Source organism: Salvia splendens, chromosome 15, assembly GCF_004379255.2.
Source record: "Salvia splendens isolate huo1 chromosome 15, SspV2, whole genome shotgun sequence".
NCBI lineage: Eukaryota > Viridiplantae > Streptophyta > Magnoliopsida > Lamiales > Lamiaceae > Salvia > Salvia splendens.
The window spans coordinates 6,735,518-6,805,279 of record NC_056046.1 but is presented as its reverse complement, the minus strand read 5'-3'; the positions used below and the strand labels follow the sequence as shown (position 1 = coordinate 6,805,279).

At 36.7% G+C, this 69,762-nt stretch overlaps 8 protein-coding genes and 1 non-coding gene across 11 annotated transcripts; 3 read left to right on the top strand and 6 right to left on the bottom strand.

Annotated features, from left to right (window-relative positions):
• The first annotated feature begins 10,728 nt into the window (after positions 1-10,728).
• Positions 10,729-15,590, top strand: LOC121768779 (pumilio homolog 24-like). The gene is made up of 17 exons (XM_042165327.1): positions 10,729-11,086; positions 11,281-11,334; positions 11,765-11,826; positions 11,920-12,001; positions 12,120-12,243; positions 12,325-12,408; positions 12,702-12,816; positions 13,199-13,349; positions 13,429-13,542; positions 13,651-13,722; positions 13,818-13,868; positions 13,949-13,999; positions 14,200-14,307; positions 14,416-14,553; positions 14,642-14,716; positions 14,824-15,065; positions 15,197-15,590. The coding sequence occupies exons 1-17, from the start codon at positions 10,829-10,831 to the stop codon at positions 15,330-15,332; spliced, it is 1,917 nt and encodes a 638-aa protein (XP_042021261.1). The 5' UTR covers positions 10,729-10,828; the 3' UTR covers positions 15,333-15,590.
• A 46-nt stretch (positions 15,591-15,636) lies between these two features.
• On the bottom strand, positions 15,637-16,612 carry LOC121767355 (meiotically up-regulated gene 184 protein-like). Its single transcript, XM_042163612.1, has 4 exons — positions 16,429-16,612; positions 16,297-16,348; positions 16,143-16,210; positions 15,637-16,062 (listed from the first exon to the last, which is right to left on the bottom strand). The coding sequence occupies exons 1-4, from the start codon at positions 16,552-16,554 to the stop codon at positions 15,637-15,639; spliced, it is 672 nt and encodes a 223-aa protein (XP_042019546.1). The 5' UTR covers positions 16,555-16,612.
• An 814-nt stretch (positions 16,613-17,426) lies between these two features.
• Positions 17,427-20,057, bottom strand: LOC121767256. Its single transcript, XM_042163489.1, has 8 exons — positions 19,707-20,057; positions 19,428-19,558; positions 18,817-18,894; positions 18,675-18,719; positions 18,533-18,577; positions 18,381-18,432; positions 18,044-18,140; positions 17,427-17,884 (listed from the first exon to the last, which is right to left on the bottom strand). The coding sequence occupies exons 1-8, from the start codon at positions 19,996-19,998 to the stop codon at positions 17,719-17,721; spliced, it is 906 nt and encodes a 301-aa protein (XP_042019423.1). The 5' UTR covers positions 19,999-20,057; the 3' UTR covers positions 17,427-17,718.
• A 3,041-nt stretch (positions 20,058-23,098) lies between these two features.
• Positions 23,099-32,375, bottom strand: LOC121766375 (phospholipase D zeta 1-like). Of its 3 annotated transcripts, XM_042162666.1 has the most exons (20): positions 31,905-32,374; positions 30,641-30,742; positions 30,294-30,409; positions 30,052-30,193; positions 29,368-29,538; positions 28,666-28,839; positions 28,088-28,330; positions 27,874-27,990; positions 27,433-27,572; positions 27,175-27,324; positions 26,636-26,792; positions 26,031-26,555; positions 25,348-25,458; positions 25,074-25,220; positions 24,802-24,999; positions 24,420-24,521; positions 24,128-24,259; positions 23,935-24,000; positions 23,727-23,788; positions 23,099-23,647 (listed from the first exon to the last, which is right to left on the bottom strand). In XM_042162666.1, the coding sequence occupies exons 1-20, from the start codon at positions 32,157-32,159 to the stop codon at positions 23,398-23,400; spliced, it is 3,360 nt and encodes a 1,119-aa protein (XP_042018600.1). In that variant the 5' UTR covers positions 32,160-32,374; the 3' UTR covers positions 23,099-23,397. The 3 variants fall into 3 exon arrangements, with proteins under 3 accessions (XP_042018600.1, XP_042018601.1, XP_042018602.1); XM_042162667.1 differs by lacking the exon at positions 27,433-27,572 and having other exon boundaries at positions 27,874-27,959; positions 31,905-32,375; XM_042162668.1 differs by lacking the exons at positions 30,641-30,742; positions 31,905-32,374 and having other exon boundaries at positions 30,052-30,209; positions 30,294-30,407.
• Positions 32,376-35,233: 2,858 nt separating this feature from the next.
• On the bottom strand, positions 35,234-38,063 carry LOC121766376 (uncharacterized transmembrane protein DDB_G0289901-like). The gene is made up of 3 exons (XM_042162669.1): positions 37,920-38,063; positions 36,317-37,797; positions 35,234-35,595 (listed from the first exon to the last, which is right to left on the bottom strand). The coding sequence occupies exons 2-3, from the start codon at positions 37,781-37,783 to the stop codon at positions 35,422-35,424; spliced, it is 1,641 nt and encodes a 546-aa protein (XP_042018603.1). The 5' UTR covers positions 37,784-37,797; positions 37,920-38,063; the 3' UTR covers positions 35,234-35,421.
• Positions 38,064-41,208: 3,145 nt separating this feature from the next.
• On the bottom strand, positions 41,209-43,171 carry LOC121766636 (reticuline oxidase-like). The gene has a single exon (XM_042162912.1). It carries the CDS (start codon positions 42,829-42,831, stop codon positions 41,209-41,211), a length of 1,623 nt encoding a protein of 540 aa, XP_042018846.1. The 5' UTR covers positions 42,832-43,171.
• An 8,527-nt stretch (positions 43,172-51,698) lies between these two features.
• On the top strand, positions 51,699-51,805 carry LOC121769638. The gene has a single exon (XR_006043658.1). It is a non-coding gene; the product is annotated as a small nucleolar RNA R71 (small nucleolar RNA).
• Positions 51,806-55,258: 3,453 nt separating this feature from the next.
• On the top strand, positions 55,259-60,435 carry LOC121768568 (probable acyl-CoA dehydrogenase IBR3). Its single transcript, XM_042165102.1, has 17 exons — positions 55,259-55,556; positions 56,197-56,331; positions 56,477-56,617; positions 56,717-56,848; positions 56,948-57,133; positions 57,241-57,318; positions 57,435-57,554; positions 57,812-57,910; positions 58,023-58,140; positions 58,251-58,513; positions 58,603-58,797; positions 58,982-59,124; positions 59,217-59,301; positions 59,373-59,582; positions 59,659-59,811; positions 59,912-60,016; positions 60,084-60,435. Exons 1-17 carry the CDS (start codon positions 55,422-55,424, stop codon positions 60,273-60,275), a joined length of 2,490 nt encoding a protein of 829 aa, XP_042021036.1. The 5' UTR covers positions 55,259-55,421; the 3' UTR covers positions 60,276-60,435.
• A 1,837-nt stretch (positions 60,436-62,272) lies between these two features.
• LOC121767782 (pectinesterase-like) lies at positions 62,273-64,287 on the bottom strand. Its single transcript, XM_042164108.1, has 2 exons — positions 63,169-64,287; positions 62,273-63,029 (listed from the first exon to the last, which is right to left on the bottom strand). The coding sequence occupies exons 1-2, from the start codon at positions 64,208-64,210 to the stop codon at positions 62,341-62,343; spliced, it is 1,731 nt and encodes a 576-aa protein (XP_042020042.1). The 5' UTR covers positions 64,211-64,287; the 3' UTR covers positions 62,273-62,340.
• Positions 64,288-69,762: the final 5,475 nt, after the last annotated feature.

Here is a 69,762-nt window from a genome sequence, read left to right as displayed (position 1 = left end):
ATTCATTGAGGAAGCTAAAATTATTTCTCTTGTTGGTAAAATTTTGAGCTCGTGGTTATTCTAGCTGAACTATATTGACGGAAAAACTTGAAGTAGTATTATTTAGTTGCCATGTACTCTTCAAAAAGATTTGTTGACTTAAGAGAATATAGATTTAAATACAATTTAGTTTCCATAAAATTACAGATTTTCTTTCCTTATTAACAAATTAGAGAGTTAATATAGTAGAGATAAATATAGAGGGGAGGAAAATATGTTTAATTTGAATAATTGAATTAAATCAAAATATTAAATTTGGTTTATTTATCAAGTTTCTTGGATTTCATTTTCTTCAAAATCTGGATTTTGTTATGAGTTCATACTATTTTTTTTAATAAAAAAAACAAATTATATTTAGAAAACCTACTGTATAGAAAAATATTTTGAATTTTTAAATTTTAGGATTAGTTTTTAATTCGGAGCATACATTAAAATACGGTCATAAATATCAATGATCACCCCAAGTTAAATACAAATAATTTATCATAAATAAATGGATTCCTGGCCTTAAATCAAAATAATTACCAAATTAAATCATGACCTATAAAGTTTTGCATACATATAAAAAAGAATATCATGACAAGAGCTTTAGGCTGATATATAATTTGTAAAATATTAACTTAATATGAAATAGTTATTCTCGTTTAAAAATTGAGGTTAGTTTTTAAATAAAATTAGTATCTGCACCCGTACGATGCACGGTTCAATTAGTTTTGTGAAAACTAATTTCATATATCACTTTTTCATTACTTGAATTTGAAAACTAAAATACTAAACTTCCAAAACTTAACATATACAAATATTCACAACAAACATATATATAGACTATTTGTTCTAAACTTTTCATCCTATTTTTTTCTCTTCTAGAATTCTCTACTTTTTTCTTATATATTCTATTTATTCATAAATATTTCTACTATAAATTATCTTCAATTTTTAATTACAAAAATTAGACTTATTGTTTATTTGAACATACTAAAATAAGAAGACGATGAAGCGCAGCTTAGTTGATAAAAACGTTTTTTCTCAATCCAATAGGTTAGGATTTTAAGTCATCATGAGAATAGATAGAGAATCATTATTGATCATTTTTTTCAAAAAAAATGTAGATTAAGTAGGTTTCCAAAAGCATAAAAATTTTAAGATAGTTTCTCTCTCAAATGTATGGTACCACTTCAAAGTTATAAAGATGGCATCACTCGCCGCACCTCCGCCCGACCTCGGCTACCTCACCGCCTCACCGTCAGCTGCCTCGTTGCTCCACCGCGATACCTTGTAGCATTGCCGCTCGCCTGCCTCGCCAGATCTCCTTCTGCACTGCCTTATTGTTCGCCTGCTTAGTCGGGCTCGTTGTAGTGTGATGCAGTAGTTATTGATTTTCTTCGATTCAAGTATTCTAATTTTATTTTTTATGTTCGAAATGATTTTGTTTATGGGCTAGATAAAGTTCTTGCTCATTGTTATATGGTATTTCTATAGATTTTAAAGTTACTGTGTTAATCCCAACGCTACGCACGACTCAATTATTTTCGTTCTATTATTTTAACATTGTAAATAAACTAATAAAATAATAAACATCATTATATAATATAAAAATTTTTAAAATATATATGCTAACAGTAAGTTAAATAATTATAAGCATAAAATTAATTAAATTTTAAATTAAATCAAAATGAAAATGAAAATATTTTTTAATTACAACACTTACATATGTCCCTACAACAAAGAACAATATCATCCTTAACATTATACATTCTTCAATACTAAAATATTATCAATATGAAATTAATATAAAATACTCCATTTAATATACAACTAAAAAATATTAGAAGGACAATGATATCCCTACTAAAAGATAAGTTAAATGATGAACTTAACGTTACAACAATAATAGAATAGTTGGTAAGTTATAAAAAAAACTTATTTGTAAACAATATTAACAATACAATAATAAGAGTAGCCAAATAAAGAAAAAGAAATAGTAAAACACAAACCCAACCAAACACACGCCATCAAAGCACCATAACTTCTCTCTCCTACTTATTTCTCCCGCAATTACCGTTGAGTCTACCTTAGCTTTTTTCCTCCTTGATCTCCAAATTGATGATTTATGCATGTGTGCGAACATAATGTGATATTTTATGTTCTTCGTCTTCTTTGCTTCATTTCGCCATTTTGTTAACCTTTGGTGTATTCTTTGCATGAAAACTATGGAAGTGACGAAGTTGACGAGGAATGTGCAAAGCATTAACTTCGAAATATTGTAAATAGTCAGCATATGTGAATTCTTTATTTGTATAAAAAGAACTATTATGGCTAAGACAAAAAAAATTAAAACAAACCTAACAAAAAATAAAACAAACTAACATTAAGAAAAAAACGTAAATATGATCTAACATCATTCAAACATAGATTGATCAAAATACGATTTAAAAATGTTATTTTTCATTTCACCTTCTCTCACACGACTCTCTACACAACCAACCTTCAACTCGCGTCTTCAGCTCTTCGCCTTTCACTCTCTCTCACATGATTATATCTCTACCGCATCTGTCTCTATTGACCGTTGCAGGAGAACTTTCTTCATCGACAACTGGAGTTGAATCATTTGAGGAAGCAGCAATGAAATTTATCTAATAGTTGCACTGAAAAGATAATTCCACAATGAAAGAATACATATTTATCAACAAAAATTAACTCTATCTGTACCGCATTTGTCTCCATTGACCGTTGCTGGAGAACTTTCTTCATCGACAACTGGGTTGAATCATTTGAGGAAGCAATAATGAAATTTATCTAATTTTTGCACTGAAAAGATAATTCCACTATGTAAGAATACGTATTTATTGACAAAAATTTAAGATCACCAATTATATTGAAAACCTTCCAAATTCCACCATACACCATAGAAATAAAATGCATTTATCTAGCTCATTAATAACAACTGAAGTAAATATTAATTTATAGTTTGACTTGTTATTTAGTGAAATGGTTGATTTTAAAAATTTGGCCATCAATTTTTTTAATAATGTGACCTTTACGATTCTTGATGACATATAAGTTATGAGATAAAAATGTATATATACAGAAGTTGAGGCTGGGTAATGCAAATTTATTAACGGCTACTAAAAAACTAAAATATAAATCAACTGAATTAAAGGAATTTGATTGTAACCACCCCATTAATTATTTACTTAAATATTAATTCAAATTTATTTAAAAATTACCCTAAATTGTTATTACAACATTAAATATTTATTTAAACATTAATCAAAATTTATTTTTAAAAAAATTGTCACTCCTAAATTTACAATAATTCAAATTCATACCTATAATTCATAAATATTCAAATTACAAAACTTGCTTTTTATATAATTATTGAATATTGAATTCATAAATATTCAAATTAAGATCAAAACTCGTCTTTTATATAGCTATAGATTTAAATAATTTTTAAAAACTTTTCATATTTTGGTTAATACTATGTGTCTAGTTTAAAGATAACAATATCATGGAAATTTATATTCAAATTTGGATAACTGTTCGACTTGTTTTATTATCCACAACCACTAACGATGTTCCATCTCAATAATCGGATCAAAATGATTCGTACATATCATCATTGTTACTCCACGGACATTGCTAGAGTTTGTTTCCAATTCAACGAACGTTGAATAGTTTATAATTTTCAAGTTTGATGAGGTAGTGAGCTTGAATTCAATAAAAGCAAAATTATTATCAAAACAAAAAAAAAATAACCAACAACAAAGGCAAAAATAAGGAAAATCAACGAACACAACTCTTGCCAACAATGAACAAACCAATAATCCAAAGACAAACCCGCGCAACATACTAAGTACTCTCTCCATCCCACTTAAGATAACACGTTTTCCTTTTTAGTTTGTCCCAAATAAGATGACACATTTCCTTTTTTGGAAACTTTCTCTCTTCAATTAATATAGTCAACCACTTTTTCTCAGTCCAATGAAATATACATCTCTCTTTCTCTCTCTATGTACTTACATGCACATTTTCTCTCTCCAATTAAACACATTAACCAATATCTCCTAGAATCTCGTGTCGATCAAGAAATGTTGTCATCTTAACCGGGACGGAGAAGTACTTACTAAGTAATCTAATCATCAGCCTCCAATTATATGATAGGTTTTGTAGTTTCATTTGGACCATCTTCTTATTTCAATCAGGTTCTCACTCATTTATCCCGGCATATAAAGATATTTTGGACACCAACCTTTTATCTATGCTCCTAGTCTCTAAGAGCACCCGCAACGCGTGCCGTTGCGGTGCCTTATTTCGTTCCGGAGGAACGGAACCGCGGCGGCACGCGTTGCAGCCGCCCGTGTCGTCGCCATTCCGTGCCGGTGCCGTGCCGAGTGCCGTTCCCGCGAGACGCGACACGACACGTTCCGCCACGCGCCGAGACGACGTGGCGGCCTCCCATTCGACGCGTGACGCCCACTCGCTGCCCCACGAGTGGGCGTCGTCACGGTGACACAATAATTCAATTTTTTTTTTAAAAATCGAATTTAATAAAAAAAAATTGCAACAGTATTGTTACCGTTTTTTTTGCCGTTATTTATTTATTTTTTTTAATTTTTTTTAAAATTTATTTACTCTATAAATACTCCTATTTCATACTCATTTCACTCGCAAACACACATCTATTCCTCTCAAATCCTCTCTATTTCCACCCCAATTTTCATCTCAAATCAACTCTGTTTTTCTTCTCCCAAATTTAATCAAACTAATGGATCCTCGAAGTGGAGCGCATCCGTCTATACAAGAACGGTTATCTATTCGTGCAAGGACACGCGACTCTAGCGCACACACCCAACTCCAACAGGATCTAATTGAGCACATTTGGGCAAACTTTGGCGGATGAAATTATTAAAATTGTGTACTTTTATTTTTTTAGGATTTTAATTGTGTGCTTTTTTATTTTTTTAAGTTTAAGTTGTAACTTTGTTTTAATGTTGTGTGTTTTTTAATAAAGTGTGTTTGTTTTTTATTAAAGTGTGTTTGTTTTAATTGAATTGAGTTGGAAATAAAAATAAAAAATGAAATTGAATGAATAGTAATTTAAGGAACGATTAAGAAACGGTTAAGGAACGGAGGGTTGCAGGTTCCGTTCCTTAGTTAAGGAATGAAGTAAAAAAGTACAGTGGGGCCCGCAAATAGTAGTTTAAGGAACAGTTTATGAACGGTATAGGAACAGCGTTGTGGATGGCCTAAAGAACGAGTTCCTTTTAAATACACTAATGCAGGTTTCAGCTTTTGGAAGATAAATTAATAAGCTACCAGATTGACCACAATCGAGCTTACATAGCAGAGGGAGCTTCACATCCTCTTATAAAACTTTTCAAAATAGTACGTAGACCTGTGAAAGGAAGAAGCATTGGATCCCGCTTGCAGGAACAGTGCAGTTGATTCCGGAGAAGTAGATTTGCAAGAAGAAACATTGGATCCATGAGCATGCAAAATGCGAGATTCCAATAACTATATGCAAAATACCAAAAATCTAGAGAACTTACATATATAATGAAAATAATTCGGTGGACCATTTTTTGTTCCCCTTGCAAAAGTTGCAAAGATCATCTTCCACATCTGAGATATATGAATTGGACACATTCATAAAATAATCCATAAATTAAAAAAAAACAGACTGAATGCAACGTCAGCGGTTAATTAGTGGAATTAACGGTTACAGTTTCTCTTTTAGCATCTTGGAGTACATACTTGTTTACATACCCTAGGAAAACATTATATTAATCCTTAAAAAAATCCCCAAAAATCAGATTTGCTGAAAGAGGAAACAACTGATGGGAAAATAATATTACAAAAAAATATTAGGTTGAATTATTTAAATGAGAGTTGCCGAGTTAACAAGTTGGAATTGAGGTGTTAAGCACATGGTATGATGCATGAATTGAGATCTGCTAGCATAAATGTTGCAATTTTATTTGCATGACATGTGCATTTATTGCAACATCTCTTAGTATGTGTATGTCCACCCTTTTTCTTCCACTTTCTAGGTTGGTGGTAGGGAGGGTAAAGTTGGCCACTACACTTTTTTATTCCAATCTTCTTGGATCTTTATTAATTTTCAACTATAGTATTTGGTTCATGTCTAAGAAATTAAGTGTGGATGATATTTAAGTGAAAAGGCAAGGAACCCCACCCCAATGTTAATGATAGATAGCACATTTGAGGTGAAGTTTGTATGAACCTCTATTTTTTCTCAAATTAAGAAGAAGATTATTAGGTAGTGACATTGATTCGAATTCAAATATATTGTAAAATATGTTTTATATATCCACTAATTAAGAAAATGTGATATTCAAATTATGTTTTAAAAGAGAATGACATAGTATTTATAAATTTCGGTAATATATACTCATTTATAGGATATGGTTCATTTCAGAACTTTTCTTAAAGTCAAAATATGGAACTATACCAGTTCGCAAATACTACGTTAATATCACAAATATATTAGTTTCTGACTCAATATCAGTTTGTTAATTCATGAATATCAGCTCTTGACTGAATCAATTTCACTATCTAATATATCATTTCGTTGATTCATGAATATCATGAACTGATACGTTTTGTGATGTCAACTGATATGAATATATAAAAAAACTGATACTATGATTTTCAGTTCTCAAAGTTAGTTCTCACTAAAATTACTCCCTATATATAATCATGATTTATGTATAGATAATAGTATAATAGTAATATTTTTCATAATAATCTTAAATCATATACCAATATGAATAGCATAGTGTTTTTTCTTTAAAAGCACTAGCTAGGGTTTACAATTTTATAATTCCTCCCTAAATTGACAAGTGTCCCTCATCATTAGGAGCTTGAGAAATTTTCTTTAGTACAAAAATCGATCTTTGTCTTTGTGTTTTGTCCTTATACGGGTAGTGGAATTGTTTTATATCATTGTATGACATTATCCAAATTCGTTTCAAAATTTCACAAATATTTGGGAAAATAATGGCATTTTTATTATGGTTTCAATATCCGGAAAACCCACTATTGATGTCTCTTTCACTAGTGTTCGCATTTTTATTTAATCTTTGTAACTTATCTTTTTGTGAAGAAACCACTTTCAACTATAATACGAAAGTCATGATACTATAGATTATAGGGTTTGAGAAATAATGGTGGGTTTAAATGAAACAAAACTTTTTCACCCCACAAATAAGTGCTTTGTGGTCAAAACCACTAATTAGACGTTTGGCAATCTTTTATAGTTGGATAGATTGAGACTTTAGTGAAATTTAGTTGGAAATTTCAATATTCTTGTTTTGCCTATTTATATTATATTGGATTATTCTTAAAAAATAACATCAGTTTTAATCATATGAGTAAATTTACAATAGTAACAAACACGTAGCTAGAATATACTTATCTTCGTTGTTTATTTTGAGGACTGATTAAAATTTCGGCTAGCTAGCTGCTGACTCTCACAATTACTACAAATTCAGGCTTAAAATAACCAAGAGTCAAATTAGTTGTAGGAGTATATTAACAACTCACAACCCTATTATATTAAATGAAGTATTGCCATCCAAACAATGAGAATGGTATTTAAAAATCTCTAATATTATGTCAACAAAACGGTAAAAAAAATACTTTGATCATGTAATGAGTAGATAATTAATTTACATGAGCTATCAAATAATTATTGTTGTAGAGATTGATTGTGACATAAGACGAAAAAAATAAAAAGAAACTAATAAAGTTGAACCCTTTTAGAATATCGTCAAGTTATTATTAAAAAAAGTCATATGTCAATTTGGATAAGGCTGGAGATGGTTGGTTCCTTGGTTATGTACATCGAATATAAGAATCAAGAAATTAATAATGTTTAAACCAAATCTCAAGATATCTTTCAGCACACACATATATATGCTTTGTGCAATTGTGCTCCCATGTCCAATCTTTGTTTTATTTATTCTATTGGAAAAAATTCCTAAATATTAATTCTCATTTTATTTTCGATCACGTATTACAAATATCTTATAATGTTTATGTGGGCAATATCGAAATGTCGGTTTCTTTTGGCTCATGTAAAGTTTGCAACAATTTATAAAAAAAAACTTTTTATTTCTTTCATCGTTCTCAAAAACCTTTTATTTACAAATTTTCACTTTTTTACAGGGTTGTACTTATCTCAAATTAAATTAGTTTGGTTCGACAAATTGTGTGTATCCTGTTAAAATTGACCTCTTCGTTTATTTCACATAATAATGCTTCAAAAATAAATGTTTCATCTACGTTGTTATCTGCTTCATTTATCACTCTGCTCTGACTATATTCAATTGTGTCATTTGTGTTCAGAAGAAGAACAAAAACGGAAATTACTAGGTAAAAAATAAAGACAAGCTAGGTTTCCAAAAATGTTTATGAAAATTAAATAACGGGCAGCATTTGTAAAAATATTTAATGCTTCTGATACAGAATAAAGCTTGTTGGAAAAGTATTTAAGACTCACATCCAGCTCTTTCTTCACCTTTAAATTTTCTCCAAAGTAATCGTATAAAATAGTAGTAGTACTATGTTGGGTGACTATATTCAATTGTGTCATTTTATGTATAATTTATCTATATATTTGTTGTGTCATTTAATATAGTAGTATAGCCAACAGTTATAATTATTATAAAATTAAAAAAGAAAAAATAGATTAAAGGCAGGCAGGCCATTTTTTATTAAAAACAAATGTTAGTATATCACAAAACGGAGCCCACAGTCGGTTATAGAACTAATGGGCCAACGCGGGAAAGTACATGGGTCGGCCCACCTTCCTATTTAATAGTGGGGCCCACTTCTAGCCCGAGTTCCTTTCAGCTGGAAGCTTATTTTTCTTTTTCTTTTTTTTTACAGAAACAATAAAAATTAAATTATGGCTTTGAACTATAAGACCAGAGAGAGGTTTCGTGATTTTGCAAATTTATTGCTTACAAATTTGGATTAATTTGATTCCAGAATTCTAATGAGTTTGGAGTTTATTTTGTAAATCTATTTTGTACCTACTTTATGTACGATTTGATGTTTGTATGATTAAAATTCACATTTAGGTATATCGCTAACGGCGTTAGTAAACAAATTTGTTAGATAAATTGTTTCAATCTTCTAATAATTTTTATAAATTTAGTAGTTGAATCTTCATAATAATTTTGACACAAAAACAGACGCTTATAAATTTGTTAGAACTAACCTTAGCCAATCACCCACTTTCCACCCTTTGATAACAAAATACAGTATTTCCCGGATTTTTCATGATTTCCCTCTTGGCATTATTATAATTTGTGGTATAATGTAACAAAGGAACTGCAACTTTTTTTAACCCTTCATTTTACTCGGGAATGGTTGGATTGTACCTTATTTAACCATTATTTGCAGATATTTGCCCTTCACGAATAAGATTTCTTTATATGAAACATTTTTGCATGTTTATGATTGCATTATTGAATAGTAGTAATCAACTTGTGATAAAGAATAGATTTGTCAAACATAAACAGAAGGGAATGGAAGAGCATAAACCAATTGTACATGATTTGTTATAGTCCCTTCCCTCCTCCATCTCTACAAATTTATCATCTTTGACCCGACACGAGTTTTAAAAAATGTAATAAAAAGAGTTGAAAAAGTTAGTAAAATGTGTATCCTATTTTTATATACTATTTTATAATAAAATGTGAGTGAAGATGTGTTAGTGGAATGTGAGGTTAACTATCAGAAATGGTAAAAGTGAAAGGTAACAAATTTTTAGAATAGACAGAAAATGAAAATAAGTGATAAATTTAGATAAAATTCTATAAGTTGAAATTTGAGTTTATACCCCTTCATTTAAATTTTCATATTTAGAATTGTCATCAATTTATTAATATTTACTATTTATTATGCCACATCATCATTTTAAGATCATTAAAAAACAAATAATTATAATTAATAATGACAATTAGTAAGTGGAGTAATATTTAAAACATGAAATCTATCAAAAACCAATATAGAATAATAACATCATGAATCAATAAATCATGGAACCGTTGATAATAAAATCACAAGGAGAGGTGAGTATTAGGTTTCTGGTTTAATTTTGGCCAAAACTGAAACAAAAAATCAAAATTTTCAAAAAATTTGAACACAACCGAATTATCCGAAAACAGAACTCCGAAAAATCAAAATTCGCCAAAAGTTTAAATGGAGCATAATTTTAAATTTCAGTTTGGTTCAGATCGAATATTCGATTTCCAATTATTTTGATCTCCTCTAATCATTAATTACTATTAACCTCGTCATTATAGATTAAAATACATACAAACAAGTTTTTTTAGAAATTAATCAACAAGAGCAAGTGAATACCGAAATTTTATAGTCAATATATTCAGTTTGTCAATTTTACATATTTCAATAATTCAATATTTTCAGAAGCATAAAAAAGGAAAAAATGTCATTTTTAACAAATCAAAATTAACTCAATTCTATTAAAAAATCAATAAAACAATACTTACATTTATTTACCTAATTAAAAAGAATTTCATATTTACTTAATTAAAAAGAATTTAATTTTAAAATATACTTCTATCTTCTAACACATTGTAATAACAATAATATTGCCTAACGCATAAAATCTCTTTCAATTTACTCCATAAAAATTTCTGAAAGCCTAAATTATAGACACAGACTAAAGCCCTAGAGGTTTACATACCGCCGCCCTGCCTCGCCGAGTTAAGCTCAAACACCAACATTGTGAATGGCGCCGAAGCCACAACAGAAGAAGAACAGCGGCAGCGCCTCGATTAAGAGGAAGACTAACCCTACCCAGAAATCGGATGGACAAGTTTCAAACTTCAAAAAACCTAAATTATCATCCAATCCGAAGAAGACTATCAATTCTCAAAATAAAGTCGGGAGCCAGCCATCAAAATTTCCTAAAAAGGAATACCAAAAACCTCATGCTGAGAAGGGGGAAGTGGAGGACTCCAAGAAACAAGCTCGTCTGCGTTCAAAGGTTCCACCTTTCTCTATGTTTCTTGCCTTTGTCTTACTTTGATCATTGTGAATTTTAGAAGCATAGTTTTGCTATGAATGATATTATTATGTTAGTGTTATGTTGAATTTATAAGATATTCAATGGAGAAATTTAGGTGATTTTTGCTAATTCTTTGATTATTAACTTTTTGTTATATTTCCCATGTTTCTCAGGAGTTAGCTCAAGCAAGGAAGAAGATCAGGAAGAAGCATTACACACTGGAACAAGTACTTCTCTCACCCTTTACTTGTCTTTCAATGTCCCGTTATTGTTTTATGTTGCGTTCTTGCTATTATACTTGTCAGATGTTAACATTTTATTCTTATCTTAACAAAATATACCAATTCTAATAAACTAATGCTTACCATTTTCATCCCTGACGAAAAATTGGCATGTATTGAGAGTTGAAAAAATGCATAAAATGTTGTAGTACTTTGTACTGGCTCTATTTATGATTGCTAGAGATGTAATTCTGTGGTTGCTTAAGTTATGTGTTGTCGGCTGGATGACCACACCATATGCCAATGGTGCCTAGCATTTATGCTGGAGGCTGCTATAATAAAGCTCAATTATATGAGTTGTCACTTACTTGGGGTTTTTAAGTGCCTGTGCTTAGTTACTTACTGTCTGACTTGTCTGGTCCATCCTTTTACTTAGGAACTTGCTTTGCTATGGGAGAAGATGAGACGCCGTAATATTTCAAAAGAAGATAGGTCAAGGTGTGTATTTTGGTGTCAGTTTTACATTCTCAGAGAAACTTGAACGAGGGACATAGTTTAATTAAGTATCACCACAATCATGGCTTATCTTAGGTTGGTAGGCGAAGCCGTCAAGAAGATGCAAGGGAAGATTTCTGAAATTGCAAGGTCTCACATTGCATCTCGCGTTCTTCAGGTTATCATGCTTACCTCCTCCCATAGTTCGGCCTACTGTTTACACTTGCTTATCTATTTCAAAGATTTTGAAGTTCCTCTGTTAATGGGCATTTACCATCTGTCTTTTTGAACTGCAGACTTGTGTTAAACATTGTACACAAGATGAAAGAAATGCTGTTTTTACGGAGCTTCAGCCACATTTTATTTCTCTTGCAAGCAATACTTATGCAGTTCGTCTTGTTACTAAGTTGCTAGATCTAGGTATGTCTTACTTTCCTTGTTCTTAATGAACTTGCAGCTATGTGTCTGTTGTTCTTAGTGTACTATCTATTTCTTCTGCAGCATCCAAGGAACAATTGGCAGAATTTATATCGTCTCTCCATGGGCATGTTGCTTCTCTTCTTCGTCAAATGGTTGGCTCTCTAGGTATGATGGCACATCTGTGAATTTAATATATGGCATCGACAAGCTGGTTACTAGATTTCCTGCTGTAAATGTGTCACAGTGGTATAATCTCTAATGTGTATTTCCTCTGAGAGATGAAACCAAGCTGAGTTTAGTAGAATCTGGTTTGTACTTTGTACTCATAGAATCTTGTTTAAGAACTTAAACTGTTATTGTGTTCTACTTGTTAATCTTGTTTTTTGTACATAAACCTTGTTTATCTTGAGCGACCTACCCGATTGCCTATAGAGTTAATATATGTCATATTTCTGCAGTTATCGAACATGCATATTGCCTTGGAAATGCAAGTCAGAAGCAAACTCTTCTTATGGAACTATATTCTCCAGAACTGCAGCTATTCAAGGACTTGGTTACGATGAAACAGAACAGGTGATGCGCCCATTTTTCTTTTGTGACTTTTTAATATCAAGAGGTGAAATAAATACTGCTTACCGCTGAAGTTTTGTTTTTTGATGTCATCCAATGAACCCACCAGTTATTTTAAATGTTAATACAGAAAAATGGGGCAGCACATCAAACTCTGAAATCAGATTGAAAGTTGTCGGCTGTATTTTTAGTTGACAAGTTTTAAGAGAGATCATAACTCAAGTGTGTTAGTTAAAAAAGGAATGTAATTGTTTTACAATCATCTGTTGGTTGGATGTCTATCATGTCTGATCCCCTGTGCCTGATGAGTGTTTTCTATAATGATAAATCTTAGTGTTGCTTCCTCTTGCTGTTTCATGTAGTTTTTTAATGTTAATAACCACAGATTGGAAGATATCATTTCAAAGCTGCAGTTACAGAAGTCGTCTGTCGCACGTCACATGACATCTGTGCTTCAACCTATTCTGGAGAAAGGGATCTTAGCGCATTCGATTGTCCACAGAGCATTACTGGAATACTTAGACATTGCAGATAAGGTACTTTTGATGATTATAAAGAGTAATGTTTCATCATTTTACCTGTATTGTCAATCTATCTAATTGAAATTTTGTGAAGTTTTCTGCAGCAGATGTTATTCAACAGTTGTCGGGTCCATCTTTCGTTCGGATTATTGCAACTAAGGATGGATCCAGGCTTGGTATGCTCTGTATAAGACATGGGAGTGCGAAGGTACCAGAAAGTTCTCTAGTATAGACGTATTTGTTTCAGACCTATTACTTGAATGCCTTGTTGAAGACTTCTTCTGAAACTCTGTTTTACTGATAATTGTTCATTCAGGATCGAAAGAAAATTATCAAAGGGATGAAAGGCAATGTTGAAAAGATAGCTAGTGACAAATTCGGGAGTATGGTATGGCTCTTTATGTTTTGACCAATGTCTTCTCTTCTACAACAGTAGTAATAATTCATGCTTGTATAGAATATTCTGACTCCTGTTCTTTTCAGGTACTTGTATGCATACTTTCAGTTGTTGATGACACAAAACTTGTGTCGAAGGTCTGGTTTTTAGATCTTTGGTTATGCAGTTCCTTACTTGAGGAGATGCCACCTTCTGACTCTTTTTTCCATACTTGCAGATAATCATTCGTGAGCTTGAAAAAAATCTTAAGGAGCTTATATTAGACCAGGTTGATGAACTCTATTATTATATCATATCATCCTTGTTGCGTCTGATCCTGATGTTCTTTTTTAGAGATAGATGGTGTTTGTTTAGGATTCTTACTCAGTTGCAATCTTATTAAAATGCCTCTGATCCTCGTCTTTGTCAATGCCCAGACAACTCAGTAAATTGTTCAGATACTAAAAAAATCTACTCTTCACTTTGCAGAATACACGACGCCCTTTTATGCAGCTTCTTCATCCAGATTGCTCCCGATATTTCAACCAGGATGACTTGGTTTCGCTGAACCTATCTATTCCATCCCTAAAAGCTAATGCAAGTCTTGTTCTTTACCCCTCTTATGTTCCTTCTAGGTTTGCAGCATTCAACTCCTTTGGAATGTCTAATGCTTAACCATTCATGCATTTCTATTAATTATTTCAGTGTGAACCAGATGATGAGGAAGCTAACGAACAGGACAAGGATGGCGATAGTGATGGAGACATACAGATGAATGAAGGTGGTAAGAAGGATCCTTTTAAGCGGAGGCAGGAGTTGCTGGTCGATAGTGGGCTTGCTGAGGTTCATTTTTCATGCTGTTGGTGCATAGGAAATTATGACATATCTGACGTGAAGTTGTTCTTACATTCTTCAAATTTCATTTTTGCAGAAACTCATCGAAATATGTTCTGAGATGGCAGAAGTTCTACTAAAATCGAAATATGGGAGAGACGTCATGTACGAGGTAGTTATCATGTTTCCAACAGACTGTAACTTATATATTGGTTATTTGGGTAGCCAAAAGTTTGTGAATTCTCCCAGTTTAGTATATATATTGAAAAATGCATGTAGGTTGCTATTGGAGGCAGTGACGGAATACTCCATCCAACTTTGGATGAAAAGTTGCTCGAGCTGTACGAAGCTATAGCATCTATTGCTGCTCAACCGAAGGTTGAAGCAGAAGAGCATATTTTGGAACAGTTCCATTCGAGCCGGACTATCAGGAAACTCGTTATAGACTGCCCTTCATTTGCTACCGTACTATGGGAAAAAGCTTTGAAAGGAAACTGTGCAGTCTTGGCCAAAGGTCACAGGTTAGTGAAAGTTACTCTATCTTCATGCTTTAAAATCTTATTTTAACTTATCCTTCAATCTAATTACGAAGGAATAAATTAATATAGTTATAAAAATAACCATATTCTCATTTGTTCAAAAATATTCTCAGTTCCAAGGTGATCAGTGCCTTCCTGGAAACCACGGACTCTGCCGTGAAGAAGTTGGCAGTAAAGGAGCTGCAGCCATTGATAAAGAGTGGTGACCTAAGTTTACCGAAGCCCAATGAGTCAGCCACGGACAAGTAATTCAGTATAGTGGTGATAAATATGAAGATGCATTCCTCGAAAGGTTTCATCTGTAGGCCGTCTTCCGGTTTACTGTGCTTGCAGACGAAGAAAATTTTTGTAGCTTAAGGGGGGTATATGATGATCTGTGACTATGGATCAAAACAGTTGTCTCTTGTTTTATTCAATTTCTTACAATGTCATCTCTGTCTCTCTGTATGAACTTACATTACTTACGATGGTAATTTTGTGAAATGTGAAAGAAATGGTATTATTCAATGATCTCTTGTACTAGCACATTTAGACATAGAAGAAATTCTTTCTTTCATACACTGGAATATTGGGTAGTCATGAATTGCTCCATTGTACAAGTTTCTGTTTCCCATTCTGAGGGCTGCTCTTCGAGCCTGGCTGTCCGGTGGTGAGGATAGTCCGACGGGTCAAAAACTGGGGACTCTTTTTGGGCGCCAAGGGCTTTAGCAGCTGATGCGGCGGCATTAGCCATCAAACATCTGTTGATGATGGTGGATTCTTCTGCGAGTTTGGCGCGAAGCTCTCTAACGCGGCCTCGGATTCGACTGTTTCTTGATGCTTGGGTTGGTTTTGGAGTGGTTGCATTGTTGTTGCTGTTGGTCAGAGGAGGAGGATCAGTTCTCTTGCTGGAATTTGGATTGCATTTGATGCAAGACATGGTCTTTCTCTCTGTATCGAACTCTCTTCTTCTTGTAGTATCAGATAAACATAAGTATGCCTGTTCCATGCATATTATGTAACATGAAAATGTAAAGGAATAATGAGATACCAAAATGTAACATGAAAATATTGAGAAACCTCAGACACAAGTTTGAATGCAGCTTCAGCCATGGAGTTGCTATTTTTGTCGGGATGCAGCTGCAAAGCTGCTTGTATGAACACGAAAACGACATGACATGATACGAACGGACTCATTTCATCGTAATCTGCATTTTCATGGGGAAAACCTTACCGAGTTTATGATATTGCTTTCGCACTCGACATATATCTGCATTTTCATCAACCTACGAAACCAAATGCAGCGTCAGAAAACACGAGAAAACAGCATTACAGCAGCAACGGGAAGCTAAGAGGGAAAACATACATTAAGCACAAGATACCAGTTGATGAACTGAGATTTGTTTATATGAGGATGGTGTAAATTTGCACATGCTGATAATTCACAAATTGTTTTTGCTAACTGGGATTTTTCTTCTTCATTTCCTGCCATCTGTAGAGGGTAAAAAAATCCAAAAAATAAAAGAAAAAGAAGAGAGATGAGCGCAGAAAGAAAGAATGAGAGATGGAAAAAAGAAAAGAAAAGAGAGAAGGTAAGGTGGGGGAAATGTGAGCATGAATGAATGATAAATTGTTTTAAATTTTCATTAAATGTACCATTTAAGGAGTCAAAAGTTGAGCAGTTAAAAAAAGAGCTGGATTTTAGGCGATTTTAAAGTCCTATTTATCTATAATTTATTTAATTTTTTTGAATTTTTAAAAACGGATCAGAATAATTATTTCATTTGCAGGATAGATTGGAATAGTTTAGCTCAACTAATCCAATTAAATAACTCTCATCAGTCCTTGCTACACCCTAGTTAGTCCATGTAGATGAAATTCCCAATACACTTTAAAATTGACTATTAATTTGTCTTTGTTGTTAAGTTACAAAATCTGGCCACCATGGCTTTGGAATTTGTTGTAGAGTAATTCAAGATCTCGGAATTTTTGAAACAATTGGCTCAGTCACTTGTGTTTAAATATTCATTTTGTCAAATAATTTATGAGAAACGGATTTGAAATGATGGTGTTTTATTTGAACAAACAAGTCAAAACATAAATAATTTACAAATACAAGGTTATGCATCATCCCTACTACGTTCAAACTAGTTTCTCAGCCAGTAATAATTATAACAATACTACTTTTCATGTAATTTGGTCATTTCATCTAAAAGATGTAGTAATAAAATTAGGTTGTTTCTGCTGGTATAATGTACAGTACAATATTTAAAGCGAAACGACGATGCACGTGAAAGTTTTAAGTATTTGCCTGCGCATATATAGTTGGAGTAGTTGCATTAATAAATAAATATGCAAGTTTAATTATATAATCTCAAATATAAACTCATTTTATAATAGGATTACAATGCTTTTATAATAGGATTACAATCACTTTTCCAAGGGAGAATGAATAAGATCAAAGTAATTTTTTCTTGAAAACTTGAAATACTGACAACAATGGAACTGTACAAGAAGATAAAAACAATGCTTACATATCATTCTATATGGTCCCAAATAACTTAAATAAGAATATTTATACCTATAGAAAAATGTCTTCCTACATACGGCAAGGGGCAAATATCGCTTCGGCAGACACATCCAGGAGCGGTTCATATCAACCTCCATAGCGATGTTTCAGATCTTCGGGTGGCTCCTCTTCCATTATGCCCGATCCTGAGGTTGCTAAGTATTCGCGAATAGTTGTTGAACGATCACCAAGAAATGTGTGATCTAGGAAGTTATCGTAGGCCATATCACTAAGGTTCTTTGCTGCCAATACACTGCACAAATTTCAAGATTTGTCAGCTCATTTGTTGCAGCAATGGAATTTAAAGCACCATGTGGAAAAAATGATTGGGATACGATAAATCTCAGTTGTCGATAAAAAGGAAAATCTTTATATGTGGAAGAACATTATAACATCTACTCGTTGAACTCACCAGTGGCGCAGATAAGCCCGACAAGGTAAGATGTCATCCATCCAAATCTTGGTGATGCCATACTTCCCATACCGTTGAAACAAGATATCCTCGCTCCCTGCCACCAAGTGTAGAAAATTAGAACACACATAGCTGTTGTTTTGGATCAAAAAAGGAAGAAGGATGAAAGCCAAATTGATCATCCACAAAACAAGATGAAAGCCAAATTGAATCAAAAAAGAAGGATGAAAGCCAAATCATGGCATAAAAATTGAAAAAATTAAGGTTGAGTTTACTATCATATCGTTGGGTGCAAAATATACAAGTATCTATGCTCGATACAGAGTAAAAGAACCACCTTTACATCGGTTCAGAAAGTATTCTTCATCACTATAGCGTGCACATAATACCTGCATTAATAAACAACAACAAAGTTGGAGATGCAATCGTTAGTGAGAAAGCTACATCACAGTTGGGAAAATGAAAACAAATTAGTCTAATCTTGCTTACCGCTGGAGTTGTGTAAAACAACCCGTTAAGTGTTTCAGGAATGACCTAAACAAAAACACAAATATTTGAAGTTATAACAATAAAACAAGGAATTTGCTGGGACAAAATCAAAGATATTTAATACACTAACTAAAAAACTCACAGCTAAAAATCGGAATTCATGTTCTCTTTCAATAAAAGCAGGAATCTGCATTTCCACCAAGAAAAGACCCCAGTTAGAATCTGTTTCTCAAGCTCAGAGACTCCAATTAGAATAACATAGCAAACCATCATATATACTATACCTCTGATTTCTGAATCTCAAAAGTGGTGACGATAAGAGTTTCACTTTCGCAAGGTTCCACGCTTAAGCTTGAAATCTCCTGTTATAGAAGAAACAAGGATTGTTGTATCAGAACTAAAGCCAAACCAGCTCTTCTATTGTTCCATCTCCCGTAACCAAGTCCCTGTGCTCGTTTTGTGGACAAAAAGAAGGATGTTTTGTAGGCACAATTACTAATAAAATACAAAAAAACTGACAAGTTCAGTTTCCTTTTCCAATTTTACAAATCAATGTCACAAACCCTCAACTAATGTAGTTCCTTCAACAAAGATATGAACATTTCCTATAAATGCAGTCTATTCTATAAGTGAGTCACTGACAATATCCATCATAATTAACAAGTGAGATTCATACAAGTAATCAAACAAAGAACCAAAAACGTATACATATGCCTGAAATTCACATGTTAACAGAGACAGTTCAGAGCAGAATTGATTAGCCTAATATACATATATATGCATGCTTCATATTTTCAAGCATTCAACAACTCAACTACGGTTGATTCTACCAACTAATAGTACAAAAAAAAAAAAACAACTTTTGACAAAAAAAAAGACAAAACAAAAAAACCACCTTAGTTTCCGGTTTTGCTATGCCTCGTTCAAAGAAAATAGGAGCTGCGTGTGCAAAAACTCTCCGAAATCCATTCAATTTTGCAATTCTAAAATTGATCAAATCAGGAAATGTGCTCCTCGCACTTCTCTCTGCAGAACCATTCATACTATTACATTAGAAACAGAACTAAGTAAACGAAACATTGATTTTTATTCATGTACTCAATTAAGCCCTTTTTAAAGTAAACTCTAATATTTCTCTTTGGGTAATTTCATCAAACAGGACGTCGGCACGAACCGGAGAGCAGAGAGCCGAAGCCGCAGACAGAAACAAGTTCGTCGGAAGACACGATTTGATCAAAATCGGATTTGTCTTTGAGCTCGAAAGGCAATGAGCTCTGGCGGAGAGGCGTGGGAGAATCGCCGATCGGCATGGCGGAGAGGCGGCGGCGCGGCGGGGATGAGAAAGGGCAGGGGAGAGTGGGGTGGAGATAATGAAGAGAGGCACGTGGAAAATGCGGGGGTATGGTCGATGTGAGTGGAATCATATCGGGGAAGTGAAGAAAAGACAGGTGAGACAGCTCTCGCATTCAATGTGCAGGCCATTATTTCAAGCACGTGCAACATATTTTCTAACATCACCAATGAAAACGATTTGCCGTTGCTTTTCGACCATTGTTTATTCAGTCACGTGTATTTATTTTTGGCAGCTTTAACTATATTTTACCACCATCCAACCTGTCCACAACCACAAAAACTTGTCCAGTTTCACCACAGCCACAAATCATATTATTTTATTAATTATTGGTATATTTTAATTGGACGGAAACAAAATTAATTGGACAAAAATAAATAGAGAATAAATGAAAAAAATGAATTGGGAATAGATATTTTATAGATAAAAATTTAAAAATAAAAAACCAAAAATATCAGTGGACACTGTTCGTGGCTCCCTTCCGGCGAGCAATAGGCGCCGCGACTCCACCGCCCCGTCCACGCCTCCTTCCCAGTGCTCTCTCCTCCGCAGCGGCGCCCAGCTGGGCGGCAATAGACCGCTGCTGCCTTCCACTATGGACGCTCTTAATGCTCTCTCCTATCCCTAAAAAACGTCACACTTATGGATAACATAAGATTTTTAGATACTCTCTCCGTCCCACGTTAGTTGATGCGTTTCTTTTCGGCACGAAATTTAAGAAAGTTGTGTTTAGTGAGTCAAATAAAATAGAGAAGGAAATAAAGTAAGAAAAAGAAGAGAAAGTAAAGTAAAAGAAAGAATAATGTAGATGCGATTAGAGATGTTTTGTTTTTATCCAAAAAGATAAATGACTCAAGTAACTTGGGATAACCTAAAGAGTGAACTACGCAAATGGTCCCTGAATTATGCCTTTTGCACGCCAATGGTCTCTGAACTTTAAAAATATCGTAGATAGTCCCTGAACTAAGGGATAATCACATTTTTGATATTTTTTCACTTTTCTTCTAATTTTATACTAAAAATACCTCCAAAAGCTTGGTGGGTATTTTTATCCATAAATCATGAATATCAAATTTTTGAATGATTTTCTTGTGGAATAAAAATTAAATATTAATAAAATTTTAAATTTAAATTTATTTAAATATTAATAAAAATTTAAATTTTTAATGTGGAATAATTCCTTGCTTGGATTGAGAATAACAATAATGAATTAATACCTCCGTCTAGAATTCCTTGCTTGCTTAAAAAATTCTAGAAGGCATATACAATGCTTTAAATTAGATGACTGCTTAAGAATTTGTTTATGGCTGGTAATTATCGAGCATTCAGCTCGGAGTTATCTAAAACAATTATTAGTACGTAACTTAATTCGCTAACTATTAGTATAACTTTTTTATAATAATTCAATAATTATGAGAAACACGATATAATATTTCTAAAACGACGAAAATTTCATGTATATTTTTGGTGTAAAAAAATTCTGAATAGCTATACATTGCCATATAAATATATTTAATATTTGTTGAATATATAAATGTATTTGTGATACATATAGAATTCATTATTTTGCATCAAGTACATACATATAGAGAGAAAGAGTTTTATTTCATGCAAAATTAAATCAAATTATAAAAACTTAGAATAAAATCATATGGTTATCATGGGAGGTGGTAAGTCCGTAGAATATATTTCATAAAGGCGGTGTATTTTATACTAGTACCAAATAAAGTAGTATTGAATAAGTAAATTACACAATATAATTAATTACTTAACAAACCAAAGCATTCTTGGCTTGAACAGATAAAATTAGCCTAAGCAAAAAAGCATTCCTGGCATTCAAATCGAGAATTTGAGTCATTAGAGGATAAACGAAATTTTTTATGATTATCTTAATTTAAAAACAAAAATACCCTCCAAGCTTTGATATTCATGATTTATGGATAAAAATACCCTCCAAGCTTTTGGGGGTATTTTTGGTATAAAATTAGAAGAAAAGTGAAAAAATATCAAAAATGTGATTATCCCTTAGTTCATGGACTATCTACGATATTTTTAAAGTTTATGGATCATTGGCGTGCAAAAGGCATAGTTCAGGAACCATTTGCGTAGTTCACTCCAACCTAAAAAGGAATACGACTCAAGTAACTTGGGATGGAGTGAATATTTTATTTTATGTATTAAGTGAAAAGAGAAAAAAAAATTCCTACAAAAGGTCTATTATATGAATTGAAATACTATACAATGTGGAACATTGCTTTGGTATGCATACACAAAGTCCAAATAGTAGACAACAGAGTTCTTGAGCTCATTCACACTCATTCACGTACTGTTCTTATATAGATTGTACTATATAAATAGCACATGATCTTTCATTTTTGTACAAAAATGATATATGTATAATTTTATTTTATATCGTTTTTTATTCTTCGTGACAAAAGTAACCCTATGGACTAAACATATAATTTTTGGGTCATAGAGGGCATCTTTAGAAATTTCAATTAAATAATACTATTAAACATGTGATTTCTTTTTTTCCCTCTCTTCTTTCCTTTTTCATTCTTAGTTTCTATTTTCTCCTCTTTCTTTCTTTCTTTCTTTCTTCCTTTCTTTCTCTCTTCCCTTTTTATTGACATAATTATTTTTATATTAATATTTTAACAATTGAAGAAATATGAATCAAGATTTTATTACTAAAACTTAAAATATGCTTAAAATATCAATAGAGTTAAATTGTTTACATATATATCAATTCAATTTATTAGTACTTTCCTTATGCCATCTTTAACCATTTACACTAAACTTAAATCCATTTTCGAGCATATGTCACATCAAAAAGTAGTTTTACTAAACCATTTATACCAAATCTAGTTTTTACACCATTTCTTAGTATATGTCTCACAAAATTTTTGCATTAGCACCATATTTGATGTTGTTCCAAAAGAAAATCCAAAAAATAATTTAGATTTGGTGTATAGTTAGAAGTTTTTTAGACCAAAAAAGAGTTTTGGCGTGGTCAATGCAAATGACACTACTTTTGCAGATTGTGAAAAGTACAAAATTGCCACCCATGCATTGGAGACATTTATGTCGGGAAAAAAAGGGGAAGAGACAAAACAAACGAGCAAACATCATAGTTCAGGGATTACCATGATATTTTTAAAAAGTCCAGGGACCGCAAATATGCAAAGCTCAAAGTCGGTGGAGTACTCATATCATATCCACTTATTTTGGGAAATACCAAGAAAAAATCAATTATCTAGACCACAAAATTGAGATGTACACTACATTAAGAGTTAAAGAGTTACGCAACGAGGGGGAAATCTGTCCATGAATAATTAAAAACAGGAAACTGCCACCATTAATGTAGCTATCAAATACATGGAAGAGGCCTTTATTTACTGCTGCAGCTGTAAATATACAACAACCGGCTTGTGCAGAACAGCAAGTGTGTGGTTACCGGATGACAAGAATTTGTACCCATCCCAGTTGCATAGTCGATGGAGTTTGGTTGATCTCAATGAAAAACCTGAGGTGAAGCATAGTATTCGCTTTCGTTGAAAACAGGCCTCAGATCTTCCTTGGACATGAATTCCAAAGGAAATGAAACAAGGTGTCCCTTAATAGATTTCAATCTTTCCATGGGATCTGTGTTTGTGGCGCCCCCCTCTTGGTGGTTTTCTAGCTTGTTCGGGGCTATCCCTAAATCAGTAGTCGTGTGGCCAACTTTTGCCTTCCACGAGATCATGCATTGCCGGAGGGAAATCCTGTGTTTTAAGTTATATGAATGAGCAAGCCATGGACGATCAAAAGGAGAATATGTGGATGAGATGTGATTAAGCGCACCTTGTATTTATCACATCATTTGGTAAACAGGAAAACACATCTTGGTAGATCATTGTGTTTGTCTGTCAATCGAAGAATTTGAAATCAAACTTGTTATATATGGATTATGGTGGACCGGTGGTAACGTACAGATGTTTGTGCAAATGCAGCATGTGCTTAGTTCCAATAATACCAAAATGCGGGAACGAACAAGCGTGTGTTTTCTCACCTTTGCAGTTGCCATCCATATATCCTTATAGGTTGAATCAATCACAGGATCTCTTATTTTGTTAACCTAAATAGTAACAAAAGTAGCACTGTTAGAGCATAAGAACGGACTCGACTTCCATTTATTTTCTTCGACATCTTAGCTATCTATACTTCAAATGCAATTTATTTGTGAAAAAAAAAATTAAACAAACCTCTCCTGCATGAAGGCCAAGATGTTCACACCATAGCGAAAGGCGGAGACTCAATGCAAATTTCCCAGCTTTCCAGGACTTGCCTCCCATCCATGAATCAACAAATTCATTGTCCTCGATTAGTGCTCCAATCTGAAAATGATTCATTCATTTACAGATAGTGAATCAATCATATGTTTCTTGAAACCACAGACAGCTTAAGGTGAAGCACACACATGTATACTTATTGATTGCTGAATCAAAGATGTGTTATTTTCATTTAAAAAATTTCAGTTCCCGATTTAGATCATACCTCAGAATCTCTAGATCCAAGCAAACTTCTATCATTGATATTAGCAGATCCAATCAATGCATAGCGATCATCAACAATCATTATCTTGCTATGAACATATACCTAAAAATTATACAAACATGGTAAGAAATTGTTAGCAGTCATTAACTCCAAGATGATTATCATATTCCACAATTCTTAAGAATGTGATATGTAGTAAAAAATACTACTAGCAGATATTAGATGCGTATCCACAATTCTGATGTAAAGTTTACCAAGGCCATAAAAAAACCCTCAAGAACAGACTTTGAGAAGCTTAATCAGAGACTGTTACACTTTTTGACAAACTCTATGATCAAGGAACATGCATGCTGTAGATTATTAAAAGAAACTGCATATGTACCTGACTAGTAGCAATAGGTCCGCCATCAAAAAGTCTGCCATATGCTCTTAAACCGAAAAAAGATATGTAGTCGTGCATTTTAGGGCCAAGAAGTTCAAAGAGATTATGCATTATTGACTTGTGTCCTCTGCATATTGTTCGATATTGCCAGTGCATAATGGCTCTCACAGATGCAGCCCCAGAATCATCCACACCACCCTATTATATATTAGCAATGTGAAAAACACAGAAGAATAAGTAACAAAAATAATGGCTCTTCAAGAATATATTACCTGGAACCCAGGTAGCAGAGGTATGACAACAATAACCCTGAAACACTTCTTCTCATTGTGAGCTCGCACAATACGCTTATATAATGCTTCCAACACACGATTTTGAATAGTTTCATCACCTGATAGACCAGAGATGAAGAATTGATTCTGGACACAAATTCCATCAAAAGTATGTCAGAAATTTGAATAGAGAGATACCGAAAGACTAATTCCGCCAAAAATATCTAGATTTAGATATATGTAACTGTAAATTAGAGATTAAAACTAGTTCAACCTCGATGTAAACAATATGTTCTGCTCTGTCAATAAGTGAACAGTATGCTTTGTGAATACTTTCTTCAATCTGGCTTGTGCCAGCTGACCACTGGCTGACACTCCGTATAATCTGAAAATCACAGACCATAAGGATAAGGGAGGATTCAATATTGATAACAAGTATATTAATCATCAGAAGCAACTTTTTGAAACAAGTATATGTATCAGTAGGAAAGTTAGAACTCAATATTGATGTTTTCGTGAGATATATACGGAGAAAGGAGGTTCACTGGGATAAAGCCTACAATATTGAGTAAACAGGTTAGTGATGGATTCATTACACAAGGCTATTGGTAACTTAGGAGGCCACTTTAAAGATTTCCCTACATTACTATTAAAATGATACGGGGTTATTCAGCTGATCCATGCAGAACCAGTGACTGAAAGAATATTCTCTTGATGATGAACAATTTTAAGGAAATTGATGTAATGATCCTTTAACAGTATTAGCACATACAGAACTAGCAGCAGGGAGTATGCACTTCATGTGTAAATACTAAACAGCATGTGAAATCTTGAACTAAAGGGGTAGAATAACTACATCCCATGTACAATGCAGATGAATAAGCATTGTGGAATAGAAATGTGATTGGAGATCACCATCTAAATGATCTTAAGGCCATTTTAAAGATTGAAACTCACCTGACAGCGACATGACACACGAGGACCGACCTGTCCAATTTCATCAGAAGAAACAACTTGATCACCTCGTTCTTGTGCTTCCCACCATTCCATCTCTGAACCTTCAGTGCCAGACTTTTTCACATGCGAAGGGAACTCACGCTGGAAATCCAAGGAGTCAAGATCATCCACAAAACCCCTCATGGGCATATCAGGGATCAATGGTTCAACTTTGGATTTACGGAAGCAGAAAGAAGTCTTGGCACTCTTGCTTGTCTGACCATTAAGATTGTTCTGTGAGTTAAATCCATTTAGTTTAGGTTCAACCTTTACATCATCTAGCCCAGTAGCCTCTTGAGGCATAAGCAATGGGACATCTTGATATGATGAGGAAAAGGAGTCATTTCTTTTTATTTGTTTATTATTGCTGTAGTCATCCTCATTTTCAATCTCTATCTCTGTGCTTTTTCCCATGTAATGAGGGATAACCATGTGGTGCTGAGGCAAAAGCAGAGGAATTGCTTGTTCATTTGGAGCCTTATTTCTCTGGAAGATCATGAAGAAATATAAGTACAAAGAAATTTTCATGGTGTATATAACTTGAAACTGACAGTGATAAATTTGACCTTTGCATAATTCCATCTCTGTACAAAATGTCGAGCTATGTCACGGCAGGGTGGCCCCCATAGAGCACAGTGAACATCATGCCAAGGCATGCGTGGATTTTTGAATCGATCTAATTCATCCTTCATTGTGTCTTCCCAGGAATTAGGCTCAGATTCCCTGAGATAGCATATTAAGTCAGCATTCCATGGGTAGAAATGAGTATTTCGATCCAAGTCTGGAGAAATGGACTTGTCAAAGAAGGAACACTGTAGTTGTGTTTCAACAGAAACGAGTTAAAAGGTTGTACTGGTAGTACATAGAGAAATGACAAAAAAACAAGCAATAATTTTCAGAACATATTACAATACTCATGTTATGGTGATCTCAGAGCCAAAACCTAGCCATGACCAGAAAGAGCATAGAACAAAAAACTTAAAAACGTAATCAGTTGAGTCAAGTCTCAATTAATAAGTACTCCTAACTGACAAAAAATCCATTGCTAAAAAAGCTTTCCGACTATCACCAAAATGATTATTTCAACCACTAGACATAAATATACCTTGGATTGTAATAATCTTTGCCAGGCCAAATTTGAGATGGATAATCACCCACTTGATGCTCACCAGAATCATAACGACCAAAGCACAGATCAAGTCCTCCAACAAAACATATTTGGTGGTCCACAATAACGATCTTTTCATGGTGGGACCTACACACAACATGCAATTTGTGTATAAAGAACGCCAGTTTTTCAATATGGGAAGCTATCGGACAAAGCCATGATGTGAGCAAACTTTCACTTATGACTGAAGCATACCATAAATAGACACCAGAAGAAAAATGGTCAGGATACCGAAGTACTCTGATATTCTCATGAATACCCAGGAGTTTTTTCTTGCTATAGACACTATTTATTTTCAGAGCTAGGGCAACCTCTTTGTACAGAAGAATGTATACCTAGATAAGATAGACAAATAAAAATCATCAAGCATTCAACTAAATCGGGGAAAAAATTAATAGAGGAATATTATCCCAAGCAATTTGTATGCTGACAACAAAAGATTCAAGTAAGGTCAAATACATAGGGCAGTTTCTGAAGCTCTTTTCAGTACAACTAAAGGCTCTTTAGAGATGATTTAGCCCCAAAAGAATCCTAAATTCAATAGTGAATCTTCCGACCAAAAGAAACCAAGTAAATCAGAAATGACTTCCGCAGAATATTGATTGATAATTTGATATTATCAAAAAAATTTACTACCTGAACACCTTGCTTGGCTTTAGATTCCAGTAGAGAATCAAGCCTAGAGGATGCATTAGCACGAAATGGACGCCGAAGGAATAGTTCTGGGCACATCCACCAACCACATATGAAAATCTACCATCAAATATCCAGTATATTGTCACAAGAACAGAAAATAATCAGCAGTTTATGTCAGAAAAAAAAGACAAATCAAAAGTCAAAAGATAAAAACCTCTGATTTAGCTTCCTCAATAGCTAAAGCAATAGCTTCAAATGCAGCCCGCCCATCCACAAACCACTGAGCTTGACTGCCATCTTGAATCAGACCCCGTGGTGGAGCAAAAGATCCAAACCGATGAGGGTGACACCAACCTTCATGTGGTTGAATAGCTGCATCATTGATTGCAGCCACCCAATCTTTAACTTTTTCATTACTTTTTGTTCTAAGCTTTATGCTCCTAGTCCCACAAGTCACCTAACATAGAATTCAATGAATTACTGAAACACTAGTTAAATATGAAACATATTGCAGGAGAACTTCTAGTTAAACTAAAAAAACAAAGAACTGGTACTTGAAAACTACATGAACCATGTAGTTTAGTTATAATATCCAAGTAGGCTACTAAACCCTCTGAAGCAAAACTTTGAGAAGTCCCAAAATACGAACATCAGCACAATCAACAATGTTATGAAATTTGAGCTTCAGCGAAGCCCAGAGCACATTTAACCCCTAGAAATGGTTGCTGAAGAAAAAAGATAAACCCAAAATAGAAATGCTTCAAGAAAATACATGATTAATACACAACTTACCCTGAAATAATGGCGTAATGGATTATGGTCGTTAACTTCTTTTGCCAAGGATACACGGCTGTCTCCATTGCTATCTGAGGCTGGTAGAACATCAAATACTACAATGTCTATGGGCTTGGGATCAAAAGGATCTTTAAGGAAGGCCAGGAACCCAGGTTTTAGCACTGCCCATACCTGCAGATTATTCAAATAACTTAGAAAGCTAATATCTAAAGTTTCATGAATTAACAGATGTGACTGGAAGGTTATAAGCCTTCGGGAGTTGAGATGCAGTATGCATAAGAGAAAGGAGAACCAACTAAGTCACAGGAAATGAGACAAAGAACCTATTAGCTAAAATGCTCACATAGCAATAACACAATGAAAACTGGAAATCAAATTTCAACATGGCAAGTCTATATGACTTGACTAAACATATAGAATAGCTACAACAGATTGAATATAAACATACATTCGCTATAGAAATTAACACTTATATGTATCAAATCAAGGAGTGCAGATGGCCCAAGGGAAGACAAATTACTAAACAGAAGTTCTCTATAAAGAAAACTAAAGTTCACAAAGTATTCAGAGTCAAAACTATTGGGCTAACCACTAATACTATGTAACAAAAATGAAAATCCAAAAAAAGGCAAATAGAGAACAACTCAACAAAGTATTCAAATTAAACTACTCATATTAATCACTAGTGATGGATCAAACCTTCTGCCAATTATCTCTGCAACAACAGAACCATGAACATGCACAGCATTTTGTCTGTTCTTCGTTGCCCAAAATCTTAGATAAATGCTTGACCATAATGAAATCTTCCTTAAGCTTAGGACCATACTCTGGTGAGAAAGACAGCTTGGAAACTTCCAAAAACTTACACACCTACAATGTAAAAAAAAAAGTTGACCAGATCAAAGCAAGCAAAAGGAATTTGGCATAACAGGCCACTTATGAGTGTAATAATACACATACATCTTTCTATGGTGAAAGGGGTTAAGCTAGAGTTTTATAGGGGTTAGTATCAGTATGATATTTGAGAAAATCATTATATATAAATAGCCAATGAAATTTTGCATGATCATCATTTTGCTGCCCGAGACATAGCTAGTAAGTGTCCCAGTATAAATTTCACACAGGAAGTCAGTTACTAACTTTGCCTTATGGAGCAGTCAAGCGCCGTTGGTTTCATAAGACAAAAGGGAGAGGGTAATAATTCGTGGTATCGAGCATGCCCACCCGTTTCCCACAAGTTAAATCCGTGTGGCCCCCCACTACAAAGCCAAAATTTCATGTCTCTTTCCAGTAAACACAGGAAATCTTATCAAAAGAAAATGTTTAGATCAACATAGATCTCCTAGAAGCAAATGCAAATAAACTAAAGCTGAGAAGCCATACCTCCTGAGAATTTACTATATCTATGTTGCTTAGAAAGTGATTTAAGTATCCCTGCATTGCTCCTCTTGCTCGGTCAGACATTGAGTGCTGCCTTAAAAGTGCGGGACGAATAATTGGAAGTGCAGCACTTGATGGAACATCTCTGAACAAAAAACGACCTGTAAGATTTATAACTATTACAACAGAAATCAGTGTATTCACACTTTTGTACATCTAAATCCACCAAGTTGACTAAGAAGCACCTGTTTTTAGCTATCTCATCATTGCGTGAAGGAACAGCTTCATCATCTCCCTCCTCGTCATCTTGAATAACGGATACATGGTCTCCTATTCCAAGATTTTGAAGCCATTCTTTGACCTTAAAATTTAGGAACCAAATTAGATTATCTGATAAATATTTATGAAAACTCAAAACAAGTATTGTGGAAAAATTGAGTTGGACACGTTATCCAAAAGGAGAATATAAAACAGAGGAACTTCAAGTCACGTACAAAATGATACGTCTATGATTCTGCCAAAATAATCGTTGTAATATTCAAAACAAATGATTAGTTGGATAAAGTATAATTATTCTACAGTTTAGTAGTACCTGCTCTTGTTTTTCATGAATCTCCTCAATAAATTTTCGCTTCTTCAATGCAAAGTGTAAATAAAAAACTTGTGAAGCTTTCTTCATTAACTGCCACTTGAACTGTAGTAGAATTGAATAATACTAGTCAAGCAAGTTAGAAAATAAACTGCTCACTTGTTGATAAACGGAACTGGATGAGAAAAAAGCTACTATATAAAATATGCAGGCAGAAATCAAACTATTATACGCAGAGGTTTTTACAGATGCTCATCCATATCCACAAACCTCCAAGTACTCAACTACGGCCATAACTACTAGAAACTGATTTTTGGTTCATTCAAAGCTGAATGGAGAGGCAGGGGTTTATTTTACACTTAATTGACTTCACACTTCAGTTCCCACAAAGAAGTAGCGTACAAACAAGCAAAACCATAATCTAGCTCAAATAATCATAACTTTAAGGGGAAAGTCATGATGCATAAAGGGTGTAAGAATTGCTTTGCTATCCTATCAATACTCATCGTAGAGAATGATCTTACAGGGGTACATGCAAGACCTTCCCTTAGTATTTTAATATAATTTTGCCAACACAAAAACAATAATCACTATAAACTTTAAACAATACTTGGAGCTTCAGTTTAGGTTGAAGATAAACACACACACGCAAAGAAGAAGAAAGATACAATGAAATTTAACTTATGTAACTACATAGATATTTACTCCATTCATATTTTTTCTTTCCTTTCCTTTCTCGTCTTTTCATTCTTCTTTCTTTTTTCTTCTTCTACCAAAGAAGTTCCCCTGGTAATCGACTCTAACCATAACTTCTAGAAAGTGATGCTTATTTTCTCTAAAGCTTGAGGGGAATCTAGTTTCCTTCTGAAATGACACAATCATTTCCCTTTCTATGAACGGGTAACTTCCACTCAAGCAAACCACATTTTCACATTTGATTAAAGCACAGAGGCTTATCACAAGTCTGCCTAATTTATAAATCCATTCCAATCAAGCAAGCAACAGAAGGTGAAAGCATCTTCCAAAACTCCGCTCTACAAACTAAGAAATTGACCTTTCAAACAACTTCATCAAACAAACACAAAATTCCTTAGCAAACAAACCACAATATATTCAGGATTCACTCTGACCGTGAAATCACAGAAATCTAATTGGTCGAATCACAATACCCTACGATCTTCCGTGATTAGCTACAAACTCAACAAATCTCATCCCCTGACATCTCATCGAGATCATAACAAATCACAATCCGAAACTGACTTCGCACCTGTTTGTATTGGAATTCAATCGTGTATGTCAGTTGCATGGGACTTATATCACCAGCATCCGGCCTCGAAACTTGAATAATCATAGCTTTAGGTAGCTCGTGAAAAATCCGCGCCGGCTCGCCGACCTGAAAATTATGCTGATGGAATGAATAAAACGACGATGCCATCGTCGTATAATCCGTCTCAGATTGCATTTGGACGTACTTTGCCCCACTGCTTCCGACGCCGCCCATCAATTGCTCCGTCGATGACATTTCTCCTCGATTTCACACTCTTGATATTTGTATGGAAAAATCAAATACCGAATGGAATAATCAAAATTTGAATGTGGAGATCTAAACTGCAATGGATGTTTGAGAATTGAGGAGATTAAAAGAGATGGAAAGAAGGTGAGAAACGGAATTCCAGATGTTAGATGTTTCTTTCTTCTTCCTCTTTTTTCCTTCAAATTTTGGTTAATTTTGATGGTTTCTGTTTCGCTTTATATAATTAGTTTTTAAAAGTGGAAATTTAAATTTTAGATGGGCTGTGAATAATTAGGATTGATACTAACGCTAGTTATGAATATTATTATCACTATATCTTGGGGTAAATAGATTTAATTATTTCAAGATAAATGTAATTAATTCAATAACCAAGCGTGAGTTCGATGTGTGTTTGTAAAGTAGATTTAAGCATATTTTAGAATTTGTCAATTTAAAATACTGTTCTAAACAATTTAATAGGAGTACTATTTGTTTGAATGTTATTGTGTCTGTGGTTGAATTATTGCTTGTATTCTTTTACTAAAGGCATATATTAAGGTTATCTGAATGAATCCTCTTTTTTTTTAAAGTTTCATGAATTAAAAGGGAAAATGTGTCATTGTTTGTATTTGTATGTGATAGTAGTATTACAAATTATATGTGTTTAAAACTTAGTATATAAGCATTGAATTAATAACTATTTGTCTATATCTGATGCACAGCATTGCATTCTACTAATTCATAATATTGTACATTTTCCAACCTTTATCGCATTTCCTAAAACGTGTTCTTTACTGGTCAACAATTTGAATAATTTTGTTTGATAAAAAGTTACTCCATATTTACCATATAATAGTAGTACTAGTATTTTAATGTGATCTTCACATTTATTGATGCAAAACACACTTTTCTACGTTCTCTCTCTTACATAATGCCAGGATGAGGATAATGATCATAATCATCAATGTTAGTTTTGTTTGTTTAGGTTATCTGTAATGCTGTCTCTTATCCGTCTCATCCTTAACTATTTATGGGCTCCACTGTACTTTTCACTATATCTCTTAACTAAGAGACAGAACCTGTAACCCTCCATCTCTTATCCGTCTCTTAGCCATCTCTTAACTCATTATTCATTCAATTTCATTTTTTTATTTTTTCAACAAATTCAATTAATAAAAAACACACTTCATTAAATAAAATAAAAATATAACTTAAAATCCTAAAAAAAATACATAATTAAATTCATGGCAAAATACATAAAAAAAAATATAATTTAAAATACAATTTTATAGAAATTAAAAAAACTACTCCGCGGCGGTGGCGGTGCACTCAAGCTACCTGGAGGCGGAATACCAATTTGTCTTGCCATATACTCAATTTCCGGCAAGATGAGCTTGGTATTGTGGAGGCGTCATGCGGGAAGTGTCCGTCATCGTGGCGGTCAAGTACATGGACAATATGGTGTTCGAGCTTGATTCGCCTCTGCCCTTCCTCCCTCTAGCCGCCTTCGCCGCCTTGGTCCCTTGCGGCCGACGGCGCACACGGGAGAACCCCCGACATCGTTTGTCGTGCCCTCAACCTCCTGCGAGGCAGCCTCTTGTGCGGCGCACTAGACGAGTATTGGTCACCCGCCGTGTGCTTCGAGGTCGAGCCAGAGCTGGACCGCACACCGCTGGCCCACCTTTCCTCGTCTTTGACGGCCTCCCAGACATCGACATGTCTGAATTCTTTGCCGGTGTCGTCGAAGTAGACTTGCAAAGTCGATCTCAGAATGTCGGCTCCTGTGGCTCCGCTTTGGTAATGATCCGCTTCGTTCTTGTAGATGCCGCAGAATTTTTTGACATCCCTGTCGACTAGGTCAAAGTGATCCCGGAGCATCTTCAATGTGCGGCGGCGGGACCCTCTTGGCTTGATCTCGTTGTAGGCCTCGGTGACCTTTTCCTAGAAGCACTTCCGGAATTGTTGATTCCCGACGATGGGATCGTACGAGACGCTGATCCAGGCGTTGTACACCGCCATCGTGTCCTTGCGGCTGTACGGATGCCGACCTACATCCTCATCCTCCTCGGCCGCCTCCGCCTCTTCCTCCACGGCGTCGAATGCCCTGGAGCTTCCACCGCCTCGTCCTCCTTCCGGATGGGGTTCATCCGGATAATCCTCCCGAATTTGGGACAATCCCTGCGAATACCTCGGGGCGGAGGGACGAGCGTATGCATCCACATCAAAAATGGGGTGGTTGGTACCCCCCGGCGTCGACGAGCCCTAGGTGCCCGGCGTAGACGAACCGGAACCACCCAACACGTTGTACACGCCCCCAGTCGCCAAACGCGTTGATGTCAAACCCGCCGGAGCCGCCGCCAGAGTTTCCGTCGCCGGACATTTTGTGATGAGAGATTAGATGAAAATTGGAGAGGAAATGGAGTTTATTTGGAGGATTTGATGTGTATTTGTGTGTGAAATAAGGATGAAATATGAGTATTTATAGAGTAAAAAAATAAAAAAATATAGGAAAATGGTCGAAAAACGGTAATATTACCGTTTTCGAATTAAAAAAATGATTTATTGCGTCAGCGTGACGAAGTCCACTCGCGGGCCGGCGAATGGGCGTCACGCATGGCGCCGGAGCGCGCCACGTCGCGCAAGCGCGTGGCGAGACAGCCCGCGAGGTGTCTCGGTGGGCAGGGCGTCTCAGCGAGACCGGGACGAGACGGGGCGCTGCAACGCGTCTCGCCGCCGTCTCGTCTCGGCGGGACGAGATACGAGCCACCCGCGAGACGCGTTGCAGGTGGCCTTAGTGCGCAATTTGAGGGGGAAATCTTCGCTGGCCGATTGCGAAACTCTAACCCGGGCGATTTTCAGTCACGAAAAATTCACCATCGCTGACACCCCTACAGTAGCATCTGGCTCAACATGAGTAGATTAAAGGAATTAAATCCACGCAACATGATTTGTCAATGGATCGATCTACCGGTTTTAATCAGAGGCAGCAAGAAACAACTACAAATATTTTTTGTTTGAATTGTTCCGATATTTTTGGATATTTTAACAACTAAAAAAAAGGTGAACTCCAACCATATGATCAGTTAGACACAAAGAATATCACATAATATGAACTTGAAAAGAAATAGGAACAACAAGTTTACAAGGTTTGGTTTTTTCAGAGGGCAAAACGAAATAAGAAAACTCATCAGTTGTTTAAAAACTCCCGCATACCTTCCAAACAAGACCAATACCGTGACAAAGCGAAATACGAGATGTAACAAAAAGCACTCTATCCTGCCATCTTTGTGAGGCGATGGATGGTGCTTCTTGCAACCCTATTACCAGGATCAAGTTTCATGACAGTTCTGAGATCTTCAGCTCCAAGCTTGTATTTCTCCATGCTCTCATAAAGGAGAGCACGCTGGACTAGAACAGATACATTCTTGCCATCACGTTCAAGCACCTGCACAAGAGAACATGACTCTCTCAAGTTATTTATGTCGCGACAAGCAATTCAACTTGATTGGATGTGTGAGAATGTTATGTCTCAAAGTTACATGATTCCTCTTCACAAAAATTGTAGGCATTCCATCAACATTCATAGTAGGGCAACTTGGAAACCCATTCAAGATGCACAGATTTTAGGTAAATAATCAAATAATTAAAGATGAAGGTGACTGGTACATTGTAAGAAGAAAATGATAACTGTAAACATAAGGCACCCAGCAAAGACCAGATGGTGTATTTAATTAGAGAGGGCAAAATGTTTGGATGTATACATATATGTGAAATTTAATGCTGGGTAAAGGCATCAATGCTACAAATTGCAGTTCGAGATACTCAGTTCTACCATAAGCCTGCTCTAACATTCATCAATGTTGACTATTATTACCCAGAGAGTGACTAATTGAGGATCAATATGCAGAAGGAATTATAGTGCCCATGTGAGACCAATCAGTACATTATATATATGCAACAAGTGGAGTCCCACTTACAGCCGCTAGCTCCTAAATAGAATTTTCATTTTACACCAATAAGAGAACAGAGAATTTCATGTCTATAACATTTCCAAGTTTCTCTTATTATAACTGCAGAATAAGGACTAGGATTACCAATGGGTTCATCTGTAGAAATTTGAAATAAGTAATTGGATAGATATGATAGTTTAGAGAATAAACTAGCACCTTTGTACAGTCAGCTACGGCCTTCTTATACTCTCCGACTTCCTTGTAGCACGAAGCCCTGTTGACTAACACATCCTCTGTCCCATCATCACCAGCCTTCTCAAGAAGAACAACGGCCCAAGACAACCATTTTATAGCATCAGCAAATTGGCCCTGCTTGTAATTATCCATACCCTTATTCTTTGCAGACGAAGCAGAAACACCGGCAGGGGGAGGAGGAAGGCCTTCAAGCTCAGTTGTTCCCCCTGCATCATTTCCTGCAAAATCTTCATTCATTCCCCAATCATCACCCTCCGAGAACTGCTGGGTAGCAAATCCTTCAGCCCCTCCTGTTACTCCACCAGCAGTCGAAGAAAATAAAGCATCAAAGCCATTAGCTCCCGAGGATTGTGTTTTAGGCTGACTTTGACTGGTCGGTACACTGCTAGAAAACCCGAAATCACCTAATGGATCATTGTTACTTGTAGGAAAAGCACTGGATGAAAATGTGGATCCACCAGTTTTTGAAGGGGCATTCTGAAAATTCGCAAATGCATCGCCCAATGGATCACTGTTATTAGCGGAAAAGGCATTGGAAGAAAATGAATCTCCGCTTGTTTTTGAAGTGGCATTTTGAAAATTCCCAAATGGATCATTGTTACTTGTGGGAAAGGCAGAACCTGATGAATTCGAAGTGGCATTTTGAAAGCCACCAAACAAATCATCCCCAAAACCACTCTTCTCAGTTGCTTTATTTGCTGACTTCATACCAGCAGACGACTTAGACGAAAAATCCACCAAAGATCCAAAAGGGTCCTTACTTGAACCCATCCCCACACCTCCAACTCCACCCCCTGTCATACTTTTCATTGATGGACCCCCAATATTTGAATTTCGAAAGCTACCACCACCCGAATTCACGTTGTTACCACCAACACTCGAACTTCTGCCATAACTTCCTCCATAGTTCACATTTCCACCACTACTACCGACATTAGTTCCTGCAGCCCCGCCGACTGAATAAGTAGTTTTTGGCAACGAATTCCCCATATTCCCCATCGAGAATGCACTCTGGCTCGTGACAGGGGCTGTGTTTTTCAGAGGCACATTGCTGCTACTCTTGTTCCCGCCAATTGCGGAGTTCACCAAATCACTAAACAGATTGGGGTTCTTACCATTCACAATGCCAACAACGGATGCACTGGAACTTGGAGGGGCGGGGGAGTTCCAGCTCTTCCCAAAAATGTCTCCCACCATAGACGTCGGGCCCGATTGAGCCGGCAATACGGGCTGATGGGTCCAGGACGACGCCGTATTCGGTTTCGGTTGAGCTGACGAATATGCGTACGCAGTTGATGAATACGACGGCGTCTGGTTCCTCTTATCATTCATAGGCGCCGAACGGCCCGAGCCGAGGCCGAGATCGAAATCGAAGGCGTTTACCGAGCCCGATTTGTTGTTGTTCGATTTCCCGTAGCTCGAATTCATGATTTATTCCGCCTCTAGATAAACGATCCAACAATTGAAATGAGATGGTAACTAGATCGAATTTAAACGAAGACTAAATCATTCGATCATACTAAATCAGAATGAATGGAAATAAGATAAGGGGAAATCGGAGAACCTAGATGAGATATGATCTGTGGATCGATCTGCCTTGAAAGAGGAGATGAAGACTGAGTCGAGCTGACTTAGGCAGTGGGTGGTGCCGCCGGGAGCGGTGGAGCTGTGCTGCGATGATGTTGTGATCGGAGCTTTTCGATTTAAGCTGGAATTTGGGGATTCAGAAATAAAATAAGACTCGTTTGGAAATTGGATATTAGAGGGTAGTTTAGGAAATTCGCAAGGACAATGTATGATGTGTCCTTTGTATTTTCAAACATTTTAAACTTTATAATCTTCAATAAATTTTACTACTACTACTAAAGATAGTCATTAAACATAAGGATAATCATTTAAGATCATATACATTTTACACCATTTTATGATATTTTGTCTTTTTTTCAAATTTTTTACTTTTAAGATATTTTTACCCATTAACTAATATCCACTAAATTATGTTATGAATCATGGGATATCTCAACTCTCAAACGATATTATCATTATCTGATTTTATTTTCCATTCATTTTTCTTTTTCTTTTTTCTTCTTTATTCTTTCATTTTTACCTGTACTTCTTATTATTCATTTCTTCTCTCTTGAGATGCTTTCAAATTTAATTTTGGTGACACTCTTCTTCACTTGAATAGTATATTTATGTTAGATAATTTGGAGTACGATTTATAAAACTAGTAAAAAGGTAAAAATTATAGTACAAACAAAAATCTCACATATTTATAGTACTTTACACAAATATTTAATCTAAACAATGGTTAATATTAGCGTGCCGACAACTATATTGTGCCAAAACTCGATTATTGGCCCAATTCGACTTATTTTTTAATAGAGTAAAGCATTAACATAATATGTTTGGTTTACATGCAATGTTTAGTTTATGATTTGGATTGACTAGAAAATAGTGGAAATTATATATTGAAACTAATTATCATACATATGAATATCCAATTCACGGCTCAATGTGTCGACTGTTTATTGTCTCGTCTTTTGGTTTAACAGTTATGAGTGGAGGGCTACAATAATGGTTCCATTTTTGTATTACCAATTTATGAAGGATGCTTCCATAGTCTCTGGCTGCAGTGCCAAAACGTCGTCGCATGCGGGTTGTATTATGCTTAGATATCAACTCTATTGCATTTCCAACTCTTTATATGTAGTGTTATATTCTACTAAAACCAAAAAATGAATTAATATCGTTTCATGTAATATTCGTTTGAGGCAAAAAGTTACTAGTAACAAAAATTTTACAAAATAGTACCAAATGACCGCATCAACAATTTATGGCTACGGATTTGGTGTCGAATCCGGGAAGAATACGGGTGACCGCAGCCTCACAGGCGGGCTCGATTTGAAGGAGTGGAGGCTGCTCTATCTTAAACTGATATACACATTCTTGTTTGAGCTCGAGCCCTTTTACCTTCTTTTCTTTACTGCCTTCGCCCTTATTATCCAAACCCAACTTCTTCATTTTGTTTCTATGTGGAAGATGAGTTTGTGGGAGTACTCCTTTTATACAGAAGAAGAAGTAGTGTGTTTAGATAGTTTCATGTGGAAGAGAGGAGAGAGAGGCTAGGAGATAGAGATTCGCCACTAGTTGCTTAATCAGTCACGATTCAAGTATAAGCATTGGATGCTCATTTATTTTTTTCAGTGGAATATAGCATAAATCTCATGATATTCATCTTTGTTATTGTGCTTGCTTTCTTTTCACACTGACACCAACAAAACCTAGATGAAAAAGACAGTCGTCCTAATCACTAGAATGATTGAGATTCAAAGACTATGGAGTAGTACTACTTTTATCTTCCAAAATATTCCATTTAATTCTATCTATCAAGCTATTTTTCTGCAGTGATTAATAATTATCGTCGGAGAATTAAAAAATGTTCAAGCAATATATATAAGTGCAACTCCAACTCCACTAGTTTAGGCATTTTGGTTAGTGTCACAAAATCGTTTTGTCCAAAGCGGACATTATAATACTAATATGGAGTTTCACAATAATCACAAATTAACACAACGAGTAACATAAATATCATAGACACATATAATTCAATCTACATCTGATACATGAAATCTTCTACTTGGACACCATGCATGAAACCCCTACTTGAACTACATGAACAACTGAACAAGAAAAACCATAAGTACTAGTACTACAAGAAGAAGCAAGCTCAAGCCAGCAAATTCTACTGTTTACAATAACGATGCTCGACAAAATCTAGCACGCCATAGCGACAGACTTCCTCTTGGAGCCTTCCAAGATGGATGATCCATCAACAAACTGCACTGCCTCACAGATGTTGAGCAAATTCTCGCTCCTAAAAGCCGGCTTCACCTGACATATATGAGCTTCATGAGGCTTATACTGATACACGCATTCGAGTCTGATGAGGCTGTCCGAAGCAGCTCTAGCACTAGCCGCCTTCTTCTCTTTCTGCTCATCCACAAATGGAAAGAACTTCATGTTTTTAGCTATGTAACGAGGATTGATTTGTTTTTGTTTAAGGGAAAAAGTATGAAGGTTTGCTCCTCTTTTATACAGGAACCAAGTCTTGTGTGAAGTGGAAAGGAATTTAGATTCGCCACTAGCTAGTTGGGAATCTTTTGAGATAACTATTGCTTCCTTGCTTTTATCAATAGAAGAGGTATACATTCAAGATCCCTTTATTATTTTCTGACATATTCCTTTTGTTAGAAGTTGAATTCAGCTCATGTTAAGGTAGATGTCTTTACAAAATTTAAGGGGAAAACATGGTTTTTTGTAGGAGTGGATTGCTACATTATGTTATTGAAAATTTTATTTTGTCGAAAATGTATGTATCAGTAAATACTAGGAGTATTATACGTTTGGTATATTGAAAATTTAATATGACCAATTTTCAACATTGATATTGTATCGAAATTTGATATACAGTTGTACCAAAATGTGTGACAAGATTAGAAACACGTAGGAGGATTGACATCAAGACGTAGGCTAGAATATGCCACTTTATGTGAGCATCATCAAATCTATTGTGAAAAGTGACAAAATGGAGTATATATTTTCGAAATAATCGAAAATTTCTCTATTATCCGTCGTCGTCGTCTTCTTCACTTTTGATGTGTATAATGTATATGAATGAAGTGATCACATCCTAGCAATGTTGTATGGAATAAAGGATATGATTCTAGCTTGGCAGCTCACTCTGACATACATATGGAATATGATTCTGTTATCTAAATCCATTCATGATCATAGATTCAACACAACAAAACTCATCAAAACACTCGCACTAAGTCCAGTTTTCATTGTTTTTACATTTCTGCATCCAAAACTGACATTGGAGGAATCCCCTGCTGATTCCTAAAAACATTAAGAGGATCAATCTTTGTCTTGGCTCTCACAAGCCTATCATAGTTTTTCAAGAAGTACTTCTCTCCCCATGTTCTTGCAACCTCAACAGCATCTGTACCAATACTGCTCAGCATGCCTTCAAAACCAAGATCAAGATCCATGTAGTTGACATAGGCTGCCCTTGGCTCAGACGAGGCGAAGGGTGTCATCGCGTTGTAGAAGCCCCTTATCCAAGCTATGTAATCTTGGCTCCTCCCATTCTCAGCTTCATCCCATTCAACAAGATATTGGATTGTGAAAATGTTGCCTTTTCTATGAGGGAAAGCTATGGATTCATTGCTTATTTTGTGCATGGCTCCACCATAAGGGTCTAGAATCACATACCCCTTTGGCTCTTTTTTCAGAATCTTGGTAGCAGATTTGATCCCATTCACCGGAATCGGATCCCTCACGTAGTCCGATTTGGCCTTGAAATAGTTCTTGCCCTTTAAAAACCGATCTCTTAGACTCGAAATCGAGCTCCCCTTTTCGAGCCCTGAGAAGTAGAGAACGGACTCGATCCAGCTCATCTCCGTGCATTCTCCCTCGACGATTTCCAATTCAGGAAATGTCTCATTCATGATCTTGAGAGTTTCCTCTTTTGTGCCCAAGTAGAACCCCTTGAATGTAGCTGTGAGCCCTGAGGCTTTTGCCTCAGGGAGAGAGGCCCCTAGGAAGGACGACAGGTAAAACTTATCGTCCAACCCTGGGGCTACATGCTGCCACATGTTGACCAGGTCTAACATGCAACCTTCAGATCTTGCCCTATTCACAATAAACCCTGTCACGCGCTCCGGGACTTTAACAAGTCGGATTTTCCATGCGTACACAACGCCCCAGTTCCCTCCCCCGCCCCCACGGATGGCCCAGAACACGTCCTCCCCCATCCCCGCCCGGTCCAACACCCTCCCCTCTGCATCTATTAGGAGCGCATCCACCACATTATCCGCAGCCAGGCCGTACATCCGCGACAAAAGCCCGAACCCGCCCCCTCCGACGTGGCCCCCTACCCCGACAGTGGGGCACGACCCCGCGGGAAAACCGAGCGACAGACTCGACCTAGAAATAGCGTAATACGTCTGGCCCAAAGTCGCACCGCCTTCCACCCAAGCAACTTCTGCCTCCGAATCCACGGACACGCCATCGAGATTCATCATATCGATCAACACGAACATCCGGCCGTCCCCTGCCATATACGACGCGCCCTCGTAGCTATGGCCGCCGCTCCTCACTCTGATCTCCCATGACCCCAGGTGGCAGCACACGACGGTGGCCACCAGCTGCTGCCGGGTCTCCGGCATGACGATGGCCGCCGGCTTGGGGGTCTCGGCCACTGCGAACCGGAGATTCTGAATGGAGAAATCGAGCAAGCTGAAGTAGGTAGTCGGATCGTTGCCGGAATTCGGGTAGAGAGAGAAGTTAAACACACTGTGGTCAACCAAACATGATTGGAGAACTTCTACACTCTCATGACAGTAAGCATGAGCAAGAATCTGCATGACAATGAACAGAGGAAACAGAATATTTGTCGATAGATTCTTCATTGCTACAAATTGTGTTTTAGAGGATGCTAATTATGCAGAAATGGAGAAAGTCTGCCGTTTTAAGGCAAAGATTAGAGAATCATTTGGCAAATAGAGGACAAAAGGATGGAGAGATCAATGGAGAAGGCCGGCATTGATTCAGACATGAACATAAACAGACAAAGAATATATAATTTGAGTCTACTTTTTTAAGGATTAATGAACTGAAACCAGACAAATGCATGGAAACAAGGCCGCCTTTGTTTCTTCGTATTCAATCTAGTTAGTACTCCTCCTACTATATTTCACAGTGAAGAGATGCACACAAAACTCAAGCCACCATTTTTATAGTAGAATTTTCTTGAAGATAATTTATCAGTTTTCTGTTTAAATTTTTATGTTTCATATTTGCTTTTATGTTCAATGTCACTAGGAAAGAATATTCAGCAGCAAGATTCAAATTCTTGCTCATAATATGAATGTGCAACCTCAATAGAGTAATTAATTTGGGCCTAATACAAATTCTTTGCGCGCCCCCTATATAAATAGAAATCTAGAATAAGAAAAATTAATATTTTTAGAAAAAAATGTACATAATAAACTAATAGGGCTATAGATTTTGTTCTTAAAATGGATAATTTATTAGTTTTAAGTTAAAAAATTAAAACAAATCAAAAACTCATCCAAATACAAATACAAATACAATTTCACATACAAATTCATAAGTCTTGCAAAAAAATTAAGTACATAGGAGTATTATTTTTTCTGGTTTAAACACAGTGATGTGTAATTTTTAGGCTTATTACAATAGATAAAGTATCACTCAAGTTCAATTAATTAACCCAAATATTACCACTTCACTGCAAGATTACAGCTTCGTGTGTAGTAATTTAAGGTGTCGATCCACAGGGAAGGAAAGATTATTTAACTCTAAAACATAGAAAACCCATACTAAAGAGGATTTTAGTTTGAAGATTTTGATTAAAGATCATGTAACGACAATTACAAGAAATTAAATAAGCTAGACGAATGAAGAGAAGAAATTGTTACTCCAAACATTCACGAATAAAACATTGATTTATTCTAATGTCCAACTCTATCTTATGAATTATGGGATTATGAAATCAATTCTCGATGCTAGCACTGAACATGCTCGACAAACAATAGTTGAAGAATAGTTGAACACATATTCTATAAACTAATTTTCATTAATCTATGGATCCTACGGAAGCGCGAGACTCAAAGATCAATTACTATAAGCACAAGAAATCCATTATCAAATTATCATTTGAACAAATCTAATTGATAATTCATCACCACAAGGATCTTTCCTATTCAAAGTTAAAGAGACATTTGATTAGGATTATGGAACTACTACTAATGATGCACCAAAAGTAATAGATTCAAACAAGGAAATTGTGATGAAGACGATCATAAGATACAGAAGAACATAGCATAAATCACATGAATAATTTATTCGTCTACATGTTTGGAGCAACACTAAGATTTTTAGCCAATCATAATCAAACTAGGAGCATGAATGAGAGATCTGAAACCATAGAAACCAAGAAGAAATTGTTGTTGAATTGCTCGAATAAACTCCCAAGCATCAATCGGTATTATTGCTTCAAAATGATTTCTCTCCAAAGTCAACTTCTCTGACAAAACGTCTCCACCAATTAATCAAAACTTAATCTCCCCCAAATTGATCAAATGGAATTCTGCCCAGATTACGTTCCTTTTCTCCAGATCTCTCTCCTCCTTACTTTTTCGCAGCCTTTTCTTCTCTCCCCTCTGTCACTGCTCTTCCCTTTTTCCTTTTTCCTTCTTTTCTTTCCCCCATTCTGACAGCAACGTCTCTTCCCCACAAAAACGCTCCCGCAAAAACTGCAATATTGCAGTTAAACAACCAAACGCCCGGCCGGGCGAAATTAAAAGGGATAATCGCCTGACCGGGCGAACTGCTACTGGGGTGCATCGTGGGAAACGCCCGACCGGGCGTTTTGTGTCTTGAAGAATCGCCCGACCGGGCGAACTTTCTGGACTCTCCTCATGCTTTTACGTGTTTCGCCCGACCGGGCGTTTCGAATCTCATAATCGCCCGACCGGGCGATGTTTCTCATCTCTGCATGCTTTGTCAATTTCACCCGGCGAACTTTCAGCTTCCAATCCTCCTAAACTTCAAAACAAATACAACTTGATGAGTTATAATTAACATAAAAGTGTGTAGTTTAGGGGGAAAAGTATAAGAAATATGCTACGCATCAAATACCCCCAAACTTAATCTCTTGCTCGCCCCGAGCAAGGTACATTTTAAGCTCGAAAACTCACCCAAACTTCACCCGCAAAGAGATTTTCATCAAAAAGAATCATGTAAGGACGTGAGTGACAAAATCTAAACCCCCAACATTTCCAATCGAAATTTCCCACTCTCAAGAACAATCACTCATCCCCCTAGAACTTCAAGTCAAGGTGCACTTCAAAGTAGGTCCAAACATACGATCAAACAACTCAAACCGTCATCATCGACTCATCAAGCACTACTAATCACATAGACACACGGATTTCAAACCGAACTTCTTTAACTCTACCAAGTTATTTACACAACATCCACAAGCATCAACGATAAGGTCCAAGGTCTTGTTTCAAGGTTGTAATGGGGCTAGGGACGAGGTAGGATCAATATGGATAGTGAGCTCAAAGGCTACACATTTGAGTGCCAAAATCTTCCCTCCTACAACTTCCTTCCGAAGATTAACCTACGAAAAATTACAACCAAACCCACACTCCCCCAAACTTGAGGTCTATTCCAGACGAGATTACACAAACAAACATAGAAGCTCTATCTTTATTTCATCAACTTATTCTTTTTTTTTTTGTAAAGACCTCGACTTTTGTGAATTTGGAGGTCGTCTTTTTTTTTTTTTTTAAGAACTTCATTCTTTTCACGTATGCATTACATCAAGTCTAAAAAGATGTCTACCCTTTTACAATTCACCACCCAACACTCAACACTCAACCACAAAGCTCAAACTAGTATTTAGCACCCAAATAGTAGCAAGGTCTAATAATGAGGCTAAAATGAGGCTTATTTAAGTAGCTAAGTATTTGGCTAAGTGTTTACACAAAGAATAGGGAATTAAGCTCAAGGTGGCTTCTAGGGGATCATGTGTAGGACTAGGCATGTGATCATTTGGCCATAGAGTTCATCCTAGTGCCTTATCCTCCCAAATCGTTAACACAAACGAACGCAAGCACTTCACTCGATAAAGCAAATCAATCCAACGTAATTTCCACAAGTCATGCGATTTTCACACTCTCCTCAACTCAAGAAATCGGATGTAATCACGACATGCTTTTTCAAATAGATTCATGCACCCATTCCATTCATCCTAAGCTTCAAAGATGAAGTAAAATCAAGCACGAATTCCCAACCAGAAAGCCGAAGATAAAGCATGCACCCGTCAAATACATTGATTCAAAACACCTTTATCAAATAATACACCCAATAAACATGCATCAAGCATAAAAATCATTGACAACCCCCCCAAACTTGAATGCGTCATTGTCCTCAATGCATGCATAGAAGAACAATTATAAAGTAAAGGGAAAGATACTCCCCCAAACTTGGCAAGAAGTCCATAGTGCATTCGGGTGGGAGGGCGGGTGTAAGTTCCTTTGTGGGTGTGGTTCCTCCTAAGCTCCAACATATGTCACATCTCCATGTTGCTCCTACAAAAAGAAACAAAACCTACAAAAAGAAACACTCAATTCAAAATAAATGTTAGAGGAAAGAATTGAGCAAACAAAACCTCCAACATAAGGAAACAAAAATAAAAGAAAAATAAAAACTTGGGTTGCCTCCCAATCAGCGCCTTTGTTTATAGTCGTTGGCTCGACTTTCTTCATCCTTGATCTACACTTTTGGCTCCACCAGAGAAGCCACTTCTCTTGCCTCCATGCCACTTTCAACTCCAACATAAGCCTTCAAGCGTTGGCCATTCACCTTCCAAATAGAATCACTCTTCTGATCTCGAATGTCCACAGCACCATAGGGGTACACCTTGTGCACCACATAAGGACCCCACCATCTTGACTTGAGCTTGCCCGGAAACAGTTTGAGCCGAGAATTATATAAAAGGACCTGTTGTCCTTCATGGAAGTGACGAGGCTTGATGGCTGCATCATGTATCTTCTTAGCACGTTCCTTATAGAGATTAACGCTCTCATATGCATGAAGCCTAAACTCGTCCATTTCATTCATGTCAAACATTCTCTTCTCGGCTGCAGCATCATAGTCCAAATTGAGCTTTTGCAAAGCCCAATAAGCTCTATGCTTCAGTTCTACCGGCAAATGACAAGCTTTTCCAAAGACCAACTTGTATGGCGAAGTTCCAATCGGGGTCTTATAAGCCGTTCGATATGCCCACAAAGCATCATCTAGCTTTTGAGCCCAATCCTTTCGAGACGGCTTCACCACTTTCTCAAGCACCCGTTTTATCTCACGATTGGAGACTTCAACTTGACCACTAGTTTGGGGATGATAGGGGGTAGCAACCTTGTGTTGGACACCATATTTTCCTAGGAGGTTTTCAAACAACTTGTTGCAAAAATGAGTTCCTCCATCACTGATAATAGCTCGAGGTGTCCCAAAGCGGTTAAAGATGTGATTCTTGATAAACTTCAACACTACTTTGGCATCATTGGTTGCCGAGGCCACTGCCTCTACCCATTTGGACACATAATCAACAGCTACGAGAATGTACTGTTGCCCATTAGACTTGGGAAACGGTCCCATGAAGTCTATTCCCCAAACATCAAAGAGTTCTACCTCGTGAATGTTATTCATTGGCATTTCATTTCTCCACGAGATATTGCCGGTTCTTTGGCAACTGTCACATCTCTCTACATAGGCTTTTGCATCCTTGAAGATCGATGGCCAATAGAATCCGGACTGAAGCACCTTAAATGCGGTTCGACGTGCTCCAAAGTGGCCGCCATACACAGAATCATGGCATGCAGACAAAATCTGAAGGTGTTCATGCTCTCCCACACACCTTCGAATCACTCCATCACTACAAATACGGAAGAGAAACGGATCTTCCCAAATATACATGCGGGTGTCACTCAAAAATTTCTTCTTTTGGTTAGATGACAACCCTTCTGGTATAATGCTCGTGACAAGGTAGTTCGCCAAATTGGCAAACCACGGCACATATGCTTCCCGAGCTTCCACTTGCAACACTTGCTCGTCGGGAAATTTCTCATTGATCCTTTTTTTTCTCTCATCTTCCGTCTCTTCCAATCCCTCTAGTCTAGACAGGTGATCAGCTACCAAATTCTCGGTCCCCTTTTTGTCTTTAATCTCCACGTCAAACTCTTGTAGTAAGAGAATCCATCTCACCAACCGAGGCTTTGCATCTTTCTTATTCATCAAATATTTGATAGCTGAATGGTCTGTGAACACTACCACCTTCGTGCCAAGTAAATATGCCCGAAACTTCTCAAAGGCATACACTACTGCTAACATTTCCTTCTCCGTCGTGGTGTAATTCAATTGAGCTTCATTGAGTACTTTGCTAGCATAGTAAACGGCATGTAGGACCTTGTCTTTCCTTTGGCCTAAAACGGCCCCCACAGCATAGTCCGAAGCATCACACATTAACTCAAACGGCTTAGACCAATCGGGTGTGATAATGATAGGAGCTTCGACTAGTTTTTTCTTCAGCAACTCAAATGCCTCAAGGCATTTCTCATCAAAGACGAATTTGGCATCCTTCTCAAGTAAGTTGCAAAGTGGCTTTGCAATCTTTGAAAAATCTTTTATAAAACGTCGGTAGAATCCCGCATGTCCAAGGAAACTACGGATGCCCTTCACATTTGTTGGGGGAGGTAACTTCGAGATCACATCAATCTTCGCCTTATCCATCTCCAACCCCAACTCCGACACTTTGTGTCCCAACACTATGCCTTCTTTGACCATAAATTGACACTTTTCCCAATTTAGCACGAGATTTGACTCCTCACATCTTTGTAAGACCCTTCTCAAGTTCTCTAAGCACAAGTCAAATGAAGATCCAAAGACGGAGAAATCATCCATGAAGATCTCCATGATGTCTTCATTCATGTCGGAAAAGATTGCCATCATGCAACGTTGGAATGTAGCCGGTGCATTACACAAACCAAAAGGCATCCGGCGGAAGGCATACGTACCAATAGGACATGTGAATGTCGTCTTTTCCTGATCTTCCGGGGCAATTGCAATCTGATTGTACCCCGAATATCCATCTAGAAAACAGTAATGGGAATAACCCGCAATCCTATCGAGCAACTGATCTAGAAATGGCAACGGAAAATGATCTTTTCTTGTCGCCGTGTTCAACTTCCTATAGTCCATGCAAACTCTCCATGAGTTCACCAATCGAGTTGCCAAAACTTCATTCTTCTCATTAACGGTCACAGTTATTCCCCCTTTCTTCGGTACACACTGCACCGGACTAACCCACTCACTATCGGATATGGGATAGATCATCCCATATTTCAACAACTTCTTCACCTCTTTTTCAACCACTTCTTGCATGAGTGGGTTCAATCTTCTTTGTCTTTCTCTTACCGGTTTAGCTCCATCTTCCATCAAAATTTTATGCATACAAATTGCGGGGCTAATCCCTTTGATGTCAGCAATGGACCATCCTAAAGCTTTCTTGTGTAACTTCAGTAGCTCTATCAACTTCAATTCTTCTTCATCATTCAACATCGCCGATATCACAACCGGTAAAGATTCACCCTCACCAAGGAATGCGTATTTCAGATTTGTCGGGAGTGGCTTCAATTCTAGCTTTGGTGGTACTTCGATTGAAGGTTTCACATCTGCCGTGAAAGTATCCACCACACATTCATTCTCGAGACTTGGTTGATCAACTTGAGAATCTTCTATTTCATCAAAATCTACTTTAAGTGTCGAACCATAGTCTCTCTCCAAACTTCCTTTATCATACACGCTTCCTTCTATTCTTGCCGAGCAACACATCTTGTCAAAAATGCACTTATCGAGGACGTCGACTCTAAAGCATGCTTTTGCATCACTAGGATGCTTCATCGCCTTCTCAACATTAATGGTCACTTGCTCACCATTAATTCTGAATGTGACTGAGTTGTCCTTTGCTCCAAGCAACACATCTCCCGTGGCGAGAAATGGTCTACCAAACAGAATTGGTACCTCTTTGTCCTCGGGCATGTCCAAGACTATGAAGTCAACGGGGATGACAAATTTGTCGACTTTGACCAAGACATCCTCTACTATTCCAGTGGGCTTCACGATGGAATGATCAGCCAATTGTAGAGCAATGTCGATGGGCTCCATTCTGTCCTCTAATCCAATGGCTCTAGCAGTTTTTAAAGCCATCAGTGAGATCCCTGATCCTTGATCTAATAAGCATTTCGTGAAGATTGTGTTACCGATCTCACAAGGAATCACACAACTTCCCGGATCCCTCTTCTTCATTGGCATCATTCCCGAAATCAGTTGTGAGCAATTCATGCTCAAGGCCACTATCCCCTCATCTTGCAATTTCTCCTTGTTTGCCATCATATCCTTGAAAAACTTGGAGAACTTGGGGAAATTAGTGAAGAGGTCCACCAATGATACATCCACATTCACTTTCCGGATCACGTTCATCATCCACTCAAAGCTTTTCTCTTTGGGGACCCTCTTCTTCCTCTTGGTTGGATATGGTGGAGGAGGAATATGATCGGGGAAGTTGAACTTGCTTTTCGGATCTAGTGCTGGACTTGTCAACATCTTTTTCTTTGACTCCATTTCTACTATCTTCTTACCCTTCTCTTCTGCTGAACACTTTCCACTTGCATCGGATTCTTCACCATGTTCCTTGCTGCCGGATGCAGCCTGTTCTTGACCATGTTGGGCCCCCTGCACCAACGCGGGACTTCCCTTACATGCCTCGTCCGCCCCTGCGTGCGAGGAATGCAAGCCTAACATCTCATCCGCCCCTGCGTGTGAGATGCCGGAAGTACCTTGGCCGTCCATTAATGGTGTTGAATCCAACTCTCTACCACTTCTCAAAGTCACTACTTTGCACTGTTCATTACCTCTCGGATTGGGCACTGTATTACTTGGGATGGTATTAGGAATCCTTGTGTGTGATGTTGTAGCAAGCTGTCCAATCTGAGTCTTGAGATTCCTCATTGTAGCCTCCATCTGTCCAAACTTTTCCACTGTTTTTTCCTTGAAATTCTCATTCTCCTTTTGACTCTTATTCATAAAAGAGAGAATCTGTCCCAACTGATCCTCGACTGATGGCTTCTTCTCATAACCCGGGGGTTGAGTATTGTTCCTCCATTGATTACCCGAGTTGTTGCTAGGACCAGCTTGATTCCAACCCGTTTGTTGAGGCCTCCAATTCTGCTGATTGTTGTATTGGTTGCCTTGGTTGAACCCTTGTCGATTGTTACTAATGTAGTTCACATCTTCCACAGGTGGTCCTTGAAGACTTGGGCACTGATCAGTATGATGCCCGCCTTGGCACAACCCACATCTCATCACCGTCACAGCTTGGGGTTGAGGAGTCAGTTGAAGAGATTTAACTGCCTTTGTCATCGACGACATTTGAGTGCTAATGTCCGCCAGTTGAGCCTCAATTGCGGTCACTCTTTCCGCATCCTTTGTAGCACCAAATGTATCTCCTGCTCTATCAGCCCCTCGCCTTGGATTGTGCCAATTCCGTTGATTGTTGGCCAGCCTTTGAAACAAAGCCCTCACCTCATCGTGAGTTAGATCATCTAGGTTCCCATTCGAGCCTGCAGTCACCAATCCCGTGCCTTCACTGTTGAGTCCCTTGTAGAACTTCAAAAGGTCATGCCCCGGAGCTAGTCCGTGACTTGGGCATTTCCTTATCAACTCCGTGAATCTCTTCCATGCCTCCGCGAAGGACTCATCATACTTCTGTCGGAATGAGGTGATCTCCTCTCTCAACTTCTCAATCTTCATTGGAGAGTTGTATTCCACAAGAAACAACGACTTCAATTCTTGGAATGTTGCTATGTTGTAGCCCGGTAATGAGTCATACCACGCTCTTGCCTTCTCCCTCAATGAGAATGGAAATAAGACCCTCTTAATCCGATGATGCTCCACATTTGGAGGTCTATGAGAATTTGTCAGCTCGTAGAAGGCATTCAAATGGCTCACCGGATCTTCATCATCCCGTCCGTGAAAAAGATTTCCTCCATTCACCAAACTGATGTAGTGAGGTGGAATATTGACGTTGTCATTTGCGTAGGCACACTCCCCTGGGTACTCAATTCCCGATCTCAGAGTGTCGCCAAACCTCACCACGGGTGGTGGAATCTCATTGTTCTCAGCCATTGATTCACCGTCTGAATCCTGATCCCTTTCTTCACCAAAGAGTCGATTACTCCTGAATGGACTCGAATAGTCCGGGAAGATCTCAAACTCTGACCCTCTAACCTTACTTCTTCTTTGATAACAGAGTAGTCCAAACGGTGGTGTACCCTGTGATCGCGTGTGCATTCACTTTTTTTTTTTATATACCTACACAACAGAAAATACACCAAACACAAGCACAATATATTTCCTATTACCGAAAGCGAGACCTCTCGACAACTTCGGGGTAAGTACTATAAAATGTGTGTGCTTAAGTGAAACTAACTACCTAACTAGAATTAAGAAAATGTCACCTAGAAAATATACTCCTTCGTCTTCAAGTCCAGACGTGGTAGATAGCTATCACCTCTAAAGAAAACGAAATGAGTACCTACAAAATAAAAAAAAGGATCAAATAAAAATAACACAAAAATAAACACACTAGAAGTTAAACAATCTATTGCCTTCCCCGGCAACGGCGCCAAAACTTGATGTGTAATTTTTAGGCTTATTACAATAGATAAAGTATCACTCAAGTTCAATTAATTAACCCAAATATTACCACTTCACTGCAAGATTACAGCTTCGTGTGTAGTAATTTAAGGTGTCGATCCACAGGGAAGGAAAGATTATTTAACTCTAAAACATAGAAAACCCATACTAAAGAGGATTTTAGTTTGAAGATTTTGATTAAAGATCATGTAACGACAATTACAAGAAATTAAATAAGCTAGACGAATGAAGAGAAGAAATTGTTACTCCAAACATTCACGAATAAAACATTGATTTATTCTAATGTCCAACTCTATCTTATGAATTATGGGATTATGAAATCAATTCTCGATGCTAGCACTGAACATGCTCGACAAACAATAGTTGAAGAATAGTTGAACACATATTCTATAAACTAATTTTCATTAATCTATGGATCCTACGGAAGCGCGAGACTCAAAGATCAATTACTATAAGCACAAGAAATCCATTATCAAATTATCATTTGAACAAATCTAATTGATAATTCATCACCACAAGGATCTTTCCTATTCAAAGTTAAAGAGACATTTGATTAGGATTATGGAACTACTACTAATGATGCACCAAAAGTAATAGATTCAAACAAGGAAATTGTGATGAAGACGATCATAAGATACAGAAGAACATAGCATAAATCACATGAATAATTTATTCGTCTACATGTTTGGAGCAACACTAAGATTTTTAGCCAATCATAATCAAACTAGGAGCATGAATGAGAGATCTGAAACCATAGAAACCAAGAAGAAATTGTTGTTGAATTGCTCGAATAAACTCCCAAGCATCAATCGGTATTATTGCTTCAAAATGATTTCTCTCCAAAGTCAACTTCTCTGACAAAACGTCTCCACCAATTAATCAAAACTTAATCTCCCCCAAATTGATCAAATGGAATTCTGCCCAGATTACGTTCCTTTTCTCCAGATCTCTCTCCTCCTTACTTTTTCGCAGCCTTTTCTTCTCTCCCCTCTGTCACTGCTCTTCCCTTTTTCCTTTTTCCTTCTTTTCTTTCCCCCCTTCTGACAGCAACGTCTCTTCCCCACAAAAACGCTCCCGCAAAAACTGCAATATTGCAGTTAAACAACCAAACGCCCGGCCGGGCGAAATTAAAAGGGATAATCGCCCGACCGGGCGAACTGCTACTGGGGTGCATCGTGGGAAACACCCGACCGGGCGTTTTGTGTCTTGAAGAATCGCCCGACCGGGCGAACTTTCTGGACTCTCCTCATGCTTTTACGTGTTTCGCCCGACCGGGCGTTTCGAATCTCATAATCGCCCGACCGGGCGATGTTTCTCATCTCTGCATGCTTTGTCAATTTCACCCGGCGAACTTCCAGCTTCCAATCCTCCTAAACTTCAAAACAAATACAACTTGATGAGTTATAATTAACATAAAAGTGTGTAGTTTAGGGGGAAAAGTATAAGAAATATGCTACGCATCACACAGGTATACCGAAAGGTGAAATCCGATTAATCCCGTTTGACTGGGTTTGTTGATTAAGGTTGAAAGTCCCCCGGCAGGTGGCGGGAACCCGTGACCTGAAGGTTACCATAGCTCCGTTGTGTCAACTGCGCTATGACCCGTTGGTTACAAATTATAATTATTTTAACAAAACTAAATACACTGAATCCAAAACCACAAACCTAACAGTATCGTGGAATAATAATATCATAACAAGTTCAACAATCAACAAAATTAAGCAAACCATACTTTAATAAAATAAGTTTGAAAAAGCCAAACACCAAGCTCTAATGTAATGAGACGAAAATGGTTCTTTTTTTTTCTAGCAAGACTCACTTTCATAACATGGAGACATAATGAAGGCAAAAAAGATTGCTGCGGAAAAGCATATTTAGTTACACATTCTGAGCTTCAAAATTCATAAAATTAGTTACCATGTATTTTCATAATTCGTAACATTATATTTAAGAAAATAAAAAAAAGTGACTCATATTCAGAATCAAATGTTTGGATTGACCCCCATTTCATGAATTTTGGCGGGGTTTCTGTTTCAAATATTTCTGTTATTTCTTGTTATTGGTATAAGAATTGTTTCATGCTTATTTTTACATTTGTCTATTTCTAATTTTAATAAAAATACTAATAGTTTATTTAATATTGCTTTATTTTCAAGTCATTAAAGTATTTTAAATAAATAAAATTACAATTTCAGAATTATGATATGTTTCCAAATATATGGATTATATTCCGTAAATTCATATTCTCATGAACCATAAATTCCCTTTACAACTTTAGTTCCCTTTTATACTTGCTGCAATGATTTATGTTTTCCTTAACAATTTCGAACAGAGTTCTGACATTCGGTGACCTGGGAATTTTTGATACCTAGGCTAAAAGTTCATTCAGAAAATATTGAGAAAAGTTTTTTAAATCCACATCAATAAATGAAACTATGAAAGAAAAGTTTTTTTAAATCCAAATCAAACGTGGTAAATGGTAATCCTTATCCAGTTCTATTAATTTCGCCGTAGCTATGTATAGTACTCCAGTTAGGTATATACCCATTGGCATTTCCGAATACAAATTAACTTTTCAGAAAACGAAAAAAAAAATCATAGTCCAGTTCTTGAAATTTATCGAAACCAATTTTTAATTCCCACCTTTATAAAATTGATTATCAAGAAGTGCGATCTAGGGACTAACAGCTGCTGAAAAATGGCGACAAGGACTTCGGAGCTAGTGGGTCGGGTCGACCCGGCTCAGAGCTTTGATGTTGATGCTGTGCTCCGTTATGCGATTGCGAATGTTGATGGGTTCCCTCGGAATCCTTCAGAGTTCACTGTTTCTCAGGTTTGGTTTTTTACTTTCTTTATTTTTCAAAATTGGGAATTTGTTTCTTCAGGAGTAGGAATTGATGAATTTTGATTCGTGGAAGAGTTGATTGTGCAGAATTGAATTTGTGATCGGCTATAAAGTTTTGATCTTTTGCTTTTTTTTTGTTGGGAAATAAAGTTGAAGTTGTGCTTGAATTAAGAGTTGATGATACTTTGTAGTTTCTGCATATTAGAGCACCGATTATTGTGGTTTTACTTCAAAAGTTGGGAATTGTTTGAGCTCAGCTGTAATTAAATGGTTGAATTGGCAGAAAGAGAAAGGTCTGTGCTTTGGAAATTGAGATAGTTCACAAGAAAATGATAGGGAGGATTTATCATATTTTTATATTCTCTATTCTTCATGTTTTTAAGCTAATAAAAGTGGGAAAATAGTTTTTTGCATAGTAGTATTTGGTCTCTGTTATGGTTGTGTACATATATAATAATATAAAACCCAGAGATTAATCCATATAAATAATTTTTGCATTGGAAAGTTGATATGCATATTTGTTTTCTTTGCATAATAGCTGATGAGGTGAAATGGTTTTATATGTGAATTATTTGTATGCAGAGTTTATTTTGAGTGTTCTTATTTCTGCTTTGTATTTCGAGTTCAGTTTGGCCATGGTCAGTCCAATCCTACATTCCTCCTGGAAGTTCACAGCGGAAATTTGAAGAAAAAATATGTGTTGAGAAAGAAACCCCCGGGGAAATTGCTTGAATCCGCACATGCTGTTGAAAGAGAGTTTCAGGTTCTATTCCTTTTCTCCTCTCTCCATTACAGATTGGAATAAGTATTCTAATACCTGGGAAGTTGTTGCTTGCCTCAAATATTTGTAAGTGTTTCCTTCCAACCGGCCCATCTTAATTTTGAAGTGCTATTTTGGAACACTGCAGGTGCTACATGCCTTAGGTACTCACACGTTGGTTCCGGTGCCTAAAGTTTACTGCTTGTGTACTGACCCAAGTGTTATTGGGACCACATTTTACATTATGGAGTATCTGGAAGGACGTATATTTATCGAGCCCATGCTTCCAGTATGATTTTCATTCTTCCTGATGCCTTCATTCTGGTTATCTTGTAAACTAAGGCAATATTGTAAGGAAAATCTAATTATCTCCCTACTCGTTGTTTAGAACGTAGAACCTACGCAAAGGCGCGCCATATATTATGCTACTGCTAAAGCATTGGCCTCCCTTCATTCTACTGATGTGGATGCCATCGGTCTGCAAAGCTATGGGAAACCAAAAAATTACTGTAAACGACAGGTAAGCAATTTGTTTCTCCCTAGCAGATGTTCACTCATCTAGTCAATTATTATTGTCAAATTTGTTGATGACTTTTGTGTTCCGTTTGAACTTTCTTAGGTCGAGAGATGGTCCAGACAGTATCTTGTTTCTACTGGTGCGGGAAAGTCCAACAGAAATCCCAGGATGTTAGAACTCTCTGATTGGTTGTCGCAGCATATTCCTCCTGAAGATTCTTCAGGGGCAGCTGCAGGTTTAGTCCATGGCGACTTTCGCATTGACAATCTTGTCTTCCATTCGACCGAAGTAAGTATTTTACTTAAAACTTTTCTTACATGCTTGATTCTTAATATGATTCAAAAGCCAGTTTTTTTCTTGAATGAATTAGATCATTTTTCTCCATCTTATATCAGGATAGAGTGATTGGTATCCTTGACTGGGAACTATCCACCCTAGGCAATCAAATGTGCGATGTTGCATACAGCTGCTTGGTAATCATTTCTATTGCATCCCTTATAGTTATGGCTCTTTTGTGTGTCTGATATTCGACCTGTATAATTTCACTTGTACACTGACATACTGCTCAATTTCTTCTCTGCCATGTCAGCATTACGTCTTGGATATTTCTTTGGACAAAGTAGAAAATAATGGTGGTCTTGAATTTACTGGAATACCGGAAGGAGTTCCTACCTTAGCGGAGTATCTGGCGGAATATTGTGCTGTTACTGTAAGGACTACTTGATGATCTCTGAATTTATGCAGTCCTTGCAATAGCCAAACCTTGTTTTATACAGCTGAAAATAATTAGATCGGGTATATTATCGGTATTCTAAATAATTTTTAGTGATGGGATAAAAGAATCAAACAAGAAAACTGTCAGCACTTAAGAGTTTCAATTATTAATTTCCTCGATCTCATTGTTGTGACTGTACAAACACTGGATTTCATGGGAGCTCTTAACTCTGGTTGTTGATGGCAACTCAGGGGAAACCATGGCCTGCCTCTCAATGGAAGTTTTACTTCGCCTTTTCTATGTTTCGTGGAGCATCTATCTATGCCGGAGTACATGCTCGATGGATCATGGTATTGGCTATTGAACTTATGTGCTAGATGGCTTGCTTGCCCATTTGGATGTCTTTCGTATAGGATCTTAGTAGTGAATAGTTATATATATTTCAAAACATGCCTTTTGTAGGGAAATGCTTCAGGAGGAGAGCGTGCCCGCCATGCTGGACAGAAGGCAGATGCTATGATCGAGATTGCTTGGGCATTTATTCAGAGGGAATCTGTGCTTCCCATGCATCCTCCACATGGTAACCTCGATTTCTGACGTATTCTGATTACCATATTGCTTATGAATGGTGCTATCTGAGTTTCTTACTCCCGATATATTCAAGTTGCTGCTTTGATTTCCATATTTCAGAGTTAATTCCCCGAGAACACGCACAACCACTTGGAAAAGAGAATGGAGATAGCCTCTATTTAAGTGGAGGAAAATTTGTTCCAAATCAAAAAGTTCAGGACTTGAGAAACAGATTGATCAGGTTTATGGAGGATCGCATATATCCAATGGAAAATGAGTTCTATAAACTTGCTGCTTCGAGCATGCGTTGGTCTGTTCACCCCGAAGAGGAGAGGCTAAAGGAGCTAGCAAAGAAAGAAGGCCTATGGAACTTATTTATTCCTGTATGTGCAGCTACTTCAGTTCACTTCTCATTTCATTTGCCATCGTTAAGCTCTCTTCCTAAAAATAATATATCCATGTTTATATGCAGTTTGATAGTGCTGCTAGGGTTAATAAAGTTGTTTCTGGCCAAGGAAAAGATGGTCTGATTGACAACGCGTTTGATAAAATACTCGGTCCTGGTCTGTCAAACCTCGAGTATGGATACCTTTGTGAGATCATGGGCCGTTCTGTGTGGGCTCCACAGGTGTTTAATTGTGGTGCACCGGATACGGGAAATATGGAGGTTAGAAAAGCAACAAGAAGATATTTCTTCAGTCTCTCACTCTCTCTGTTTTCCGTAATTGCAAAACCATTATTGTTAATGATAAGATATTGGTTCTACTTGAGAGGCCCGATTAATTGTGCTTAACCGTGTCGTATCGCATTATATGATGATCCCTTATTTGTGTCTTCTGCATTTCTTGTAGGTATTAATGCGCTACGGAGATGCTGAACAGATACGCCAGTGGCTCGTTCCCTTGCTTGAAGGCAAAATCAGGTCTGGATTTGCAATGACCGAGCCACAAGTGGCATCTTCCGATGCTACTAATATAGAGTGTTCCATCTTGAGGTACACCGCTGCAACATTATTGTGTCCTCTGATCTTTGAATGGGATATATTCAGGCCGTGTTCATGCGATTCTCATAAAAATTAATGGTTAGGCAAGGTGATTCATACATTATAAACGGTCGAAAGTGGTGGACGAGCGGAGCCATGGATCCTAGGTGCAAAGTTCTAATTGTCATGGTTAGATTTGCTATCTCATATGCTTCAAGATTATGTTTCAAAATCTATATTCTAACTCAAAAAAAATGTAGGGAAAGACTGATTTTGCAGCCCCCAAGCATAAACAGCAATCCATGATCTTGGTCGACATCGATACTCCCGGTGTAAACATAAAGAGACCATTGACGGTGTTTGGCTTTGATGATGCGCCTCATGGACATGCGGAGATATCATTCGAAAATGTACGAGTACCAGCCAAGAATATCCTACTCGGTGAGGGTCGTGGATTTGAAATCGCACAGGTGAGATTTCATTCCGTTTCGTGTTTTCACGAGTTTCTTGAATGCTGCTCCTCACTTTTGCCCCGCTCTACACCAGGGTAGGCTAGGCCCCGGCAGGTTACACCATTGCATGAGGCTGATTGGCGCTGCTGAGCGTGGCATGCAGTTAATGGTTCAACGAGCAATCAGCAGGCGCGCGTTCGACAAGTTGATCGCTGAGCACGGCTCTTTCCTTTCGGATGTCGCAAAGGTTTGTTTATTTGTGCACTTGGGTTCTTTTAGCACCCCTCGTTCGGATTTTAGCTCTCCCAAACTATTTTGTGTAACATCGAGCTTTTCTTGCGCTGCAGTGCCGGGTGGACCTTGAGAGGACTAGATTACTGGTTCTGGAGGCTGCAGATGAGCTCGACCGCGTTGGGAACAAGAAGGCGCGTGGAACCATCGCCATGGCCAAGGTACGCATTAGCCTCAAAGTTGGAGTTGTGAAACTTACACGTTGCCTAACGCTAATCGCTGCATCAGGTAGCTGCTCCGAACATGGCGCTGAAAGTGCTGGACAGGGCGATGCAAGTGCACGGTGCAGCGGGTTTATCGGGCGACACAGTCCTGGCTCACCTTTGGGCAACCGCACGAACCTTACGGATTGCAGATGGTCCCGATGAAGTCCATCTGGAAACTATTGCAAAACTCGAGCTTCGAAGAGCTAAGCTTTGAACACATTCTCCTATTTTCCTTCTATAAGATAATACTAATGTTGTACAACGACGCTTATATACCGCGATAGAATAAAATGTTGTTGTAACATTCAAAAAAGGATTTCATGTTGTAATATTGATTTCAAAATTTTTTTTGAAAAATCAGACAATAGTCCTAATCTAGGAAGTATATTAAAGAAATGATGCAACATCACAAACTGGAAGTGCATATAATTATAAGAGGGAAATTTTTTTAGGTCCATGAACTCTGTCAAATTATCATTTTGGGTCCGCCAAGGTTAATATCAATGCAGGTATTTTGAATTTTTTCTAGACGAAAATACCCTTAAGGTCTTCAAAGGGCAATTTGGACAATTCTTTCGCCACTCATCTTGCGTCAAAGACATAGAGCCCAACAATTTTTTTACTACTATTTGATTCAATTACCATCCAAATTGAATTTAAATATAATTAAAATTTACCTTAAAAAATATGTGTTAATTTTTCAATTATTAGATGACCAATTATTTAGAGATAGTGAATTGGGACTTGATACTTTATTTTATTTTTCAATCTAAACTGCATTTTAAGAACTACTATATGTGATTTGTGAATTATATTTAGTTTATTTATTTTGGAATTAGATAGATATATTAATTTGGATTGTCATTTGGAGTATTATTTATATGAATTTCAGAATGGAGATCAATTATCATCCAAATTGAATTTAAATATAAAAATTTGCCGTCAAGATGAGTGGAGAAAGAATTGTCCAAGTTGCCCTTTGAATGCCTTAAGGGCATTTTTGTACGAAAAAAGTTCAAAATACCTCAAATAATATTAACTTGTAGTTGATAGACCTAAAATGATATTTTCAAAGTTCACGGACCTCAAATGATACTTTAGCAAAGTTCGTGGAACTAAAAAGATATTTCCTCTAATTATAATCAATATGAACTAAATATTAATTACTTAGGATTATAGGGAGCTCCGGATGCCTTGATCCAAGAGTCGTCGCCGAAGGCTTTTGCACCCGTCCAGCTTTGGATTTGGTGATCGTTCAAGGTATGGTGAGATTTTTGCTTAGGAGAAGTGGGAGTTATAGTGTTAAAACTGCGTGATATTTGGGATTTGGGTACTAAATTAAATTTAGTAGTCAGATTTTTAAGGAGGAATTATGGCTATTATTGGTTATCGGATGCGGAAACAATGTTCATGCAAATACGAGGTCCACATATCAATATTGTTAAATTGAAGTCTTTTATTCAAATTAGTAGTAAAATATAATTCCATCGAATTATAACTGACAAAATCACTCTAAACTCACCGAGAATTGACTTTATTTTGGCTCATACCTGGTTGCACTAGGCTAAAAACACTCCTTTGGATGATAACTCAACTACATTAATCATGACCATTGGATTGGATTATCTAAATTTAATCTCGATTCATATAATTTTTGTTAAGAGTCTATATCATTTTGAGGGGATTTTTGTCCAAACCTAATGGATTATATAAAAAACTAAAGTTAATCAATTTCTCTCTCTTGAATCATTTCAAAAAAAAATTTAATTATATATAATTCTCTCAATTTAAATTTTTTTCATAATAAATATATCAAATTAAATTATAAATAATTTTTAAGAACTCATGTAATGATATTTTAATTGTATATGTTCACAAGTAAATTTTATAATATTATTATTACAGAATAATAGTACTTCATTTTTCCCACATATCATTATTTCACAAGCATAATACCATTTTTATAATTACTTCATTTTTACAATATCATTCTTATCATTAAAACTTATATAAAGTGAGTAGTTTTATGATCCCATTTAATAACTTTTTCCACTTTACGAATCAAACTTTAATCTTTTCGAAGCTTCCCAAATTACCAGGCAAAAATTACAAGTTTTGATTTAAAAAATATTCCTTGTTCTTTAATTAATAAATATATGTGGTAATTATACTTTGTTTGTTCGTTCATGTTGTGTTTGACATTCGAGTATATGAAATTAAATGAATCACTATTTATATATATGAAAGTATTACTACAAGTGATCACACTCTCAAAACTTTCATAATGTTGAAACATAAGGGACTCCCGCCTTCTCAATCCAAGAGTCGTCGCCGTAGGCGGCGCCACCGGTCCAGCTCTGAGCAATCTCCGGCGTTATTTTCTTAATACCCTTCCACTGGACCCGGGCCGACGTGTTCGATCCGGCCCCCCGGTTCTTGTACTCACCATAGTAGCATGTGTCGATAGCGAATGTCCCGGACCACGGCGACCAGCCCGTGGGGTCCACGAAGCCGCCGATGTCAGACTCCATGATGATCGTCCTCGACAGCTCCTTCCACGGCCTCCCTAGGTACACCTTCACGGCCTTCTCGGCCGAGAGGAGGGCCGCCTCGGCCACGATGCTGCTGTTCTGGAGCACGAAGCCCCCGGGGCTGCGGGGGTCGATGCGCCCCTCCGCAGTCACCATGCAAGCCTGGTTCGGCCCGGGCATTCGCACGACGAAGGTGCACTTTTGGAAGATGGCGAGGGCGTCCCCGAAGACGAAGTCAACGGTTCCGGAGATGGTGCACCCGCTGTAGAACTGGCGGTATTTGTGGGCGTACAGGGTGTCTTGGTACCCGAGGATGTGCACGTTGTGGAACACGGCCATGTCACCGGAGACGCGCAGCGCCACCGCTTGATGGCCTTCATACCCGGCCGTGTTCTCGAACGTTATGTCCTTGGCTAGAAATTCGTCAGCGTTGACAACTGTCACAGGAAAATTTTTAAAATTATGAGAATGGTCAGCCTATTAAAAGACATGGCGCGATCTTTAAATTTCTGTTCAATTAGGAATAAAGAATAAAAGATTTCAATGTACTATATAATGATATCAAGATATACTGACCGACGGTGGCGGTGTGGTAGGTCTTAACACCCGCGGCGAAGTTCAAGTTTCCGGTGATGACAGTCTTCCCGGGGCCGTCTCCGATAAACACGACCTTATTAACCTTCTTCGGGACGATGCACGTCTCCTTGTACACGCCGGCCTTAATATAAATCACGATGGTCGCGTTAGTGTTCTTCTTTGGCAAAGCATCCAAAGCAGCGGAGATGGTCTTAAACTGGCCGCTTCCGTCCTGAGCCACCACCATCGTCGGCTTCAACGCCGCCGCCTGCAAAATCCTCCTCTCCGCGGAATCAACATCATCTTCCTCCGCCATGAGCCTCCGCGCGCCGGCGCCGCCCAGGAAGCTCGAGAGCTGCGGCGATCCGATGATCGAGAAAAGGTCGGTCACCATGGCTAAGCCATTGCTCGACATCTCCTTGCCGGTTTTCAACATAGCCTTCATCTTCTCGCCTGTGTCTCCGGTGGTGTTCTCGAACGCGTCGATGCACGTCTCCTGGTCGTCGCCGACGGCCGCGAGGCGCGTCCTTAGCTCGGCCACGAAGGCTTTCACCTTGGCCGGGTTGAAGAAGGAGGTGAGCTTCTGCGACGAGGTCTTCAGATCGTCGACAGCGTTCTGAAGCACCTCGTCGCAGACATCAAAGGCCACTTTCATGGAAGGGTCGGTGGCGGCCTGCTTCAGCTCGGCGGTGCTCTTCAGCACCCCCGAGATGCTGCCGATCGTGGCCCCAAATGCCGCCCCGACCAGCTTCTTGGGGTCGGAGGTTTTGGCGTCGGCGATGCTCTTCTCGCACGTCTCCTTGTAGTCGGTGGTGGAGCAAGCCATCTTCACCGCTTCCGAGGTGATGACAGCTTCGCTTCCGCTTCCGCCTCCGCCTCCGCCTCCGCCTCCGCCTCCGCTGCCGCTGCCGCTCGGCTTGCTGGTGTCATGATTTTTTTGGTCGTGGTGTTTGGTGAAAACGATTGCGGTGGCGATCGCAGCCGCCACCAAGAGCAAGGCGACGAGGCCGCCGACGACGACGACTCTCTTGGAGAGTCCCATAAATAGTTTAATAAACTATTTATTTTCTATGTTTCTTTTTTTTTCAGAGCTCGGGAGTCGGTATGCCTTTTTTTAGTATAGTATCCGAGCTCTGAACAGATGTTATGGTGAAAATGTGAATGTATTTATAGATTTACGAGAATTTGCTAAAAATAGAATCGAGGTTGATAATTAGCTGTGATCCAAAAATTAGGATAGTGTAAATTAGAAAAGAAGGGTTGCCAGTGAATGCAAATTTGTGGCCTAGTCATTTATAATTGGATTACACAACTTATTATAGATTATGCATTGTTTCTATATGCTCTCCATTTTACTTTATTATATAAATGAGGACAATCTCTCTATACTTTCTATAACTTTTATGTGAACGCTATGTGAAATGGTTTTTAGATAAAAGATTAAGTTGTTTTTATAAACTGTTCATGTTTTTTCGCATGGCAAGTCAGTATCTTAGATACTACAATTACTTTTGTCATATTAATTAAACTAATTATATATGTGACTACAAAATTTTCGGAGTCCACTCAATCCGGTGCAATACAATACTAACTAGTAAACCTTATAGGAGAAACATTTATTCTTAAACGCGTTTCAATTAAATTGAAAATGCAATTATTTATTAACTTTTTATTTTATTTCAGTTTTCACACTTAGAATATTAGTTGAAAAAAACACTAACCTTTGGGAATTAAAAAGTTGTCTCTTGCAAAAGGTCTCCTTGCAAGATCTCAATAGCAGAGTATTAAAAATTAGGATTAGCTATACAAAGTATGCTAATAATTTTCCCTATTCTCTTTCAATATTGGTTAGGATTTTGAAAAATTAACACCTAAAGATATAGTAGTAATTATTTTATATTGGTAAAGATTTTTGAGAAAAAAAATATAAGTATCATAATATATATTTGCAATATAAAATTAATATTTTGCAGATATTATTTTATCTTTCATCTTAATGTAATACATAATCTAACATATTTTAATAAGTAATACTAATAAAATTGTCGTATATTTACATTAGTTGGTATATATAAATATGTTGATTACAGATTTATCATATACGAATTTTCATTTACCACATTTGATTTCATTACTAATATTAGTTAAATCGGTTTATCATTTATCAAATCTGGTTTTATTATTAATATTAATTGAATCGTTAGATGCATTACATTATGATAAAAACACAACAGTATAGGTACAATCTTGCTTGTGTAGTACGAGTACATGTTAGTATTATTTACTACTCCATATCTTTAGGTAGCTAATAAGTATGTTATTTGTTTGAAGTGTGAACATGTGGAGTACTAAAATGTCCTCTATGGTTTAAAGGTATTTTAGCCTTAAAAAAGTAAAATAAATGTGGAAAATTTGTATTTTAGTCTAAAATGTAAAAAAATGTAGAAAAACATCTCAATTCTCAAGTGTGAATACATCAAAGTTTATAGATTTTCCAAAGTAGTTAAGTGGAGTATTATTTACTACTCCATATCTTTAGGTAGCTGATATGTTATTTGTTTGTTTGTTTGTTTGTTCGAAGTGTGAACATGTACTAAAATGTCTTCTACGGTTTAAAGGTATGTTAGTCTTAAAAAAGTTTTAAAAAAATTGTGGAAAATGCTAATACACATCAAATTATATAGATTTTCCAAAACAGTATAGTTTTCCGAATATCATTAAATTTATGTAGTTCACTTATAAATATAAATTCATGTCAAGTCCAAAAACACACAAAGTCCCTCCATGGCTAGTCATCCACACAATGGCAATGTCACAACTTAATTTGCGCCCAAATAAAAAAGATACGTAGAAATTCATGCAACTTATTTGAAAATTAATTAAATTTGATAAATTCGCAAGTTTGAAAATCAATCGGTAGTTTCATGACTTCGATATTTTTTACGCAATTGTCCCATGGTAAAACATTTTGATAGCCCACGTGTCTTAAATTATTGACATGGCATGTACATATCTAAAATGAAAGAGTGAAAAAACTCAAACACATGTGTCGTGGCCACTGACGGAACCAGCATAGGGCCAAACCCTCGCTCCAGCGGGGGCTTGCCTGGCACCGGCCGCCCATTTATACATAGGAGAGTTGAAGTGGTGGCAGGGGAAGGGAGAGAAGCGCAATGCAGAAAGAAAGGGGAGGCGGAAATGGGAGAGAAGAGGGGGTGCGCAGAGGAGAGAGGAAAAAATTGTTTTCTACTACTATTTCTATTTGTTCATTTTTTTGGCAATTTTTGGAGTAATCTAATCTCACAAGACTCTAGGGATATTTTTAATTTTTAAAATTTTATTAATTCTTAAAAAGCTTCTTATATTTTTATAAAGTCATTAAATGTTTGCATTTAAAGTAGTAAAATATTGTATTTTCTTCTATTTATAATTTATTTAATTATTTTATACTATTTTCTATTTGTAGTATAATATCATAATCTCTGAATATTTCTATTAATATGAAAAGGTATTACTCCCTCTATCCGCCATTTAAAGATGCATTTTGATTAGACACGAATTTTAAAAAATATAAATGTGTCTTAAAATGACGGACAACCCAAAATGACAAAATATGTTAGGTTTTGGCTTACGGAGGGAGTAATATTTCGAATCCATTAATCGACATTTATGATACTATGACACTATTAGGAAAGACTATCTGCTCTCGGAGATAATTAGGGTATCGGTGCCACACTGACAAATTTATAGTTAAAATTTCAGCACCGGCTTCTTTAAGTTTCTGGTTCCGTCACTGGTCGTGGCTAATCACAATCGCACAACAAATCATCAATGCCCACCAATTATTTGATACTCCATCCGTCTCTTATAATTTGTCACCATTTGATTCAGTATCAATTTTAAGAAATACTACTCATATGATAGAAAGTGGGTTGAAAAAGTTTGTGGATTTATGAGTCATACTTTAGTTTTATAGTAATAAAATGTGAACGAGAATGAGTTAGTGGAATGTGGAGTTCACTACAAAAAATAATACTCCCTCCGTCCCGCTTTAGCAGTCCCGGTTGAGTCGGGCACATGTTTTAAGGGGTATTTAAGTGTGTAATAAATAAATGATATAGTGGAGGTTGGGTCCCACTTTTAAACAACTTTTTTACTTTTAAGTGTGTAATAAACAAATGATGTAGTGGAGATTGGGTCCCACTTTTAAATGATGTAATAAATAAATTGATGTAGTGGACATCAATTTTTATGCACCGAGTTCAACCGGGACTCCTAAAGCGGGACACCCGAAATTGATCAACCGGGACTGCTAAAGCGGGACGGAGGGAGTAATAAAAGTGAAATGTGATAAATTTTTAGGAACAAATAAAAATGAAAATAGATGATAAATTTTAAAAAAACAAAAAGAGTAATATACTTGAATTTCCAACATGATCTACTTCCCATGTATGAAGGTCTTGCACACAAGCCCAGCCAGAATCTTGAGTCATTTTAAAAGTAGAAGTATATGTGTTTATTTCCCAAAGCCTAAATTTTCCGCCCAACTCCAATTTCCACATTAAAATAGTACAGTACCCTTCATAATTTTGATTCATCGTTTTTATTTAGTTACTAATTTCATATACTCTTCCCCTATAGGAATATTTTGGGTTGGACACGCATTTTAATATACAATTGGTAAAATAAGAAAGATGTAGAGAGAAAATGGTTAAAATATTTTTTAGTGAGAAATGGGTTTCGCCTCATTAGAGAGATGAAATATTCAATATTAGAAAGTGCATATTCTTGTGGGACGAACTAAAAAAGATATTATGCGTATTCTTATGGGACGGAAATAGTACTATTTAAAGTGAGATGTGTAAATTAAAAATAAATAATTTGAACAAAAAACCTAAATAATTAAAGATAAAATTTCCTTCCCAACTGCTGCGAAGTGAAAGTGAGAAAAAAATACAAATTTAATTTTATTTGATTAATTTTTTTTCAAAAGAACCGACCACTCTCTTTATCTGCCCCGAACCCTCACCACCGGAGGTGGACAACGAAATTTATATTAGAGTGAACTACAAAATTAGCCCCTATGTATGGCTAATCGAACGCTGGAGGTACCCATGTTTCAAAAAATGCAACAGACGCCTCTACGTATGGGTATGATATCATTTGAAGACCTTTTTCATTTTTTACAGTCTTCCATGTCCTTCTCACCCTCCTTTTTTTTTCAAAATGCCACTAAGGACATTTATGTCTTTCCAATATTTCATCATTACATTTCATTAATATAAATAAATTTGAATTTTAAGAATACTGTAAAATAAATTATTAAAATATTAATTTTTATATAAACATAATACCAATAAATTATAAATACTATAAATTATAATACACATATTATCATCGAATGTTTTCATGGTAGTTAAATATATTTTATTCTCCAATTATTTTTCTTAAAAATACTAATAAAGATTAAAGTATACTAATAATATATAAAAATTATTTTCCCCACACTCTTTTAAAACTACTTTATTCTAGGAATAGGAATATGTGAAATAATGGAAATACATTAATGCCCTTGGAGTGGCATTTTGGAAATAAATTGAGAATGAGAAGGGCATGAAAGACCGTAAATAGTGAAAAGGGACTTCGAATGATATTATACCCATACATAGAGACGTTTGGTGCATTTTTGAAACATGAGTACCTCCAACGTTTACATAGGGGCTAATTTTGTGGTTCACTCTTTATATTAAGACTGAACTACATAAATGGTACATGATCTTTCACTTTCGCACATAAATTATACTTGATCTTTATTTTATATCGTTTTTTGTACCAATTAATCACATTTTTAGTACTTGATAAGATTTTCACCCAAAAATGCCCTTTAAACAAATGTATTTTTCCATTTGTGTCTTACTCAACTTATTTTAACACAAGAAATTCCCGCAAGTGTACGGGGCTAGTGTAGCACAGAGCAAACAAGAGTATCGTATCCCACAAAGACAAATTGTATAAACTCAAGTACCATAGACCGATGTTAACTACTATCTAGACAAATCAAAGGTTTGGTTTTAGTATGTAAACATAAACAAAGTAAAACAAGAGACAAAAGAGCAAGTTTCAAATAAGAGAACGAGGTAGAGCTTTGGATCCGACTACAATACCCACAATGTAAATAAGTCAACAACTTTGATTACCCATTGAAGTCTCTAGGATTAGTAGGAAAGTCGCTAGTCTAGGCTAAGCCCCCTCTCGAGTGCACTCAACCCGTTGATTAACTATTAATATTGAAGTCTCCTTCTAATACTTCACAATTAACTCCTTTAAACAAAAGATCCAAGCCCTCACTCTAGAATCCCTTCTCTCGAATGCAAATTATCTAGGCGTTGCTCATTCTTTTATCAATCCTAAACCGGTATCTCTCGATTACACAAATCTAGGTCAACATATTCAATTGGTAGCTAAGCAACTGAATTGAAAAGGCATAAGAATGAAACAAAATAATCTCAAGAGCGTAGGTAATCAAAAGCTATTAAATTAATCACAAGTGTTCATTGTAGTCTTCACCAAAACTCTACAAAAGATTTAGCTACT

Bases quoted from the DNA above. Each gene is read 5' to 3' on its own strand.
- LOC121768779 (XM_042165327.1), top strand. From the start codon at position 10,829: ATGGCGCCGAAGCCACAACAGAAGAAGAACAGCGGCAGCGCCTCGATT. The intron at 13,869-13,948 runs GTCTGGTTTTTA...CCATACTTGCAG, and splicing joins ACACAAAACTTGTGTCGAAG to ATAATCATTCGTGAGCTTGA. The intron at 14,717-14,823 runs GTAGTTATCATG...AAATGCATGTAG, and splicing joins GGAGAGACGTCATGTACGAG to GTTGCTATTGGAGGCAGTGA.
- LOC121767355 (XM_042163612.1), bottom strand. From the start codon at position 16,554: ATGGCAGGAAATGAAGAAGAAAAATCCCAGTTAGCAAAAACAATTTGT. The intron at 16,349-16,428 runs GTATGTTTTCCC...TTGGTTTCGTAG, and splicing joins ACTGGTATCTTGTGCTTAAT to GTTGATGAAAATGCAGATAT. The intron at 16,211-16,296 runs GTAAGGTTTTCC...TCATACAAGCAG, and splicing joins AAAGCAATATCATAAACTCG to CTTTGCAGCTGCATCCCGAC.
- LOC121767256 (XM_042163489.1), bottom strand. From the start codon at position 19,998: ATGCGAGAGCTGTCTCACCTGTCTTTTCTTCACTTCCCCGATATGATT. The intron at 18,720-18,816 runs GTATAGTATATA...GTGGAAATGCAG, and splicing joins TTGAGATTCAGAAATCAGAG to ATTCCTGCTTTTATTGAAAG. The intron at 18,433-18,532 runs GTAAGCAAGATT...TTATTAATGCAG, and splicing joins TGTTTTACACAACTCCAGCG to GTATTATGTGCACGCTATAG.
- LOC121766375 (XM_042162666.1), bottom strand. From the start codon at position 32,159: ATGTCATCGACGGAGCAATTGATGGGCGGCGTCGGAAGCAGTGGGGCA. The intron at 28,331-28,665 runs GTAAGTTGTGTA...ATTCTATGTTAG, and splicing joins CATTACGCCATTATTTCAGG to GTGACTTGTGGGACTAGGAG. The intron at 25,000-25,073 runs GTAATATATTCT...AATATATAATAG, and splicing joins CTCTGCTACCTGGGTTCCAG to GGTGGTGTGGATGATTCTGG.
- LOC121766376 (XM_042162669.1), bottom strand. From the start codon at position 37,783: ATGAATTCGAGCTACGGGAAATCGAACAACAACAAATCGGGCTCGGTA. The intron at 35,596-36,316 runs GTGCTAGTTTAT...TCTCTTGTGCAG, and splicing joins CCGTAGCTGACTGTACAAAG to GTGCTTGAACGTGATGGCAA.
- LOC121766636 (XM_042162912.1), bottom strand. From the start codon at position 42,831: ATGAAGAATCTATCGACAAATATTCTGTTTCCTCTGTTCATTGTCATG.
- LOC121768568 (XM_042165102.1), top strand. From the start codon at position 55,422: ATGGCGACAAGGACTTCGGAGCTAGTGGGTCGGGTCGACCCGGCTCAG. The intron at 56,618-56,716 runs GTATGATTTTCA...CTCGTTGTTTAG, and splicing joins TTATCGAGCCCATGCTTCCA to AACGTAGAACCTACGCAAAG. The intron at 57,555-57,811 runs GTAAGGACTACT...ATGGCAACTCAG, and splicing joins CGGAATATTGTGCTGTTACT to GGGAAACCATGGCCTGCCTC.
- LOC121767782 (XM_042164108.1), bottom strand. From the start codon at position 64,210: ATGGGACTCTCCAAGAGAGTCGTCGTCGTCGGCGGCCTCGTCGCCTTG. The intron at 63,030-63,168 runs GTCAGTATATCT...TTCCTGTGACAG, and splicing joins CTACCACACCGCCACCGTCG to TTGTCAACGCTGACGAATTT.